Source organism: Mesitornis unicolor, unplaced genomic scaffold (assembly GCF_000695765.1).
Source record: "Mesitornis unicolor isolate BGI_N332 unplaced genomic scaffold, ASM69576v1 scaffold54050, whole genome shotgun sequence".
Classification (NCBI taxonomy): Eukaryota; Metazoa; Chordata; class Aves; order Mesitornithiformes; family Mesitornithidae; genus Mesitornis; species Mesitornis unicolor.
This window is the reverse complement of record NW_010157297.1, coordinates 1-53,293: the sequence shown is the minus strand read 5'-3', so window position 1 is coordinate 53,293 and position 53,293 is coordinate 1. Positions and strand designations below refer to the sequence as shown.

At 37.4% G+C, this 53,293-nt stretch overlaps 1 protein-coding gene across 1 annotated transcript; it reads left to right on the top strand.

Moving 5' to 3' along the window:
- Nucleotides 1–6,171: 6,171 nt before the first annotated feature.
- On the top strand, nucleotides 6,172–49,915 carry RALGAPA2 (Ral GTPase activating protein, alpha subunit 2 (catalytic); the record flags this gene model as incomplete). The annotated part of the gene is made up of 25 exons (XM_010179326.1): nucleotides 6,172–6,247; nucleotides 7,855–7,965; nucleotides 8,609–8,658; nucleotides 20,203–20,260; nucleotides 23,439–23,482; nucleotides 24,368–24,542; nucleotides 25,097–25,212; nucleotides 27,411–27,549; nucleotides 28,853–29,052; nucleotides 30,626–30,856; nucleotides 32,972–33,145; nucleotides 34,036–34,173; nucleotides 34,770–34,918; nucleotides 35,117–35,228; nucleotides 36,026–36,263; nucleotides 36,813–36,977; nucleotides 39,619–39,759; nucleotides 42,394–42,531; nucleotides 43,025–43,122; nucleotides 45,111–45,201; nucleotides 45,363–45,539; nucleotides 47,426–47,619; nucleotides 48,127–48,225; nucleotides 48,510–48,665; nucleotides 49,791–49,915. Coding segments are annotated over exons 1-25 (3,395 nt in total), but the record flags the coding sequence as incomplete, so codon positions are not given.
- Nucleotides 49,916–53,293: the final 3,378 nt, after the last annotated feature.

Sequence of the window (53,293 nt, the reverse complement as noted above, 5' to 3'; positions counted from 1 at the left end):
CAGCCTCTGCTCATGCTGCTTGGGGTGGCTGGGGAAGAACTGTCCTCCAGACAGGAGTAAAACAGCGCTAAAAGCTTTTCACGGACAGCCCTTGTTGAAGATACCCGGTGCTGCCTCGGGTTTCCTCAGCTTCTTTTGCAGTGCTGGGGAGCTCTGTAGGCTCTCCCGGTTGAAGGGTAGCAGTGCATGTCCTTTCAAAGTTACAGGAGCTCCTAGAGAAAGTGACTGGGGTGTTTTTGCTGCTCCTGGCTTCAGAAACTTGTGTTGCCTAGTGTCAAATTATTGGTGATGCAGCATTGTTGTTTGGGTACAAAATAGTATGTAAATGTATTTCCTGCAGGGTTCTTCAGAAGATCCATTTATAGAAACTCTGCTCTTGTCAACAAGACTAATGCGGGTTTTTAAGAAAAAAGTTTAAAGGGGGTCATGTAATGGTATTTTGGGATGCCCTTCCCATGCCTGTGGCAGGGTTGAACCACTGTCTCTAATGTCACTTTACAGTTGAAGCCTTAGCACTGGCCTTTTTATTCTGAATGTTGAAACCAGGTGATGTGTGTCAGCTGTGAGCTATGACCTGCAAGGATTTGAGTGGCCTCATGTTCTTTGTTACTGAGCAAACTGCAGTAGGAAAAGGCTTTTAAGAGCTTTTGTGCACTGTCCCAGTTCAGGAGAATGAGTGACAGTATTGTTTGTTTATCTCATTTTAGAGTGTCCTCCTGAGAAACAAGGAGGAGAAAATTATCTGATTTGTACTTCTTGTGTAGTCTAATCATTCTTTTAGTCTACCGTTTCAGTCAAGTTTGGCAGATACATAGGAGCTTCAAAGATGCTGTGTTACAAGCTGTGAGAATTAAGTGACTGGAGGAGAAGGCCCAAGGTTGGTGCCTTGCTGAGAAAGAGCAGAAGTTGAGCACTAGATCTCCTGTTGAGGAGTGGCTTTTTGGTTGTCAGCATTTGTGTCGCTTCTCTCAGACACCTTACATGCCTGCTTTTGGTGTGTGAAGGGTGTGCAGAGCTGGAGTGACTGCCCAGGAAGCAGCTCAGGCCTTGCAGAGCAAGGTGCTCCCTTCAGTCCTCGCCTCGTGTTTGTACTGGGCTGCCAGACTTGCACTGGAGAACCTCACTGTTGTTTGCAGCATGGACTCATCAGTGGTGCTTGAGGTTGAGTTTGAGATTAAAAGCTTTTTTCTGTGATGTTCCGCTGACAGGAGAAAATACACAAAAGTAGTTCTGAATTTAAAGTAGCAGAGCGAGGAGCTCTTTTGGTGAGGGCACTGACTATGGTCCTGAGCAAGAAGACTAGCAATATGTCTCCTGTAGGATGGTCCCTTTGAGAAAGCTGTACTCTGTGAGAGTGTGGAAACGAATGGGCAGAAGAGTCTGCAATAGTTTTTCTTGTTATGGGTACCTTTCTGATTTTCTGGGAACATGTGTTGTAGAGGTGTGAGTAACCATCACTCTGATCTAAAGATGTTATTCCTCTGTGATCTACTGTATTTAACTAGCTAATCTGTAAAAGAGATTGTGTGTGATTGATTGGATAAATCCATAGGTGATCTTGTGCCATGTTCTGAAAGTGGCCAGGTCTTGCTCATCTTTTGAGCAACAATACACGTAAGTGTTCGACATGCCCAACCTGTAGATATTTAAGCTTTGTGATTTGGACTCGGAAGTAGAGCAGTTCTGACCACTGTGCCTGGAGGTGTGAGATGAGAGGACCCTTGTGTTAAGGTCCCTCAGCACCTGCAGTCTTCACGTTTTTTGTGAACAGTATTGAATCTTTGCTTTGGAGTTATCTGTGAGTGAAGGGTGTGTGGCTGCTTTGGGTATAAATTCCTCTTATTCCTGAAGTGTATGCAAAAAATTTCCATAGTTAGCAATCTGCTGGTCAGTTTTGTGTTAATCTCCTTCTGGGGTCCAAATGTGTACATTTCTTGTACTGGAGATATATAAAATACTTAGTTTGCTTGGGTTTTTTTTTCATTTTGTTGTTGTTTTTGTTTTTTATCATACCATGTATCTAAATGCCTAAGGGCAGGAATTTGAAAAGACAGAAGACACCTTATTTGCATTATGATATGCCTTTTAACTCTATATGTCTTATTGTTCATATGCTGTACAAACAGTATTAAAATAATGTCAGGTTTCATTGTAAAAAAAAAAAAAAGAAGGGAAATTCTTTGTTTACGAGATGAGGTTTAAAATATTTTGTGGAACCATCCTGAGGAAGATTGCTCTGAGAGACTGTAGTGCAAGCTCATAGACCTTACAGTTCTTCCTTTTCCATCAGCCTCACTAAAATGAATGGACTTGAAATAAGAAACATAGCAACTTTCTATTAATGTTCCTCTTTCAGCCTCTCAGAAAGATACTCCTGAAACCAAGACACGACTAGTTTAAGGTGAAATACTGCTATGGTTCTTGGTTATACCCATCTCACCGGAGTGTTAGGTTCTTGTGTGGCAGTGCGGTACAGAGGAGGTTGTCAGGCTCCTGTGATGGACCTGACGGGTGGAACAAATGGAAAAATATGCCTATTAGTGTGACGAAATTAATTTATGTCCCAAAGCAGATGGTACAGAAAGCAGTGTTGTCTGGTGTTTTTCTGTATAGACACTTATATCCAGTTGGCAAGGGGATAAAAAGACACCTGTCACTTCTCAGGAAATGTCTTTTCTTCCAAGTGTCTGTTACATTTGGCGACAGTGACCTCATTTTTTGATGAAACTTATTATTGAACATTGGTTTTAAGTGAAAATTGTTATCAGTGCCAGAGGGCTGGGTAGCACGTTAGCGGCTTCTTGGCTGAAGTGCTGTGATATGACAGCTGGCTGGCTGCTAGTGGATTTTTTTATTGAGAGGACTGTGTCAAAGCAGGCTCAGGTTATGTTCCTGAGATGTCTGCTTTTGAGATGTCAGTGTAAACATCTGAGATAATACGGGAGTGGCTTTTTGAAGATAATATCTTCATAGATATCATTGCAAGTGTGTGTTTTATGGTATTATGCAGCACAGAAAATGAAACAACACATGGTAAGAACCTCTCCTGTGTTTCAGGAAATCAAAGCTTTTGGTATAAAGGCTCAAAACTAGTTGAATATTTCCAGTTATTTTTTTTTCTCTTCCCTCCCCCAAATGGGACACTCCTTGTGCTGCCCAAGGGTAGGAATGTGCATGTCTCAGTGTTCCTCCCTCCTTGGTCATTCTCCTCCCTGTCCCCAGCCACTTCACTTGCGCCATAGTGGCACATGTTCTCAAAATAACTGCTCCTGTTTTTGTGTTTCCTTAGGAGATGCCATCTTTCCTTCCTTTGTTAGTTTTAAGTGACAGGAATTAAATTGTAAACAAAAAGACGATTACTCTTCTGAGATCCTACTGATGGAGGAGGATAAAAATCAGCGAAAATATGATAATAGGGGAGGGATGAGGGAAAGGAATGTGTAATTCTGTAAATAAGGGGTTGTATGAGCACCAAGATCAGTAACACTCAGTTTTTGATTGCTTCAGGTCTCTTAGCTACCGTCTGTGTAAGTTTGTCCAATACCCCAACTGAAAGAAAAGATTCATTTTACATCTGTGTTGCCTGTAACATCTCTCAAGTCACTAATGTCTTTTAGGAGCAGAGTTTCTGCTTCTGTGGGGTAGTCTACCTGCATGGCAATACAAGATACTAACCAGAATAATAACAGTACTTTAAAATGGATGTTTACTTGTGTTACGTAAGAGACTAAAAAATTTCCTTTCATTTTATGGCTATAAAGAAGTACTAATCTTCAGAACTTTTATAAGGTCAGTAGGTGCTTTTTTCCAAGTAGTTTGCAGAAGTGTTAATAGTGTGATCTTTTTTTAGGATGGACTTGAAAAATAATGGTCTTATAAATGGTGGTGATGATGTACAAGTTTGGCTATTTTACACAGATTGGCTATAAATTAAGCCCTCTACACTTTCCCAGTGCAGTGTCTATGGGACTTTTTTTAGCATTAAAATGTATCTCTGTTCTTTAAGACTGTTTCTGTGGCTGTTACTGGGTAAAAAATACTCCTTTTAAAATGAAAACATCTCTTGCAATGTTTTCTTCTCAGGTACAATGAAAATGTTTGTATTAACATCTTTGCATGGCTTACTGTATTTTCCTTGAATTTTTCTTCTAGTTTCAAAAATTGCTCTGTCAGGACAGTATCTTTTGTGAGTAATGAGACAATAGGAACAGCAGCTACTGCTCTGTTCTGCAGTGATGATGTCACTCTTTGCTCATGCCTAAAATGGGATGAGGTATCACGTGATACTTTTCATTTCATGACAGTGATGAACCTTTTCTTCATGGCGTTGTTCTTTCTAATATCATAGAATCATAGGGTGTATTGGGTTGGCAGAGACCTTTAAAGGTCATCTAGTCCACCCCCCCTGCAGTCAACAGGGACATTGTCATTCCAGAGTATGATTTGCCTGAGAACTTCATTGAAGGCTGGAAATTATTATGTCAGTCTTTGAGTAGTCTCTGTGAACATTCTCTGGTGATTTAAGTTGGCCAGCACCAACTTACCTTATTACACTTGGAAATAAGACAAAATGTGAGCTTACCCATAGCTGCTACGCTGTGAGCTACCTGGAGAATGGTGACAACAATTAACTTGAATTAAGGGGCTGGATTTCCAATTTTTTAATGCTGAAGAATCTTAAGGTTGATAACCTTGTTTGGAAAGTAGCACTGATTTGGTGCAGCTGCCAAACCCAAATTGTTTTACAGATCTGTGGGTTGTGTTGCTCCTGAACTTTGATATTTGCTGGGGTGGAGTTTTTTAGTTATGGCACTGTCTTGGTTTGCATGTTTCCATACAGATATATTAATACAAGTTTGATAGAAATTTTAGTTTAGAGACATGCAAAAGTGATTGCTTCTGAACTTCTTGTGGCATGTAGAACAGCTGTTGTTCCTTACATTTCATGTGAAAATTGAGGTGTTAAAATCTGAAATTGTTCTGATTGGAGGGTTTTTTTTAGTCATGCTGACATAGCTTTGAAAAAATGAAGGAAAATTATATCCTAGGCTTTTATTTAGCATTTAAAGTGAAAAAGTGGGGTGTTTTTTGTTGGTGGTGTTTGCTGTTTTTTTTTCTTTTTCAAGGTAAGTAAAAATTGTATGTAGTTTCTGGGGTGAGGCTAGTAATAAAAGCTTATCATTAACCAGAGTATGACTTCACAGTTGTCTCTTCATCTTTATTTTTTTAAGTACTTGAGAAAAAGAAAACCCCTCAGAATTAAGAGAACTTTGTATAAGTAACATAAAGCAAAGTGACTCTGGAAGTTCATGAAATTAAGGGAGAATTTCAAACTATGTAAATTAATGCAATAATATTTGGTAGTTAACAGAAAAATAAAGGGAAGGCTAGTGTGCTAAGGACGTGGTTATTGTCCCTCCAGATTTATTTTTTTACATGAGGAAGAATAATGAGAGCTTGGCAGTAAACTCAGGTTCTTGTTAAATGGTGCCTGAGTAGGTTTCCTAAAGTAGGAAATTAGGTTCCCTAAATTTTAAGCTTAAGTAGTAAGGCAAGGAAGGGTATCTTGCAGTCATCTAAAGAGCCAACTGTTTCTTATTTTATGTAGAAGAAATGTCATGTGTATCATCATGACTGTCTTGCTTCTGATCGACACTTCACAGCTTTTACAGCATCAGAGGGAATACCATTAGCTGATTGATCACCTGCCCTAGTTTGGGGAATGGAGTTGGATTGTATATTTTTGGAAAGCTGATGTGTATCTGATGACTAATCATGTTTGCCAGCTTGCCTTAGATTTTAGTGTTCAGAGTTTTGAATTTACTAGGTGGCTGTTTTCAACAGTAGTAATCTGAGAGCTATTTAAAATATAAAAATATAACCTAATACCTGCAATTCAATCCCAACCTTGCTTTAATTTCCTTGAATGCTTATAAATACTTTTTCAGTCAGTGTGATTTGCCAAAAGTCAGTATTATATCTTAGTATCTTAAATGATAAATAGTACCTGAAACTTTCACTGGTGTTTTCCATTTGAAAAGCAGAAGAATGAGCCTTGCCCTGCTACGAGTTAAACATATGTAATAGTAGTGATCCAAGTAAATCCTTTCTGGCTGTGCTTGCCACGATTTTGCCTGTCTGGAGATGCTTTCCCTGCAGCTGGCATGGCCTATGGAGGAAGGGGAAGGAAGGGTGAAGGCATCACCTGGCTCTCCTGTGTCTGGAGGAGCAGAGCGCAGTGGTCCTGGTCAGTGCTGCTTTCCACTGCTCATCACCGTGAACACATGCATGGTGAAGGAGTGGAGAAATGATGGGGTTTTTAATGTGCGCAAAAAAAAAAAGGAAATACCCAAGAAAGCTGTTTCTCTGGCAGAGGCACACAGTTGTTGCATGTGTGGCTTGTTCATTACGTTTTGGATTATATATATATTTTTATAAGTGAAGTGGGAAGTGGTATCAAGATGGCCACTTGCATGCATAATTGGAAGAATATCTTACTTTCCAAGAGAGTATCTACTCTTAGAGCAATACATGGGACTATTGTTTTTGGCCCCTTTTAAGGTTAGAAATCGTTTTCTTATATATCTTGTCGGGGAATATAAGGAACAAAACAGTTCAATAGGAAAAGGATGTAGCTGTAGGAATGCACGCTTACATCAGAATAACAGCTGAGTCACCACTGAAATGCCACATTTATAGAAAAGGAGAATTTACTTTTTTGATTGGGCAGTTCCTTTCTCCTCCTTTCACAATTTTTAAAGGGAAAGTTTCCTTTTTGTTTAGTTTTTAATGACCTCATTCCTTCATATGAAATCCTTGCAAATGGAAGCCTTGTTTTCTGCTAGAGTTGTATTTAACAGAATGCATTCATAGTGAGGAGGAATTGCGCTTTGCTTGTAAATTCAAGACCAGTAGTTTGTAGGAAACAAATACCATGTAAAAGAGTTTCCGTGCACTAATTGTTTCCGTAGTACAAGTAACCGAACAAAGCCTTACTACTGAAAGGGTTTTAACTTATTCATTTATTTTAATTTTTTTAAAACCATTGTCCAAGGTTAAAGTAGTTCATTCTTCTGTAGGTGTGTGATATTATTGGGTTTTCTTGCTGCAATCAGATTTGTTGTCTTGATGAGTGAATGGGTTTCTTGAGAGGTGAACCTTCAGTGAGAAGACCTGTTGTTATTAATTCTTGCCCTTTATCCTCTTATATCTGGGTGGCATCATCTATCTTTTTCTGACCAAGTCAGTTACAATTAAGAGAAAATGGATGAAGTTAAAGTGTGTTTTGCAAGTGTCAGATTTAGAAAACATTAGATTTTTTTTCTTCGTAAAAAATAGACTTATTTCAAGTTTTAGACCTAACTTAAGGCTTAGGGAAATGATGCATGCTTGGATTTCCATTATTTTAAAAAATTAATTGGAAATATGCTGTTTTCTGAATTGATCTGTTTCTTGTCATATAAATTTAAGAACTGGATTTGCAATTTGCATACAGATATTATTGCTGGTGTTTGTCTTCTCCAACAGTACCTGGTTGTTTTGATAATACAGAAGCCATTTGGTTAGACAACTAAGACTCATTCCATATTTTTTCTTTTTATTTTTTACGCTTTTCTTTTAGTGGAAAACAAATGAACATAAGCCACACTGCAAACTTTCATAAATTAAGTGAAAATGGAAATTTCCCTATTTTACTTCCATGGATGAAATCACAATTTAGTATAGAACTTTTAATGAAGTCACTTAAATTGTTTCGTATTGCATTTATTTCACTCTCTGATAGTAAATTTGCACAAAGACAACATTTTTCAGCTTTCTGGTGTGTATAATAACTTAATTTGTTCTTCTTTTCAGATGTTGTGGATGGAAGTGACCTGAAGCAATTTTTTGAGAACAATTATTCTCAGATTTATTTTATATTCTATGAAAACTTCACAACACTGGAAAATAGCTTGAAACAAAAAGGCAAGTTTTAGAGTTTTGCCAGCAATTGAGTCAGTTTTCCCTAACTGTTGTCGAAAGCATTCTATTAGAGCTTATCTAATTATTATATAGTCCACAGTTATCTATATTTGAATTAATGGTTTCATGCAGTATGGCATCAGTGTCAATAATTTTTTTGTGGTATCAGAAAAGACAACCTTGGAAAATGTCTCTCTGAAATGTTGTAAGCAACTGAAAACAATTCTAAATAATTTTTATGGCTTTCAGTGTCACTTTGGTGCAAAAATCAGGTCTTGTGCATTTATATACATATCCACTCATCCTGTTTTGAATTATTGAAGGCCTTCATCCTGTAACTAAGCAGATGTTTGCTCAACTGAAACATTGCCACAGAGCAAATCTCAGCATTGAAGATATGTCAGAAATAGCCGTTTGCTTGGAGATGAGTGCAGTGACAGTGTTTTGCAGATCGGGGGCCCTACTTGTCCCTCATTCATGACCAAGAGAGGCAGGCACTGAAGTTTTGGAATGTCTTGCTCTTTTGTTATTAGGTAAAGAAAGATAGAGCGCAACATCTTTGACTTCAGTTGAATAACAACAGTGTAATTTTACTGCTGTCTCATACATTTATTTATGGTAAGCAATGTTGTTTTCTGTTTTGCAGGGAATAAATCACAAAGGGAGGAGCTGGACTCTATTCTCTTTATTTTTGAAGTAAGTTTTCTCTACCATGAAACTAATTTTTGTTTTAAACCTCTTTGTCATTATATGCTTACTTACACCTTTACAATGAGGGGTGAAATCAGGTATCAATCAAAATGACAGCAGGTGGTGATGACTACACAGGGTGAAAAGCAGAAAAGAACTAGGATGTGCATTCAATTTTCAGCTATAACAACAATAAAAAAATATTATGCAGTGGGAATGTTGATTGCATGAATATCCAGACTTAGGAGATTTTATCAAAATGACTTGAAAACCACATAGTAATGTATCTGTCCTAAGGAACTGAGTCTCAGTTCTTTCAAAATGTCCTGCTGTTTTTCAGTAGAATTTGGGAGCACATGATCGATAGTTGCGTAGTCTCTGTTAGGCTAAGGCTGTCAAAATAGTATTTTTTCTTTTTTTCTTTTTTAATTAAATAAGTTCTTGCTTCTGTATTTTGCGGAGGGCTAGTTCAAAACAACAGTAGTTTTCCCCTGTGTTTTGTCAGTATGAAGTTCAGTGTTATGTTTATTTTGAATGTGTCACAGCAAGAGTTTGGGCTCTGCTCCTTTCAGATGAAGCATCTGTTACGATTGCAGTATTTGGTCTCACAGCATGAGGAAAACAAAAGGATAAGAGTTGTCAACTGCTGCATATCAGTTTCATCTGAGGGTGTGAGATGTTAATTTGTTTAACTTTTACTTCCAGAAGCATGTCCTTCCAGGCACTGTCGGTCAAAGCATTGACAGTGTCTAGGAGGAAATATTAGCAAGCTAACTTTGGCATAGTCAAATTAGTATGTCTTTAATATAAAGAATAGACCATGATAGAAAAATTTCCAAGGGACCTCTTTAGTTACAGTTATTACTTAAATATATTTGGGTGTGAGGAAATATCACTAGACCAGATGAAAGCCTATATATTAAAGAGTTTTTATAATGTGCACCAGAAGTCTTAGCATAAGCTCTACCTGTATCTAAAGCCAGAGATCAGTGGTGCCTTAAATTGTTTTTGGTTTTGTTGTTGTTTTGGGTTTTTTTTGTTTGTTAACAATTCATTAGGTAAATAACTTTCTTTCTTAGGGGTAAATACATGCATCTTTTGTTGTTTTATCTTTGTTTATCTGATTACTAACTTTTCCCCTGAGTATTGCATCATAGAACTGTTATCTTTGTATTTATTGTGGGTTATTTTTTGATAGGAGTGATACAAAAAAACTTCAGTGAGACTCTAGAAATTGAAGTTAAAATGAAGATTAAACGTTCTCAGCTCTCTCCAAAAATGGAAGAAAACCCACTCAACCCAAACCAAAAAACTCAGATGTGTATGGCTTCATTTTTTTTGCATTAATGTATAGTCTGTAGTTAAAATTGAGAATTTGAGTTAATATTGAGAATAAGAATGATGCTGTTTAGTCTAGCGTGCCTATAATACAAAAAATGGCCATCAAAACGATGACATGAAATCCTGCATTATTGTGATCACATTTTCTGACTCTTAAGATGTAGCAAGTTCATCTCCCTTTTCTTCTCCCTCCCTTTGCTCCTTTAACTACAGGACTGCATTTTCAGACTAAAATCTGAAAATGAAATTGTGTTTTTTGCTACTTAGGGTATCAGTTGAAGAGTGTTTAGGACTTGACACGAAGCAGTGTCAAAGGATGTGTGCTCATGTATCAGCTAAGACTGTATTTGGGGCAGAAGAAACTCTTCCTCCTCCTTCCTCCCTGCCCCCAGTGGAGAAGGTATCACCACATTTACTGGGCAAGACTGTGCAGTTTAATTGGAACTCATTAATGCACTTTCTCTGTGGTCTTGAATTAGTAATTACATTTCTGTGGCTATGTTGTTGAATGGAAAATGGCTAATGCTTACTCACCCGGTTAAAGTGAATAAATATGTATTCCTGCATCTTGGAAATGGGTGACTAATAACTGCTTGTTTAGTACTGCTTAAAAACATCAGGAGAACACACGGTACAACGAAAAAAAAACAAACAGCTGTATACGACAAAGTGTTGCTTTGGGTCCAGATCGAGGAGAATTGTTTTGTAGCTTAGGCATTGACAGCTCTGAGGAAGAAGAAATTGTTTAAGATATTTGTGAAATTTGGAGTCAACTTCTTCATGGTGTTTACCTCCTGGAAGTAAGTTTGCAATCCGTTTATAACTCTTAACACTTGATAACTTATTGCAGTTTAGGAAAACAGCTTTTTAGAGGGCCTTTTAATGCACAGAACAGGAATATATCAGTCTGAACACAGGACAAGAGAAAATGTAAATGCCAAGTAATTAAACATTCATATTGTAAGCCATGGAAAACAAAACTGATTGTTAAGCTTGCCATATTTAATCTGATGTCAGCATGAGCCAGAGGTTTCCTAGAATTTTCTTCTAATTAGCTAAATAGGTAATTATTTAGGATTAGCAAATCCTGAATCCAGGTGTTGAGGGCTAACAGCTTAAAAATCAATACAACTATTTATGAAAGTAATTGGGAAAACTACCTTTTCTGGTAGTTTGGTGGGAATTTTGCTGCTGTTCTTGGGTGACACCTAGTGCGTATTTTAAGCAAAGCTAAGATGCCTTTTCCACAAATGCTGTGAAAACTCAGTTGACACAGCTGTAATTTATTGAAGTCTTAATTTTACAGATCAGCTACATAGCTTGGCCACTCAACAATAACATCAAGCAGAATATTAATCAAATAAAAAATATTAGGGAAGTAAAGGGAGTAATAGAAAAGGTTAACAGTTCACTTTGTAAAGTCCTTTTTTCCAGTAAATATTACAAAGTTCCTAGATCTAGTTTTATATTCTGTAAGGTGCTTTGGCCTTGTCTTTTTCCAAACAGATATTCATTACATGATACAGCAACTCTCATTATCCCTGTTTCAGCTAAAAGGCCGAAATGATATGAAAAACAGATTTGCTTTTTCTATGGTAAGGCTTGGTTATCTCCAGATTTGTAGTGAATTTTCAGAACATGTTAATATTGTTTCTTATACCACTATTTTCTGTGGTTTGAGGGCATAATTTGTTATAGCTGTCAGCTGAGCACTTGCAAAAGGTGCACTACATATATGTAAATTTTCTAGATCCTGTAAAAGTATTATGCCATCATTTGATTGTGAAAACTTGGATTTATTTTTTTGAATAAAGTATTTTTTTCTTGCAGCATCACATACTGATCCGTCTTGGCACTGCAGGTTTTTTTTGCATCTGTAATGAAATAAGAGCAGACTGCTGGTTGTGATATAATACAAAGATCAATTTCTTTCCATTTTCTACAATTATGCTTTATTAGTTAAGAACAGCCACATCTCTTCTGCTGATGCAGCCATAAAGTTCATTACACTGATTTACCGCTTTCACTGTGTGAAATGTTTTATTTTTAGATTTTTTCAGATATTCTTTCTACTGTAGTAAAGCTTTCCAGAGTGACTCATAGTAGCCGCTGTTGCTGCTAGAAGTTTTTCTGATATTGTTTTTTACAGTTTTGCAGATAGCTGGGGAGGTGGGTGAGGCGTTCCCACCTGCCACGGATGATACATATGCTGAAAGCTTCTCAGTATGGATGTTTTTACTTGTTTATTTTTTTTACCAGTGCACATGAATATAAAGTACCCTTGTGTTTTACAGGTCCTTATTTATAAAAGCATACTGTGTTTTTCATATGGTTTGTACAAAGAGATTTGTTTATGCTGTAACCTCTTAATTTCTGTAAGTCCATGCTTTGCGTGGAACATCCTTCTTGAAATTCACGTGGGTCCATGGGTCCAGACACAAAGTAAGCACAATTTTTTTTGTTAAGAATCTACCAAATTATAACTCCAGAAAGGTATCTACTGTAACTCATACTGGCCTTGCTGTGATTGTGCTTCTAGACCATTTATCTGTCAAGCCAAGCCTTCCTTATGTGCCTCTTGCCCTGCTGAAACACGGAGAGCCCAGCTGTGGTTACAGTCAGGAATAAGCAGAGCTGACTGTTTTGACCTTCCTTAAAAGTTCAGCAGCAAGATTGTAATGCATCATTCCTTGGTCTGATTTGGAGTATCCTAAGTATGTACACAGCAGGTAGATTTAAATGCTAAGTCAATGTGAAATAGAATAAAAATGTGCTAATACCTTCTCCAGTATTTGTATTATACACACTCAAATTACCGGTCTCCTTTGGCTTTTGTGTAACACCAAGCATTTTTCCAGAGATGATAATCAAGAAACTGTTAGAACTTGTCCAACTGTACTCTGAGCTCTTTATTTTGTAGCAGCAGCTACTGGTTTTAGTACAGTATTGTCCTTAGAAGCACATCTAAATATAAACTACAAATGGCTGCATACTCAGAAGATTAAGATGTGGTATGAACCCATTGAATTATGGATTGGTCTGCTATCAGAATGCAAATGTAACAATTACAGAAGCAGCCATATAGCCTAAATTTATTACTGCAGATGTGCACAAGTTACTTGTTCTGCAAATGATAATTCAGTATAGGTTTATAATTGGCTATAGTCTGTTAGCAAGCCTTTTGAAAAGTAGATTATAGACCACACACAGTAAATACACTGCATCTGTCAGAGGAACACCTGCTGTGGCGATGGGTGACCAGACAGCTCTCTGCGCTCGCGCAGCTCAGGAATATCACCACCTTCTTTAGCACTGCCTAGCAATGCACGTAAATATAATTTTAGAAACATGTAGCTTTGGTTCATTCTGGACTAAAATTCCTGTAGATACTTTAAATACTGAAATCTTCCACCACATTGTAGGTCTACTTTATACAGACTACCGTGTGAATGAGCAGTATTGATTAAGCAGCTTAAATCACAAAGCCAGTGGTGATTTTTTAGCAGGCCATTTTCAATTTCATAAAAACCTGCATCAGTGAAACTTTCAGCAGGTTTTGATTCGTAACTCTTCTAAAGGACTTTAGTGCTGTGTTGCTATTTTTATGAATGTGCAAAAAGATGTTCTTTTACATCTGTAGTGTTTTCTTAGGGTGGCTTACTTATCTTGGGACGTTGCTCCTAATTACTTGCTACATTTTTAATAAAGCAATAAAATGGAATTCTGCAGAAACAAATTTTGTATTGAAACTGGCCAATGTGAAAAGTACTTGTAAAATTCTTTACAAGAAATGATCAACCCAAGTTCCTGTTGAGTTATTATTACCACAAGTCCTGGTTTCTCATTTCTTGGGGTTATCCCCTTTACATAACTTTTTCCCTTTATTTAAAATTATTTTTAATATTTGCATTTTCCTCATGTCCGCACAGGTCAGTGGCTTAATTTCCTCATCTGCAGGTTGTCTTCCACTTGAAATCAAATTACCATGAAGAGTCACATGATTAAATTCAGGTTGTAGGTTCTGTTCCAGCTTTTGAGTTGGTTCCCTGTGCCTAGTGCAATTACCAGTTCCACTCTTGAACCTCCAGTCTGTCACACAGACCTGGTTGGCAGATTCTCAAACACAATAGAGTAAAAAGGGTTTATTTGTTAATAACAATAAAATTGCTCATAGCCCTTCTTTCCTACTCATAGAAAATTACTTTCTGAACCATCTACAGTTTGTTCTGCTGTAATTCTGATCTGTTAATCTATTATTGGTCTTAAAATAACATTGATGTTATTCTTACAGCATTCTCATGTAAATTCTAACCGTATGTTGCAGATATCTGGCTTCGGAACACTTACTGTTTACTGTTATGCCCAGGGCAAGAATAAGTATCTTGTGTGCTTTTGGGCAGACATTTTCCCTCAACAAATAACTGTAAATAATTGATGCAATAAACGGAGTATTGCTTTATTTAGATTGAACTACTGGAGGCCTACTAAATTCATTGGGCTATTGGCTTCACCAAAATTGATGAATAATAGCTGGAAATTTTCTAAGTTATGGCAGATTTGAATAGTTGAGCACTCTGAAATTCTTGTGGAGATACCACTAAATAGTACTTGAATGTAGGTGAATAGCTCGTCTACATTTAACTTGGCTTGAAGTAGATCCACCTGCCACTGACTAATAGAAACTCCTTATGTGTAAATTTTATTTAAAAAAAGATTTCTTTTTCTCAAGAGTTCATTCTCCTGGAATGAGCATTATTCTGAACTCACCATTGACGTCTCTGAGAGCATGTTCAATCAGCAAGAACACATCTGTTTTTGTTGTTTAATAAGAGACTGCATAGCGTGTTATTGTCTCACTTGTGCATCAGTTAAGCTGGTAAAGGTTCAGGCCATAGGGATCTGCAGTGTAAGATTTGACAGCAGCCTTCACTTTCTCTACCTTCTACAAGAGGGTAGTGCAGCACACAGGAATAGGCACAAAGCTACCAATCATGATGTGTTTCAGCAAAGCTGACGAAAATAAAAGACTTCTTTTAAAAGAAATTGCACTATTGGTTAAGTCAGGGTGAATCTGTTGAGATACAAACCTTGGCATTTCTTATTTTGCTTTGATAAAATAGAGAGATCTGTCCTTCAAAAAGCAGCATCCTGTGTAAACTAAGATTTAAACTTAACATTATTCCTAGTCATGCAGGAAGTCTGGAAGAAAAAGAACTATGGATAATCAGTTAAAAGAACTGACAGATACCTTGATGTGTTGATCAGTAGTAATACCTAATTTCTATTTCAAGTATGCTATAATGGATTACCATATAGATGCAGCAAAGCACTAAGCATTAAATAGATCTATGTATTTTCTGAAAAAGCAATATTATTTTGCACTGTGGGGTTTCTTAAAATATTTCTTATTAGTGTACTGTGAAACTAGAAGCAAGATGTCAATAGCCAGTTTGGATTCACAGCGGTATTGCTCCAAGCCTAGGCTGGAGTGGAAGAAACTATCATTTGTTTTATAGGAATAGCAATATGTGTTTTTTAGAACCCCAGGGATAGGGAGAGTTAAGAAAATATTCTTGGAAATGCGAAGTTGAAAGGACAGCAGCTGGAGCTTGTTCATGACTTGCACAATCTTATGTCACTCTGTAACACCTTCTTAGTCAGGACTCTAATGTGTGTGTGCGGAAATTAAAAGGTGTTCTAGCCATAACTTTGGATTAGCTTGTAACATTCAGAAGTTTTTATTTAATAATGTAGACTTTAAACCATGGTAACTTATTTTTGCATTGCAGAAGCGAATGTGGACTCTGAATTTACTTTACTTATATTGATTCTAATCTGCTACAAAGCTTTTGTATCTTCAGTACGTAACTGGGATGCTAACAGTCTCTTTTTTTTTAATTACTTCTGTTTACTGTTTGGTAGTTATATGCAGGTAATTGATCACATCATTGCATTTTTCAAAGTTGTCATGGTTTAGGGCTGGTCTGTCCACTAAATCCTGGACAGATGCTCTCTATTAACCCCTCTCACCTCCCCAGAAGCAAAGAGAAAGAATAAGGGAGAGAGACTTAACAGGTTGGAAAATAAAACTAGCAGGTTTAATTAAACAATAATACTAATATTACAGGATAATAATGTAAATAGGAAAATAAAGAAATATATACAAATATATATACAAACCAAATTCCCCCATTTTCCACCCCCCAGTGACAATTACATCACCAGAGGCTCTGCGGATCTAGGCTCTGGAAAAGTCCCAGACTGAACTCAGCAGCAGGTGGGAGCAGGATGCAGGGACAACATGAATCAGGATCAGAGGCAGACGAACTAGCAGGGCTTTGCTCGGACTTTGGCCATTGTAGGATCGAGATGGACAGAAGGGTCCAAGATGGAAGACGGGGTCAAGACCCTCATGATCCCTTGGCTTTATACCAAGTATGATATACGTGGGATGGAATACCTAGTTGGCCAGTTTTGGGTCCGCTCCCCACCCCCCGTAGGCGCAGACATGGCACCCATGGTGAGACAGTGGCCTTGAATGTTTATCACAACTAGCAACAGTGTCTGGAAAAACATGCTGCTAGTTTCAACAAGTGCAAGAGACTGAGCTGAAAAGTAAAATCACCAAATAGAAGATTAGATCTATTTAGCTCAAACCGGGACAAAAGTGTATCCATGTACTATTTTTTTCCCCTGATTTTGAGATGCTGGAAAGGAGAATGGCATGAGTAATTATTAAGTGTTTCAATTTTTACTATATGAGAAGATTTTGGGATATAGAAGCTTTCCTCAGATGGGAACTTCTTCTTCTTACTGTTTATTTCGACCCTTGAATTGGTTTCATTCAGTTACCTGTCAAGGTTGTTTGATTCTGTGGTTTTTTTAAAGAAAAAAAAAAAGCCTGTGTTCTTTTCTTCCTCAACCCTGCCATCTTCATGCAGTTTAAAGTTTAAGCTTGCTTCTCCTGGTGATGGTTGTACTCTGCAACAGCATTTGTTTTCCAGGTTTTTTCTAGGCATAACCTAGAACTCTACACTAACACTTGGATACGAGAGTTGTTCTTTTTTAAAATGGGCCTTTATTCTGCAGCTCTGCTACCTTATCAGGTTACACAGCTTACACTTTATCATAGTTTACTTTGTGGAGGGGAACTTTGTGTTCAAGTTTAGGTGAAACTGAGTAACATGTGAGTTCCTGCCTTCACTGCATGCTGCTGTGCCTCTGGCTTTTCCCAAATACTGGTTCATGTGCTTTGCACCTTGCCGAGAGAGTGCAGTAAAAGGTCAGCTTCCTTCAGTGAGCTGTTGTGTTTTGAAACAGCCAACAAGAGGTGGTTATTTGTGATCCTGAATCAGTTGGGACGTGTAAACTGTAAAATTACTCCAAGAACTTTGCTAAGGCTCTTGGGAAATAGGTATTGTTTATTTTGGCAACTAAGGAAAATTTGTTTGTACGTCATCAAATTACTTTCGCAGACTTTCATTCATAACACAAGAGTATGCCATGCCTGGTGTTTAAGTATATGTTAGGCTTTTAGTGAAGTAGACATATTTTCTTAATATAATCTTTATTTTACAATAAAGAATTTTACTGTAACATCTGAAATATACCAACACATGCATTTTCACTAGTAGCATTACTGGATTTTGACAAATTTCTACTAAAACATACTGGTGCAGAAGTGGTGCTTAATTTTTTTTGAAAGTTTTATACAATTGGTTCTCAAAAGTTAGTGTTTTGAGACAAATGAGAGAATTTACACCCAAAGACAAGCTGAAGGTATCTTGTTAGTGTGGCCTGTAAAGGAAATTGGTTTTGCTTTAGCGATCTACTGTACTACTTACAATGACTTAAACAGTGGAAACAAAATATATGTGGTTTTGTCTGGTTTTCCATAATAAACATGAAGGTGTTTGAAGCTTCCTCCCTGCAGTGCATTCTGATACTTGAATCCAGACCATTTTTGGTTTGTCCCAGGGTTTTGTTTCGTGGAGCCTTTCCTCGTATGCTTTGGGTATGCAGCGTGTGGTGGGGCTGGAGTGTGCTGAGTACAGACCAAACCCTGCACGCAGATGGATACTGCTCGTGCAGTGAGTTGAAGTATTCGTGATTTAGGTTGGAAGCTCCTTTCTGCCCTGTGCCGAGTTAGGTTAGATTAATGTCGGAGATAGTCGTGAAAAGTGGTGGGCTGCTAGTGTTTTAATATTTCGCTGGATAATGATAATTCTTTGTCTGTGGATCCTGCAATCTGATTGGCAGAAATGTGGTCCTTAACTAACAGGTAAAGCCCAAATGTGAATCATGGCCTCATTTTTAGCTGGTCAGATCGTTCATCCCAAGTGCATTCCTCCTGTCCATGGACGGGGAGCTTGACCTCTGGCCACCAGCCTCCTGCTCCTCGGTCCCTGCTGCTGTGGGGTCCTGGAGAGGCAGCTCTGGGAGTAATGCTGAAATTAAATACAATGGGAACGTAGGAGGGATGCATCTGATTTATATTTTCACTCTAGCTAAAGCTTTAGAAATGCCAAATGCCATTTGAGAAGCATGTGCAGTGGTAAAGATGTGAAGGAAGAGCAGTCTGTCTGTGTGACCTGAGGTCCAGTTCCCTAAGTCTGTGAACTTGTCATGACTTTCATCTTCTGACATGAGGAGAGGAATGTTCCATTTTCGAAAAGACTGTTTTGAGTGCCGGATATAATTTCTGAAGCACTTTATTGTCAAAAATAAAAAAAAGTGTGTCTTACTTCATCTCTTGAGCATACTGTTTTTAACAGCAATAATGATTCATGTGTTGGCCGTCTGTGAAGGATTGCCTAAAATGTCAATCTTTGCTTTCTTGGCTGTGATGCTTTATTTCCTCTTGTGAGCTTTTATGTGCAAAAGACCAACAAATGGGTCACTGTTGCTTTAATGACTTGTCATTCGTTTTGCATCCTGCATGTAGTATTTCTGAAAACTTAATGGCGCTTCATTGTGCAGAAGTTTGTTCCAGTGATTTTGTTTGATAATTAAAAGGAACTCTGACTGTTAATCATTTATAGCATTGCTTAATTTCATTTTAGTTCCAAAAGTAGATGTTGAAAATAGTTTCCCACTTAAATATATCTTCTTTATTTCATATTTCAGTGACTTAAAAGTTTCATTTTTCTGTGAAATGTATGTGAAACCATGTTTATTCTTTCACTTTTTTGAGAGGCTGAGCAGCAGTAAGTTAGCTGTCCTGCCCAAGCCCTAGTCTATATTGCTAGTAGTATAAACAAGAGAAAAAAGGTTAAAAAAAAAAAAAAAGGTGTCTTGGAGCCCGTTAAAGTAATTTTAAAATGTCACATTTACCCACATAAGAACCCAAATAGTTTTGATTTATCCAGATTATTTATTAGCATTACCACCACTAAACTGACAAAGACCAACATTTGGGAGCCCCAACTGTTCTGCGCAACTGAGATTATAAGACTGCATTCAGAAAAGCACTTAAGCATATGCTTAAATTTCTTTGCTTTGTCAGTGCCCTGCAGCGTAACAGAACTAAGGGGGAAATGGGTTTGACCACAGCCTCTTTCTTTCTTTGATCTGCCTCTGCTAGGATCAGTCCAAAACTACAGAGGCAGACCACTACATATTATCCCACATAAGTGCTTTATTAACTGCATATGTTGTGAATTAAATTAGTCTAGCTTTGTGTAATTTGGCTCGGTTTCACTCACCAACTGAAAACACAGGTAAATAATCTCACAGTAAAAATAACCGCACCGCTGTTCATCTCTGCCTGAGCCGGGAGCTCAGACCCCATTAGGTGATGAAAAGACAGACCTAAGCCACAGAAGCTCAAAATCTGGACTCTATCAATCTAACAGCAGTCATTACCAGATACTTCAGAAAAATGTAACCCGAAGGGAGCTGCTTAGAAATCTGTAACTTCTTCATTGGAAAGCAGTTTGTATTCTGGAATGCTGGGGTTTTGGAAGACAGCAGGAAAGGGAAAGCGGTTCATGAGAGTGTCATAGTTTAATCAGGACCATTCCAAGTATCTTTCTCCATAGTAAGAGAGTAGAGCTATGGAGTCCCTGCTACGATAGGTATTTACTTTCTATTGTGTTCTTTATGTATATATCACCATTTCATTTGTGTCTTTTGTATTGGTTTCTCTGTATCCTTTGAATGAGCCAGTTTATTATGGAAAATTTGACTATTTAGTTTTGTTTCCTGCAGAAAATATTGCAGCTACTACCTGAGAGGATTTTTTATCGATGGCATTTTCGCAGTATAGGTAAGAAGGAATGGTTTAAAAACATTCTAGTACAAATAAAATCAATGTTTTCTCTAGTCACTTCCCTGGCTCTGCAGGTCCTGTTAACCACAGAATCCCTTAGTATTGCCCATATACAAACAGCACTTGCAGAGAAGACTTGCAGCTGAAAGTTGTCAAAGCATATGGAAAATCTTTTTACTTGCTATAACAGCTCTATGTGTTCCTTGTTTTGTGTGGTTTTGGTTGCCTGCTTAATTTTTATTTTGCATGAATGCTCTTTAAGTTTTTATATGCTTGGATTTACCTGAGTCCTCTCCCCTTTCTTCTATTTCATGTGCTAGAAGCTATCAAGTTGCTGGGGGTTATAAACCAATGCACTTTTTTGTAATTAGGTCTCCCTTTAGATTCACAGACCAATACCAAAAATTAAGGTTGAGGAGGGTTGTGGAATATGCATACGACTCTTGCAGATTTCCATTACGATAGTCTTTTGCAAGCGATCATATACAAGATGCCTATACAAATTTGTATATATTGCTCGCTGCCTAATGATACTGTCTTGAGCTTGACTCTTGCCACCTCCTGAAAATTTATTCTGTAAAACTTATGAGTAGGTGGCTGTTTGGTAATTGGACACAGGCTGTGCTAAACTGAACCCAAACCTTTGGACTGCTGCAGTGAACAGAGGCCTAATTTCTTCTTTGATATTCCTGTATTCTTTCTGCAGTTTAGTTCATTAATATTTGTGAAACAGTCATCACGCTATTTGTGGGAATTAAATGAGGATTTTCTGGTTTAGAGCTAAGATAGTGAAGGAAAGAGATTAAGGACAAAAATACAAACTTTTTAGTAGTTCTTTTTGATCAATTTTTCTTTTAATGAGTGATCCACAATTTTACTGGCCTTTATAAGGGGAATTATGAATAAATGGTATTTCTGCAAGTTTGGCCCCAGCTCTTCCACTGATCCTCATCCAGTGGAGGATTTGCCAAGCATCACATGAGAATACGACATTGGCTATGAGGAGCACAAGATACCCATGGATGGCATTCACCTGGTCAAACTGGGAGAGTAGCCGTTCTTTTTTTATACTCCTGTGGTATTTACTGTACATACTCTGCCTTCTGGAGCAAGGAAGGAATAGGAAAAGTCTGGCAGAGAGAAGTCTTGGAGTTAATAAAGCTCTGCTTTTTTTTTTTTTTTCCTGTCCATTCTGCATGCTCTGTGGGGCAGGTGTTGCAAAGAAAAAAGCTTCCTAAGCACAGAACTGCAGATTGTATTGCAGCATGTGCACAAAAATGAACAAAATAAAGTTGCCAGTTTAGTTAAGGCACACACTTGGAATGTTGTATGAAGATAATTGATATCTAGCAAGCTTGGTTTAGTCACTCATGAACTTTGGAAATCTGAACAAGAAAAGTAGGACTTATTTTTCTGAACAACTATGATGTTTTAAGAAGTTTTCATATAGTTCATATAGGACTTTCAAATTTCAATTTTAAAATTAGATTTGAAAATTTCTGCTATGATGAAAAAAGTTTCATTCTTTTTAGTTTGAAGATAGTTAACTTTTTAATGATGTAAATGTTCCCAGCAGCCTACAGTGCTTATATAGTGAATGTTTAGACCTTGTGATCATGTACAGAAGCCAGAAAGCAAAGTTAAATCCTCTCCTCATTTGACCAGATTGAATAAAGCTAGAGTCAAATGGGCACAGAAATGTTGAAAGATGAAGTACATTTATTTTGATAGTCAAAGCACCTGGAAATTCAGTCAAGTAGATTAACTTGGTAAATTCTTCTGTATTAAACATCTTTGATTCATCACTACTTTGAAAATTCTGCTTCTGAATGCTACCAAAATGGTCGTGATGGGTTTTTTTTGCTGTTTGTTAAAGTAACTGTTATGCTGCTTTGGAAGGTGGTGGTGAGGGGTGGGTTATATTTCTTCTAATTAGTATGTTTTTGTCATTGTTTGGTTTGGTTTCCAACACTATTTCATCAGCTGCCATGTTTTTCATCAGAACAACGGATTTGCTGTTGCAGGAGAAATAATGAGTGGAAGTTAAAGGTCAAGAAAAGGGCTGTTTTCACATTTCCAGTTAGCACTGACAAAAAAATAAAAGGAGGCATCTGCTTGACCACTTTGCTACCGTTTCATCTGAGTTAGTCCAGAACAAATTGGTTTTAGTCAACTGTTTTATAGCCAATATAGTCTTTATATTTATGCTTGAATAGTCATATTTGGATAATTTTTAGCTGTCCAATAAATAAGCTTCAAAATTTGGCAGTGCAGTTATTTACAGTGGCACTTTGTGGTTTGCTTTTTGCTTAATGTTCACATGCATTTATATGTATTTGATATATATGTTAATAATTACCATTTAATACTGTGAAATGGTGAGATCTTGGGGGAAGGATCACACTTAAGGAATGTCCATAATTCAGAAATCTGTGAGAAATAACAGCAGAGTGCTACATCATCTTATTTTTCTCAGAATTGAATTAAAAACATTTTTAACTGGAGCATTCGATGTAATTATGGTGAAGGTACCAGAGCACTGGACCAGGCTGCCCAGAGCGGTTGTGGAGTCTCCTTTTCTGGTGACATTCAAAACCCACCTGGACACATTCCTGTGTGACCTAGTCTAGGTGATCCTGCTCTGGCATGGAGGGGTTGGACTGGATGATCTTCAGAGGTCCTTCCAATCTCTACCATTCTGTGATAATCCCGCTATGATTTTTAAGTCAGACTTTGATGTTTAGTACCAGTTAGCCTGGTATTTCTAAAACCAGAATGAAAATATTTTGCAATTTCAATAGTTGTGTTTTGTAGACATGAATGTAGTATAGATTTCTAGCATCTTTCTTGATTTGTCCAAATCTAGTTAAGTCAAAATTTCTCCTAGATTATCTTATTTCTAATGAAAGTAATTTGAGAAATTGCCATCTGACTAAAACCAGAGTACCTCACTGTAAAGATACAGTATATTTAATCTTATAACAGTGATTTTGATTGTAATTACATTCACTCTGGTTTTTTTTCACTCCATAGTTTTCTTAAATACCACTGCAGTAGCCACATAGTAAGTGGCATTAAACTAGACTTTTCTGTACTATTTTTTTAAAAAAAGCATTCTGGTGGAAGGTGACCATCTTAGTATCTGATACGTGCCTGTTTAATTTTTGTAATCCAGGGTCGATTCTGAAGAAACTTTTGCACACTGGAAATTCTCTCAAGGTATTTCTCTCTGACGTATTCATATTTCTTTTCACATTAATTCGTATGAAGCATATTACTTTACAGTTTTTCAGTATCAGCGTTTTTCAGGTTATTAAGCTTTGTAATTTTACTTATTCACCTTTTAACCATAAATTTTATTATTGTAATCCTAGGTGATTTTAACATTTAACTTATTCAGTTATTCTGCTGTTCTGATGACCTTTGTAAAGTTACTTGAAGGGAAGGTATCAATATATGTTGCTTAATACTTTATTTTTTGCATATCTCTCTGACATTAAGTATACTTTATTAAACTTATTGGTTTCTAGTTTACCAGAGTTTTAAATACTTTTAATTTTTTTTCTAAGTATTTTGCTAAAGTTAAAATTGTATCTTGTTAATGAAGAAGAAAGTAAGTAAACTTTAGTAAACTTACAGAATGCTCTACCTTGAGTGGTTTTGTTGCATCTTGGTTCTCACAAGGACCTTCTGATCCTAGTGCTGTTGAGGACAAGAGCTTGCTTTATCTCTATGGGGTCAAGATTTATGACTTTGTAGAGCATGGAGCGTTGGCAGCTCCCCAGTTGAGCACTACTTGAGAGTAGCCAAGGTGCATGTGGCCCGAGGAGCTGTGGGGGTGGGACCAGAGCTTTTTGGCTGCTGAGTGAAGTTGGAGGGGTAATGCTGTCTTCTTGGATTACCGCTGCCCTGGGTACAGCTTGCTCTCGCCCTTCTCTGCTCGTGATTAAATTAATAATGTGGTTACTCTTGGTGTGATGAAAAGACTCACAGCACATAGCTGGGATGGAAGTACTTGTCCTGCATTTTTTAAATTATTTAACTGTGTTACCGTACTTACAAATTTGGTTTAATATCTTTTTCTACAAAACCATCCCCTTGTAGATAAGATGTGAAGGAATCCGACTGTTTCTTCTCTGGCTTCAAGCACTTCAGACTAACTGTGTGGAAGAGCAGATATTAATATTCGCATGCCTTGTGCCTGGTTTTCCACCCATTATGTCCTCACGAGGTCCTTGTACGCTAGATATCCTCATTAGTCCTCCAAATTCACCAGATGGTGAGTAAATGAGCAGAATTTCCATCACGGTTGTAGTGCCTCCCCCTTCCACAGAAGTCCTTGTAGAGCTGTAAAATTTCTTGTGGGAAGAAATGTGTCACATGGATGATAGTATTTGTCTTTGTAATTCAGAGATGTACTGACTTTGTCAAGCTATGGTGTTCATTGCAGCTGTGTAGCCTTCCGATCTTGGCGTTTGGAGTTCAGAACAGTTGGGGTTTTTTGTTATTTGGTTGGGATGTTGTTTTGTTTTGTTTTAAATTGAGATGCAGCTATATGAACATGTTACTGCAAAATAAGTAGGTGTGTAGATATACGTCTTACTGGTTAATCTGCCATGATTGCTTGTGTTAACCCTTCCAAACTGCAGTGCATCAGAGGTTGGCACCACCCTCGATTATATGCGGTAGGACTTGGGGTTACTGGGCTTTGACTTTGTATAGCTTAGTAGCTCATTAGTGATTACTTTCAAATTAATGTTTTTATAGAAAATATATTTTGCTTAACTATTTTCAGATTTTTTTTATGTTTAAAACATTTTCTTTTTATTTTAGCTAAGATTTTTCCAGAAGAAATAACCCCACTTTTACCAGCTGTCTCTGGAGAGAAAATTGCTGAAGACCAAACCTGCTATTTTCTTCAGCTACTTTTGAAATATATGGTAATTCAGGTGCGGAGGATCTATGTTTTTAACTACTCATCTTTGGATGAATGTACTTGCGGAAGTTAAGTTTACACTGTGTTTATACAGAGCTGATTTTGTCCCTCCCCAGGGAGAAGCTTCACTCTCTTATTCTTGTTTTTTAAAAGGAAAATCATCCCTTTGCATGTGCCATTTTTGTTGAAAATGAGTAGTTTTTCACAGTTACGATAAGAATTAATGAATGTTATCCAAACTTGCAGGATGACTTGCAACTGACTTATTTGTGTGCTTGTGGTCACATTTAGAAAATTGATATATGGGGTAAAGATGCAGTTTGTTCTCTTTGGACGCATACAGAGCTCAGAAGACATGTAAAGGAGTACTGATAAAAGAGATAAAAAAGGAGAGATGGCTTCTGAGATTTTTTTTTTTGAAAGGAAGCAAGTAACACGTAAATAAAAATAAATAGATCAAATTAATTTGTACAGGAAAGAAATCAATGCATATATTTAAAAAGTACAATTTAAGCAACATTTTAAATTAAGTAGAAACTGTATAGACAATGAACATTAAAGGACTTTTTAAAAAAGATAAAAGATAATGAAATACTTTGAGATGCATTTTTTTAATATCAAAAGACAAGACCAAGATGATATTTTGTCATCTCAAATAAGTGCTTTATTTTGAAAAGTGGCTGTATTAAATTATCAGCTTCCTACACGGCACTCTTTGTTTTACTTATCAGAGTCTCGCAACACTTCAGTTAAAAAGAACAGTGAAAATTTTTTTTTTTATACTCTTATTACATGTTTGGTATCTAAAAAACTGCATTATAAATCCAACTCCATTGTGGTTCGTCAGCATTCATTTATTTGTGTAGCTCAGTAGAGGGGTGCACGGTTGGGCAGTAACCTCCTTGCTACAGGCAAGAGATGAAATTTAAAACAACCTGATGCAAGTGCAGAATGATCACAGAGAGACAGATCGTAGAGCAAATCCATATCTTCAAGAAAATCTATGTCTAACTGGATAGAATTTAAAAGGAGTCAGTTTATTTATTTAACAAAATTATACAAAAACAAAGTAGTTTTGTTTCTAAGTTCTACACGTGTATTTTGCAAACGTAGGACATAGCAAGTTCCACAATTTTTAGAGATTTGGAAGAAGTTCTAGTACAGATTAAAGTAAGAAAACATGTTTAAAAGAAAATAAATCTCAGGTGACTGATGTAACCAAGTCAGTTTTTCTTTAACTTAATAAATTACTGTCTTGGATATAGATTCAGTGATCCTGTCATCTGCTATATCCAGTTGGACAAGCGTTTGTAAGAGCTTTTACTGGGAAAAAAAAAAAGAAAAAGAGGTGAGCCTGAATATAAAGTATTTGTCAAAAGATAAACACTTTCAGTGCTCACTTGAGTTTCTCAAACAGAGAAGTGATTTAAGAGACTAAAACCCAGGTAGGTCTAAGTCATCAGTGGAAAAAGTGCTTAATTACAGAGATGCCTACTTTTGCCTTTCTTATTTTAAATTGTACTGGATTTTCTTGTACAAGTAAAGAAAACACACCTATATATAGGTTATGTTCAACTTGTTCGAAATTGAAGATGTTTTTGTATGGCAAAACCAACTCTTAGTCAATACTTGGCACAGTCTTCCAAGGCACTGTAGCTCAAAACTGTTGGTAAAGAGCAACTTGAAAGTAGGTGTGTGAGTCTAGTGTTGACCTGTGCAAGAACGAAAGGGTGTCTTTTAAAACAAACTTAGATGGCAGACTCTTCCTTGGCAGCGGAAATTACCGGTGCCCTGAGTCAAATTTTGCAGAGGACTATTGCATAAGTGTATGCAGCCATATTAAACATGGGCATTGAGTATGTTTCTGATTACAAAGGTATTTGTGATAAAAGTGTAGCCCAGAGTAACTTCATCTAAATTTACAGTTAAAGAAGCACATGTTAAAAGCATTAATGTGAAGTTTTCTGTGCTTCACTGCATTAGAACAGCACAAATGGACTGGCTTCTAATGACTTGCTGTCTTTGATGTGCTACAGCCCTCATGGTAATCGCTTATATTCTTACTGCAGTTTGTAAAGTTTTTTGGGACAGTGCTAATTTTTTGTATCTCTCATTAAAGTGTAATTTTTTACACTTCAATTTGGAATGATTGTCAGTATAACACATTAACTTAAAGTGTTTGGTTTGTTTCTCTTTTAACTCCATGAAAAGGCTGCAAGCTTGGAGTGGAAGAATAAAGGAAACCAAGACACGGGTTTTAAATTTCTCTTTACCTTGTTTAGAAAATACTATCTTCCTCATTTGTTTCCATCTTTTACAAAGCTAACCAACCTCTACAAACCTGTTCTTGGTAAGTAGTGAATTTTGTCTTTTAAGCAGAAAAAGAAATAATGGTGACTGTTCTCAGCAGTGTCTCTGTTACCTGCTGGCATATTGCCACATTTCTCTTGAATGGGGATTTGTCCTCCCTTGTCTCATGTTTTGTTTTTTTCCTAGCACAACTTTTGATTTTCTGAGATAGTCCAGGAAGCTGATGCTGCTCATCACTGCAGAAGGGCTGGCCTGATTCTCCTTTCCTAAGGACATTTCCACTGGCATAGCATTTAAATTGAGTGAGCAAGGACTCTGTAACTGTGATATATAATGAAGGCAGAACATGCTCTCCGATGGGTATTTTAAAGAACCAGCAAGCTGCCCAAGTGTGAGGGAGTAGCTGACTTACTCTTATTTTACTGCTTGTTTCTTTGAAGAGGAAATGAGCATTAAGGGCCAAATGAAAGGAAATGGAGATGTCCATCTACAGTTGTAGGATCAAAAGCATGTAATTTCAGAGACGCTCACAGTTTTCCTAGTTTTTTACTAAATCATGTATTATAGTCCATAGGAGTGGTGTTTAATACTTACCTGATGTACTATGACCACCTCTTCTTCATCCTTCCCCTCTCTCCTCTGACTTTTAACTCCTGTTCTTTGCAGTTTAATATTTAGTGTCTAAAATCACCTCAGTGACACTTCAGCTGTGTTGTTCACAGCTAGAGCCCAGGACTTCCATGTTTTTCAGTTGTGTACAGGTGATTTTTCCCTAAATCTAAGCGTCCTGAATTGTGACCCAAGCTGTCCCCGTTTGGAGGTTTTCCACTTCTTTCCATGTGTTTTCTTTCTTTTATTTCAGCTTGTGCAGTGCTCTTTGCACCTGAGCTAACTTCTCTTTTCAATGTGTTAAGTATCCTTTTTCTTCTTCATCTTTGCACTATTGAGTGTTGCAGAGCTATCTTCTCTGTCCAACTACTTAATTTTATGGGTTTCATAGATTTTTATTAATTAACTTACATTATATTAGGAGTAGTTCTTTGTTTCAGGTTTTGTCCTTCTTTTTGCAGTTCTTCTTTCTTGCTTTCCATTGTTTTGTGTGATACAAATTGTAACCTTCAGGAAAGATCTGTGCTTTTTTGTTCTTGCTTTTCTTTGGGAGTAATAAAATTATGATAGAATATAAGCAATAATATAATAAAAGCAGGCAATCATTGCATCTGTTATTTCATGTGGAGAAAATGTTGTTTATGGCGTGTTCAATACATTTAACCAGAGTCTGGAAGCGATTATGGTTTTTTAAGATTAGATTTTCTTTATATCTTCTCTTTTTATCTCACCAGATATTCCTGATGTAAGACCAAGGCCAGTATACATTGCTGCAACACGAAACAATGAAAATGTCTATAGCACAAAAATACCATATATGGCGGCTCGAGTTGTTTTTATTAAGTGGCTTGTTACCTTCTTTCTTGAAAAGAAATACTTAACAGCTGTTCAGAATACAAAAAATGGAGGAGAAATGCTCCCTAAAATTATTCAGGTGTGCTTTAAAGTTCACCTCTCTTTTCTTATGTACTTACTAACCTTGCAAATAACTACAATGCACTGACAACTGAAGCAAGAAAAATGGTTACCCCTAAGTGAAGAAATTATGTACTTGATTATTTGATTATTCCTTTTTCTTCGATGAAGGAGGAAATCTCCAAGGAAAACTCTTTAGTAATTTACTAGAACTTTTTTTCTCATAACTCTTTGCCTTACCAGCTTCATCAATATTACATTGAGACTTCTGGAATTTAATCTGTGAACTGTCAAACTTATTTGTGCCATGAACCATTTCCCAGCAAAACCAGAGGCTGACAAACCAGCACTTTCCAATTGCTGGTTAAGACTCCTCTAGGGTTAGGGACTTCACAGTGAATTTTATAGAAATAGATGCTTTTTCTTTTCAGTGACTCCCCGACTTCCTGGTGAAAACTTAGGGTCAATGTCAACTTATATTCTTCTCTTGAATCATAGGTCAGTGTCACATCTGAATTCAGCAGAAAAGCATAGAGTAACTATTATGGTAGAACTGTATATTTTCATGTTGATCATTTCTGGAGTTCTTCGCTGTAGAAGTTTGAAGCCCGAAGCCAGCGAAGTGTAGCTTACCTACTGAAAGTTATTTTCTTATTCGTCTTTTATTTCTCATTGGAAATTCCACCTTTTGTATAATTGCTGTGTCATTCCAACAAACATAGCCTGGAAAAAGAATTTTTTTCTTTTCACTGAATTTTATAGGCAGCTGACACCAAGTAAATATTTAGGTTGCATAAAGGTATTGCTGGTCAAAAATTACCACTTAGCTGAAGCTGTGTGCCAGCTCTGGGCACGTGTTGACTCCTTAGTGGCTTTAAAGTTCACTCACTGTAGCCCGAGCTTCACTAGCATGGCTGAGTCTTACAAAAAAAGCTCGCTGTGAAAAGCAGTAGAGATGTTATTGCTGCTCTGTTACTGCTCACTTGGTCAAACAGAGGGCAGCCTTATTAGTGTAAACATAAAGCAGAACTGCATTTGGGCAATGGTTTGAGTGAGTGCAAGTTTGGGTTCTTTTTCTGGTAACTCAAAAGCAGTTTTTAGTCCTTTGCCTTCTGCTGGCTGGATCATTTTAGCCAGACATGGTTTGATATGTTGCAAAATATAGACAGGAACGAAAACTTACAAAGAGTTGTTAGGCATAATAATGTGAGAGAGTATGAGCCATGTATAGTGGTATGATCCATCTATTCCCGAAAAAGAAAGAACTTGGAGATTACCCTCCACTGTGCCTGTGCCTTTCTCCACTACTGCACTCTTTGCACCACTGCATCCCTCCCTCTGTTTTATCTTATGGAGTGGACAAGTCAGCCATTCTGGGCTGGGGGAGCCCATATGAAGTGCACATGGTGTAGAGTGTAAGACCAAATTCCTTCTTGGATCAAGCACTAGACTGAAATTGCACTTCCTGACTGCTGGGATCCCGGTGTGTTGTATGAAAGAGCATGAGTATCTTGAGTTCTGCATAAGTAGTACAGAATTTTGGTGTACACCATTTCAGTTATTTAATTAGGCACGTATTTTCTTCTGTGTAGACTGTTGGTGGTGTAAACCAAGATAAAAACACCGAGCTGGAAAGCGGTATGTCTTACGCAAGCGAGCAGGAGCGAAGCCATTCGAACAGCAGCACCTTGTCCGACAGAAGGCTCAGCAATTCCAGCCTCTGCAGCATTGAAGAGCAGCACCGCACCGTCTACGAGATGGTGCAGAGAATCCTCTTATCCACTCGAGGATACGTTAACTTTGTTAATGAGGTGTTTCGACAAGTAAGTGTATATGTTTAGTTGCTATTATGTATTTTTTTAAAGGAAACGTCACGGTTATGAGAGAGAACACTGCAAAGACTGTTGGTCAGGTAACTGGTCAAACTTGATGCTCATCACATCAGCACCCTTTTAGTTTGGAGTCCTTCCTAGGCCTAGTTTTAATGATAAAATTATGGCATTTTTATAGGAACTGAAGCTTGTTGCTGCTGCTAGGTGGCAACGTGTCTTATTTGAATGGGCCACTTTATTCTTGGTATTATGATGTAATTTAAGGTAAAGAGCTATTAGCTTGTAAGTTTATTATTTGAAATGGTAAGAATTTTTTGCTATGATCAGTGTCAGTATTTAATGGATTGCTTCTAGTATTTTTAATTAATTTGAGATCTTTTTAATTGTTTGGGATAAAGATACATCTGGACCTGCTGGAGAATCCCAGTTTTGTTTTGATTTGTGGGGTTTTTTTTTTTTGGTTGGTTGGTTTTTTTTTTTTCTCCTATTACCAAGGTAGAAATTGGTTGAAGCAGCAGTTCAGGTCACATAAATGTGCAGAAGATACGCCACAGCAGCTGAGTGAGCACACATGCTTTACTATGAAGTATCTTGAGGGGCACGGTGTAGGAAGAAAGTCCTTGTACCTGTGCTTTTCAGTGGGATGGATTGCATTTTGACAGGAGGGAGTACTTCGCTGTGTTGCGAGCTTCTGCGGCATGCTGCCCTCTCCTGGTGCTTGTTCCGAGTGTGTCAGGGTAGAGCAGCTTCCAGGAAACGAAGGCTGATGTGGTGCAGTACTTCATTCTATGTGATCAGTATTCAGTAATTGCAACAGATAATGGTATTTGGATGCTTTTTGTGTTTGTCTCTCCCTTACAGGAATCTCACTAGTCACTGTAAATTCCTCTATTGTTGTGGTTTTTTTTCCTTTCTACCCTACTTCTTAGCCTTTCTGAAAGCGTTCTCTGTAGTGCCCATTCATCCCATTGATGAGCTGCTGTTTGTCTAAGATTCTAGCAGTTGGCTTCTGGCTTTTACAGCTTCTGCATCCTTAATAAGTTGGTAGTGGCTGTGAAGGTATTTTCAGAAGTTTCATATAGGCTTTATGACCTGTTTAAACTTGCTTTTGGTAACCCTTTGATTTCTGTTGAAATCAGCTGGTGGATGTTGCACTTCCTGGTAACTAGAGACAAGGAACTGTGCTGTGTGATGCAAAGATTTCCCTTGGCCTGAACAAAACACCTTTGTAATGTTTTTGCAGCTAAACTGGGTATAGAAATGTGATAGTTTTAGACCCTGTTAATCATGGAGAGTATCTTCATAATTGAAAGGACCTAGTTTTATATATTTTCATTTCTTTCAGCAGTTTTATAGTATAATTAATGTATTTTTTTTGTTGGCAAAGTACAAAATTTTTAGTACCAGATGACATTTTCAGACATTGATTTCTGTGCCTGTTCGCTGCAGTGCAAAGGTCTTCTGTTACTCTGTTTTTTAGTCTCATAAGACTTCTGGAAATGTGGGGAAGCAGCCAGTCTAGCCTTTGAAAGCTTTTGGAGAGGACATCTTTATAGAATGAGTCTCAAATACAGATACCGAGTAGCATGTTGAAAATAAATTCACTGTGGTGATGTCCAAAACCGTAGTGAGAAAGGATCAAATTGCCAACCACTGTTTTCCTCGTCATGACCTACTGTCTTGTCTCTACCTACACTTGCTGAAATGGCATTTCGCATCATATACTGCTGATGTCATTTGAAGTCATCTCCTCCAGAAGGTGCAGCATAATACCCAAGTTCAGCCTGCCAGACCTCTCTGGCTGGTCGTGGCTTGTGAGATGAATTCATGCTGACTTGGGCAGCTTGCAAGGAGCAAAACCAACTTCTTTGGTTTTGTCTAAATACAGCATGGATGTCACTTGGAATTAATAATTATGGAAGTATGAATGATGTATGTATAAGCACAGGTTGTTGATTAATCATATCTTCTAGCGCAGACAAAAAAGTAAAAATTATGTATCCTATCTTTTTTTGAGCCATATTATTATGGGTGAGCGTGTATATAGATAAGCCTGCATATATCTATGTCCTGTATATAGTAAAATCAGTTAACTTTTCAACTTAGGCTTTTTTATTGCCACCTTCGGATATATCTGCAACACGAAAAGTGGTTAAGGTTTATCGAAAGTGGATATTACAAGAGAAACCTGTGTTCATGGAGGAGCCAGACAAAAAGGAAGATGGTCAGGATGCTGTTGTCAACTTAGAGGATACATCAGTGCAGACGGATGGTAAACATGTATGGTATCAATGTTACTTATTTTATTCTGTTTGCCTACAATATATGATTTTTGTTTAAAACTCACCTGTGAGTAACGATTTAAAAAAATATGTGGAAAATCAAGATTGAAAAATGCTTTTATTTAAGGTCCAGAAATTTAAATAAATATTTAGTGTTCAGTAGCCCTTTCTGAGTGCAGAGAAAGATTGCAGCTATTTTGAAAAATGTAATTTGTTGATTATTCCCTGCCTATACATATATGATAGCAAGAACTTAATGGAAGAAATATTCACATGTTCTGCAGTGTTAAAATTTACACTGTCTGTTGGCCTAGTGCATGTAGGAGTATTTCCTTTTGGTGGTAGTTACTTGAGAATTTGAAAGTATCTGCTAATTTATATATACTGGATTAAATATTTGGATTCAGACACCTTAATCTAGAAAATAACTGTCAATAAAAATTCTGTGCATCATCTTTGTAATATCCTATATTGAACCATCAGTAAAAGTTGACTTCCTCACCGTTGACACTGTGAAGCTATTTGAAGGGCAGTTTTGTTGTACTGAGAAAGAGGTTCAAGTTGTAAAAAAGTAGTGAGAATTACAAGGCTTTGGTAGATTATTTTTGTAAGGGATTTATAGCTTTGCTATACTTAAATTCAAGTATTACTACAATCAGTGACTACAAAATGTGATATGAAATATTTTAAATAATGTAGCTCTTAAAACTTTAATGAACCTTTAAATTCCATATACTGTCTGTCTGTTCAGAGATTAAGAAATAATATACATGAATGAGGGATATCACAGTTCCCCACTTTTTTTGCTTTAGACATTTTAAATTATTTTGTATAAATATGGACAGATTCCTTTCTGCTTTGTCACTAACTAAATAATGTTTTTGAAAGCTTTCCTCTGACCATTCAGGACATAAGCGCTCATCCAGCTGGGGAAGAACATACTCCTTTACCAGTGCTGTCAACAGAGGATGTGTATTAGAAGATGAGGACAAAAATGTTAAAGCTGGTGCTCAGGCTGCATTACAGGTGTGGTGTATAGAAAGGCTGCAAGGCTGTCATTTACGTAATTGTGTTATTTGCACTACAAATTATAATATAGACTTTGAGATTAAGGAAAACAACTACCAGCAGTTGATGCTTTTTGTAAGATATGATTTGGACTTTTTTACAGTATATATTAACCCATGTGACCATGTCTTACAGCCAAATAGCTATTTTAAGTTAGAAGGGTGGTTTGGTTTTTTTTCCCTACTGTGAGTGCTAGGAATTAATCAGAACTGTACATTTGCTTTTTTGAACCTTATTTATTGGAAATATTGATGGTTGCTCGAGCATATAGGAAACAGATAGCTGGAGGAATGAAACTCTTGCCTGACTGAGTAGAAGAGATGCCTACAAACCCCATGCTGTGCAATACAGGCCTTGGTTGGGGCTGTCGTGCCACCTGACTTTGCGCTAGAATGATGTAGTAATAATTAAAAATGAAGTGCCAGGTAAAACATAAAACTTGCTCTAAGGAAGGTGGAAGGTTTGACTGGTAGAGGACAAGTATTTTATTGTAAGTCTTGACTCTCTTTATTGCTGACACTGTGTAAACTGACTGTAAGTGCTTGTCTTGAAAGGTATTCTTAACAAACTCCGCAAATGTTTTCTTACTGGAACCGTGTATTGAAGTGCCTGTGCTTCTGAAGGAGCAAGTTGATGCCTGCAAAGCAGTTCTGAGTATCTTCAGGCGCATGATAATGGAATTATCAATGAATAAAAAGACATGGTAAGCTTAATATATTCTGCATAATTTAAGAGAAAATTATCAACTCTTAAACTTTATGGGAGAGTTATTGGGTAGGGAACAGACTGGCTTTCTCAGGGAGAGACCTTATCACGTAAGGAGATACTGGAGAATTAAGAGGGTTTCTTGGTACATGAAAATGAACATATGAACGAAGAGTACATTTTGTTTTGGAACCAGGGAACAGATGTTGCAGATACTCCTCAGAATAACAGAAGCAGTGATGCAGAAGCCGAAAGAAAACCAAATAAAGGATACATTTGCTCAAAGCATGTCGGGATTACTTTTCCGAGTGAGTGTTTGGGGTTCTTTTGTTTGGTTAGTTGAGTATTTTTTATGTTGGTTTTTCATGATGATTGCTTTTAGTTTTAGTCAAGTACTATTGCATGGTACTACGAAACCTACTTGTAAAACATGAAAAAATTCTCCTTTGCAGCAGTAGTACAAGTAGTTATTTTGTAAACTGTTTCTAATAGAGGGAGACAGATTCCAGGTGCAACAAGGAGTTGATTTGATCTGTTCTTCAGGGCTCTGTTACAGACCATGATCTAACAGGCAGGCACAGAGTCTCTCTGTGGGCTGTCTTCAATGAGCATCTCTAAAGTGTAAACTTTTTGGAACTGTTTTCCTAGAAGTTCAGCTGGCAAGTCAAAACTGAGTCACGTTGAATGAGACTAAAACATTTATGCATCATATTATACTTCGCATTCTCAGCTACATTATGTAGGTCTGAGTGTCACCAGTGGAAGTCAATCACTGCAGTCAGGCTGTAAGTTTAGGAGACAGGTCTTCATTCTGTTTTTATACACAGTGTGTTATTTCAGTTTACCAGGGAATGTAAATACCACCTGAAACATGTTTTGGAGTTTTCAGATTTCCTTAGTCAGTAACTTTCACAATTATTTACCTACCAATTTCTGAGAATGTTTTTTTCATTAAAAATAGCTATGCATAATATCTGTGCATCATGAATAATCAATGGTAATACATGGCTCTATGTTGACTTCATCAGCATGTGGGTTGGTTTTGGTGGGCTGAATTCATCTTGACAGAAATGCATGAAATGTCACTTGTGTTTTTTTCTCTCAGACCCTCATTGTGGCTTGGATCAGAGCAAATCTGAGCGTTTACATTTCTCGGGAGCTGTGGGATGAGCTGCTCAGCGTTCTGTCTGCCCTGACAGACTGGGAGGAGCTCATAAATGAGTGGGCCAATATCATGGACTCTCTAACAGCGGTGCTAGCAAGAACCGTGTATGGGGTGGAAATGACAAACCTACCCTTGGATAAGCTCAGCGAACAAAAAGAAAAAAAGCAGAGAGGAAAAGGTTAGTGTCTATGCTTCAGTGCTTTTTGTATCAAGCAAGTTAAATATTAAAGTTTAAACTTAAAATTTAATTTAATTTAATCTACTATTCAATACTGCTTAATCTAGTGTAAGAACCTGTTTAATCAAATGTGAAGTGCTTTGGATTTGTGTGTTCACATCCTTCATTGTGGGAGGAGAGGTCAATGGAAAGTAGCTATTTAGCAGTTTTTAGTATGCATTTAAAATCAGACTTTTCTGTGTAGCAAAGATGAAACTTGATTTCCTGTGCTGTACTCTGGCACAGTCATAAGTGTAAAAAAATATTTTCCATGTGTTTTTATTAAACTTTATTCATTACAGTGTTTTAGCTACATTTACGTGCCACCTTGCAACTGATGCATGTAGTTGAAGTAGTGATTGTTTTTTCAATAATAGTAAAAGTTGATCTGTGTTGTTTCAAAGATTAATATTTTTTCATGTCTGAATGCTTGTAAGTCCATTCATACTTAAAGAAAATTCTGTGCCAAAGCATGTGATGCTAGAGAATTGTGTTTTCTTTTTCTAAAAGGGGGCGTTTTAGAGCCTCAGAAGACAGCTGTAGTGGGAAGATCTTTTTCATTAAGCTGGAAAAGCCATCCTGAAGTTGTTGAGCCAATGAGATTCAGAAGTGCTACAACCTCTGGAGCCCCAGGAGTTGAGAAAGCAAGAAATATTGTTCGTCAAAGAGCAACAGGTTAGACCATAACTTAGGGCTTATATTCCCGAACACTCAGTAGATCTTGAGTTTTAAATCTGCCTTTGAGTTGTGGCTGCATCCAAAAGTCATGCAATTTAATAACTGAATGTCTGAACAGAGATGTTGTGTACCTGTGTCTGGTTGCCTTGACCACTACTAGTATGAATAAAGAATGAAAGTATTTTCGAAAATTCTAAAGATATGATTTTAAATACATAACATTTAATTGCAAGTTGGTCATGTGCAAGTTATGTTTTTATGTAAAGAAGTAGAGTACGTTCCAATTTTTATCGATTCATAAGAAAGCATTTATCATTATCAGTCAGATAATACATATTGCTTCTGGACTTTGATACAGCCAGCCATTTACTGTGAGCACAAGATAAACCAGATATTTCATAAACAATTTCATCCTTTCTTATTTGCTTTATTTACTTTTTTGTATTAGCATGAAGAGGTATGTATAGAATCTCCTTTTCCTTTTTTCCTCTTGTGTTTACTTCTGAAAGAGGAAGACAGGAGAAGGGAGAACAGGGGTGAGGAATGATGGAGGAATGTCTCAGACCCCAGACATTGAACAGATACCTGACTTTTCAAGCATTTCTGCAGCCTGAGTTTGATCTCTTTTTTTTATTTCATGGTAGGATGTTTGTGTTCCAATTCAATGGGCTATGGATTAAAACTCTCCCTAGAAAATCTCCTGCTTTTGAATACAGGATACTTTGCTGCACAGCTTCTTTGCTCATTCATAACAGATTTGTTGTGTTTCTTACCAGAAGAACTGAAGGTGATTTAGTATGTTTTTGTGGCTACAGGCTTTGTAACTAAGCTACAGTCTTCAGCTTAGATCACAAAACATTGTGGCAGTGGAGTCAATTCATTTTTTATGTCTGTTTTATTTTTAAATTCAGTGAATTCCTATTTGTGTTCCAGAGTAGGATCCTTCCTTTCTTCTGCTCCAGAATTTCTCCCCTAAATTTCTCAACAGAGCAGTAGAGAGAATCTGGAACTATTGATCAGCAAGTTTTGTGTGTTCAAATTAAAGGAGCTTCTTACCTTTAGTAAGAAAAGTTTATTTGGTTGGGAGCTAGTAGTGAAGGTTTGTATTTCCACATGCAGTTATAACAAGTAATCATTTAAAATGCATATAACTTTTCTAATGTAAGACTATTTAGAAACAGGAACTTAGCTTCTAAGCCTCCAGAGGTGTCACCTTTCAGAATGAAATGTAGCAGTAACTGAGGTGAATACAGCAGCCAGAGCTGCACATGGGAGGACTTTTGTTAGCAGTTTTGGAAAAAGGGTCTCCCACTGAGGGGGTTTAACATCCCTAATATTCTCCTTCTTCTATTTAAAAACAAAAACAACCAAAAACCCAAAGTCAACATAGAAATACCAGAGCACCTCCTGCTTCCAGGTAGAAGTTCCTTTTGCTCTGCTGCTTGTATCTGGAGCTTGTAACTGTTGTTACAACAGTAAGAGCAGAGTATTTCTGCAGCAGCAGAAAATCTTTTGCCCACTATCCTACTTGAGTATTTTTGCTTCCTCCTTCCTTCTCCTCTCTTTTAAGTGTCAGCATTGACACTGCTGTATACAAGAAGAGAAACTGTACAGTAATAACATTTTTTCTTAAAGGATTTCTGTTAGAGACTTCTCTAATTCAACTTAACTTTTAGTAATGCAATTGATGATAAATTCCTGCTTTTCTATGAAGACTTTAAGCTTATGGCAATTGGATATTAATGTGCAAAATACCAAGTTCTTAATGTTATACAATCTCTAGAGTGTTAGCCACATGTTTCCCATGACCTTTCTTTTTCTAAGAAACTATGAACACCTTTAAGTGTTGCTATTTTGAAGAGAAATTCAGTAAGATATGCATTCAGACTGCACTTATCTTCTACCTTCCCTTGTGATGACTTAAGAACTCCAAAAACGTCCATGTAACTTGCATCCCTTTCATCATCCTACTCATAAACATGGAAAGCAGGGCTTAGTACCCTGAAACCAGAGCCCACAAGATAATTCAGAGTGTAAGAACCTTCAGGAGGTCATCAGGTCTAACCTCCTGCTCAGAGCAGATCCGGTCAAACCAGGGAAATCGGGGCTTTATCCAGTCTGGAGCTGAGGTCCCTGGTTTTGAAGGCAGCTGTATCTGTAGATTGATTTTTGACAAGTGCACTGTCTCACTTCTCAGTTGAAAAGGAGTTGTTTTCAGCAGAGTTGAATGTATGTAAGAGGTAGCTGGTTTTGTGGGGGAACATTGCTGGTAGTGAGGAATTTGAATAAGTTTTCCATTCCTTATTGTTGAGCTGTATGTACTGCTACAGATCCTTCAATGAAAAAAAGGGTGAGTCGAATTAGCCCAGAGATAGGAATCACACAGTGACAAAATGAAATATTCCACATTACAGAACCGCTGTCATTCAGGAATTGCTGATTATTGCTCTTTCACTGTGTGAGATACAGTTGCACAAACTTACAGCTTATAGAAAATACTTCTGGGCGAAATGCTGTAAAACTTTTTTTTTCTTTCCCCTTTCAAAAGTGTTGTGTTTCATTGTATCATGACATTCAGAACCCCATGTATTTCATTATTTTTTCTGACATGATTATTGCTTTATTTTTTCCCTGGAAGCTAAGCGAAGCCAGTCTATCAGCAACTGTGTACATCTTTATGAGGCTTTGCCAACCACTAAAAGTGTCCCTCTTCTGCTTCACACTGTGAGCTCTCTCTTACCTGGTATCTCTTACACTTCTTGTTCTCACAGACTGTCAGGTATTGTACTTTAAAGTAATCTTCTATATAAATGTTCTTTATATTTTTAAACTGCTGTCTGTCTATTCACTTTCTGTCCAGTTGATTATTCTTTAGTAGTGTGGAATGAGATGTTTTGCACTGGTTCTGTTTCCTGTGCCTCAGATGGGACTAAACATGGTGCTAAATAATATTGGTGGCCATTGAGAGATGAGTGAGTTTAATGAGAGCGTATCTTGCCCTTTTTCAAAGTTACAAGGGGTCACAAAAAGTGGCTAATTCTAACGTTTTTTTGGTTATTCTGTCATTGGGTTCATTGTCAAAATAAGGAACCTTTTCAGGGAAAAGGGGAGCAATGTTTTTTCAAGGAACTACCATAGAAATTAGTTAAATGCTTGAATGTATGAGGCAGTCGAAGCAATGCAACTGGTCAAGTTACTTGATTTAAAAGAAGAATCTCATTCAGTCTGTGTTATGCTCAGTTACAAATTGGTGCTTAAAAATGGGGATTTTTTTTTTCTTCTAGTGAATTATTCCTGTAATTATTGATTCCAGAAGCAAATTAAAAATATTTTTCTGTGCCTCTTAGTTCTCAGGTAGCGTTTGATTTCTCTCAAAACGTTTGTAGTACTGCGAGCAATGCAGTTTTTGTTCATTTTAATGTTAAAGATTACCATGAATTACAACTAGATTTATATTCCCTAGTAACTGAAGTAAAATTTATTTTAATTTCTTAATAAAGAAATATTTTTATTCATGTTTACATTTTCAATTACTTGATTTGGTAAAGGTTTCCAAGCAGTTGTTAAAAGTTTTAGTATAGTGCAGACCAAATATACTAAGGATTAGTAATGCAAAAACTAAAAGCAGCAATCCAGATGTGGGCATTTTAGTGGCTATTTAGACTGAAGTGGGTGTATTTTTGCTTAAAATCATAGTAAACTTTTTTCCTGCTTTCAGTACAGTCCTGTCCTGTGGAACTTGCTCAAACAAGCCCCAAGCATACAACTTCTGAACTGAATTCTGGACTAGAATCCAGACATAGATGTGAAAACCAGATGTAATGGCCTGAGAATACAAAGCTACTTTGTTGTAGGGCGTGCATCCCATCATATAGCCAGGATGTGCTGGTGGAAGCAGTGAGATTTCAATACCATGTTAGCAGACTCTCTTTTAGTTCTGTTCCCAGCTAGTAAGTCCTGGAAAATGTGACTTTCTGTCACCTCCCACGTTAACAGTGATACTTTGAGGTTGGTAAATACCAGAAAGTTAGTTTTTATACATGTGTATTTGAGATAATTTTCTGAAATACACACAGTGTTTATTAAGTATTTAACTATTATTTAAACTTACTTGGCAGTGTAGTTTGAATGAGCTAAGCACACTCTCCTCCTTCTCCAAGCTGCTGCTGCAGTCTGTATATTGGTCTGTATCCTGAGGGGCTGCACTTCTTGCTCATTTCTGAATAAGTGTGGCCTCAATGTCCGTACCCGAGGAGCAGGCAGGAAACAGAGCAGAGGGAACGAGACAAGAGGAGGAGAACAGAAAGCTGGTGGAAAGGACACTTTTATTTAATGTGCATATTGTTACACAATATGTTACACAATATGCTGAAAGAAATCAAGAAGGTGTGCTAATTCAGCCCATGTTCTGTATTGAAAAAAAGAAATTCAAGGGCTCTCGTAAGAATTGCTACAGCAGCATTTTTCATGTTTTTTTGCAGATTGAGCACCTTGCACAGTCTGCTGGTGGCTCTGTTGGGTCAGCTTTGATGTGGGCCACCTCTGGCTGCTTTCCGGGGAAAGAGATAGCATAGAGGAAAGAGTTAGCAGTGAGCTGAGGTGTGATAGGGGGCATTAACCAGGGTCACGGCTGTAACTGAAAGCACTGATGCTGAATGGGAACATACTTGATCCTGAGTGTTACCGACTTTTTGTTTTGTTTTCCCTTACGCCAAGAGAAATGCATTTCTAAGAGCACTGTGTTGCTGGCTAATCTCAAGAGTTCCTGTTGCTCCTTCACCAGTATGCCAGTTTACTTTCTCACTGGAATTGCCATGTTTCTCTCTCCTTTCCTTTTATTTCTCATTTTCAGTTACAGCAAAAAAACTCCATGATTCAGTTTGTCCTCATGAACTAAGCTCAGATCATACGTAGCTCAGACCATTTTTTACTGTGTTTGAATTGTTACCTTTTTTATTCTCCCCTTCCCCTCTTTATGGAGGAAAAGCACAGTCATCTTTTCTGCACTCTGCATTTATAGTCATTTTGTTGCCTCTCCTCTATTCTTTCTGTTTCCAGACTGAATAGGGTCTAGTTTGGGTCTCTAGCACTGAAAAACACAGCTTTGTTCATGTGACATCCTCCCACCCTTTCTTGTGCACTCCAAATCCCCACAGTAATTTCTATCCTTTTTCTAGACTTCTTACCACTTGCACTCACACATCTCTCTCTAAACTTCACAGTTTTTCTAAGGATATTTCATAAAATTTAGATTGTCCCTTCTGTAACTAGAAGTTACATTCTAGCTTTGTAACCTGGGAGTTTTAAATACTTGAATGGGTTGCTTTTTTACATAGCTTTCTTAGTTGAGGATTCTCATGTGTATCTAATTCTGAAGTCATGCAAATATTTTGTGTTTTAATTAAATCAACAGAAGTTGAAGAATCACAACAGCTGGAAAATTCAATAGGAACAGAAGCTATGGGTCTATTTGCAGACCAGGAGCAGCAGCTGACTCGAAGTAGCAGCACTTCAGATATTGCAGATCAGTTTCCATCTGATTTTTTTCAAGGTAATTTTGATAAAATATAGCAATACTGTTCTTCCAAAGAAAAACTGTTGAGATTTACTCAGCCTCATAAATGCTAGTTTGGTTTCCAACTCTGTTATTAAATATTTTTATCTTGTTTTCTTAGTAAATATTTTGTTGGTATCTTTTTGAAAGAACTGTTTTTAAGAAGTTAGCAGACATTAAATGCAGGACGTGACCTTTTATAAAGCGTGGTGCTTGAAAAGGAAACCTTTGAATGTATGTATTTTGTATGTAACTCTTAAACTTTTCTTTTTATCTGGCTTGTATTTAAATTTTGTGTATAAAAGCTAACAGTTCTGCTTATGCAGGATTTTTCAAGGCATCATGTATTCCATTTTAATATTGTATTACTTCACTTAGCTATAAATATACTAAATGTACATGTAAATGTAACTGAAATTTTCATATGATTTGCTATGTACTTTGGTTCCACGAATGTCTATACTTTTGTTTTACTTTCTAAAATTTCTAGGTAAAAAGTCTGGGAGTTCTCATAATTTAACTTCTTCAGACTCCAAATCAGTTCAGGAAAATAAAGGATATGCAAAAAAGGAACATGAAGCTGAACAAGTAAGGCAAAAAAAGTGATTATTGATAAGATTCTAACAATGTTTTGTTTCTAATCAGATGCTTTTTAGTATTTAGAAACTCTAGCAACTGAAAGTGTGAAAAGTCATTAATCACATTTCTCGTATGGAATCTGGAATTGAGCTGTAGCTGCTCATTATGCTCCTTGGTGTGATCATTCTGTGTCTTCTGATCTTGTCAGTTGCTTATGCAGTTTTATGTAATTGCCTGTATTCTAGTCTTACACAAGACAGTTGAGCTTTTTATATTAAATATAAACAAGAAGTTCATAACTTTTTAAATAGAAATAATTCATGCTATTACAGAGCTACAGTGCACTGGAATAAATGTTTGATGTTTTAAAGTGCTGGGGAAATGCTTGCTTTCAGCACAATTTGTATCACTAGCTATGTCCTGCATGTATTTGTGTAAGTTAACATTAGGACATGCAAGCTTTGTACATTTTTAATGTAACTTTTGAGTAAACATCGAGACTGGTCATCTTCGTGGAAGTATAATGCAATGCAGCATGGAGGACTTCAAGCTGAATTGCATCTTTGGACCTTGGGTCTCCCGTATGTCTAGACTTACCACTTAGCTCTGGAAAGGAGAGACCAGACATTTTCTGCAGTGCTTTCATTAATCGCTTCAGGAATAACAAATTGTCTCAAAAAGGAAGGAAAACCTAGTCCGTTTTGCATGATGGGGAGAAGTAAGCTGAGTAGTTGGGGGAATTAAAAATTGACCTGGCTCCTCATTCTATTTTAGTTACATGTGTTATGAAATATTCACAACCATATGCCGCTGCACTGTTCCCAGTATTGCACTTTCACCCTTTTGCAGTAGAAGCTGGGGTTTGTATATTCACTGTGTAACTTGCTAACGTACTCTGTGAACAGGTTTGACTTTGTATCACAACCCCCTGAAATGTTTCACCATTGATCGCTAAGAGCCAGCTTTGCCTGGGAAGAAAGACCACTCTGCAGTCTATCAGACAGTGCAGGCACATGTGTATTTCATGGGAATGATTGCCAATTCTCTCTAGTTTAAAAAGAAAACAAACAAAAAACAACAAACAAAAACCAACAAACTACAATGTTAGACATCAGAATAATAATTTCTACAAACCAGTTGTCTTTTTGGTGGCAATAATTGACTTTCTCAAATGTATGCAGAAGGAATGAATGGATTAATGCCTGGCCAGTGGATCAGAAACTGCATCAAGAAATTTATTTAAAAATAGTAGTGATAGTCATTACAAATATCAAAGCGGAATTTAAGGATTGTTAACTGAATTGAGGAATTTTAGAGCAGAGATTCCTTCAGCAGTTGGATCTAGTATGCTCCCAGGGTTAAGGTGTTGCAGATTTTTGTTACGTGTTTGTGATAGAAACCACAATACTCTCTTTTTCTGGCAGAAATGTAAGTTTTGCTAGTATAGATGATACGGAGTTGCAAGAAATGTGAATTAGAAGATTATTTGCCAGATATAAAGAAAACCAGTTATGCTTAGGGACAGAGCAGTATCATCTAGAAGCAGCAGCAAGGGTTTTCAGGTAGTAGGCTATAAATCCATTTGTCAAAGAAAGAGGAGGTAAACAAAAGATCAGGTGTCTTTGCATGGGTTGTTTTGCAACAGAGTAATGCACCGACATAAGAGATGAAGAAATTAGTGGTCCTGAAACTTTTTTTGATACTTTTCAAAGTATTGAATTATTTCAGGTTTGTGGAAAAACATAAGGAAAAAGTCCTACTTGTTGGTATGAAAACTGAGTTTAAGAAAGGGCAAATAATGACTGAAATTGAAAGCATGATGGTTTCCTTAAGACGTGTAAAGATATTTGGGTAGTCTAAATATTCCTGAAAATATCTTGACTGAACTGTAATTAATTGCTAATAACTATGTCTGTATATCTCGAGTTTGCTAAAATATGTAGTTTTCAAAACTGCAACGAAATGAGATTAATATGTTGGGTTTTTTTTCTCTGAAGGTACTAGTACGAAGAAGCAGTAGTACAGCTGAATTAGATTTGAAAGTAGACTTGCAGCAATCGCATGGAAATTACAGAGAGAGAGAAAAAAGTGAGTTCCAAGAAATACAGTTTTCTTAAGTGTAGCAATTGAAATCAATGTCATAATTTTGCCTTGTTACAGATATATTAGATACTTTTCTCATCTTGCTTTGCTAATGTAGTCTTTAAAAACAAGGTTTGTGACCTTTATTAATTCCCTTCTTGCTTTAGGTGAAAGCGTAAGCAGTGACACATCCATTGGTTATAATAATGAAGTAGAGATTGCACTTATCCCCTGGCAAGTGTCTGAAGAAGATCATGAAGTTAATGCACCAGCAGATGTTTGCATGGATCCTGATGCACCTCGCTGGCTTCAACTTAGTCCTTCAGATACTGCAAATTTAACAGGTACTGTGGTCCAGAAAATGTATTTAATAATTCAGATTTTCATCTCCGAAAGGAGTTTATACAGTTGAGTTTGCTTATAAAAAGTGTTTCTTGTTTGGCATGTATCACCAAGTTTCATTTATAATGCTGATTCAGTAATGAGATTTGAATGCCCAGGGTTTAAGGAATTTGGATAATCAGATTGAAGCTGACACAGGTGCCAACAAATTGTGATCCAGAAGAGGATCACACAGTTGAAAAGAATTGGGTTGCTTACTGTGTCAAATTACTACTAATCAGCTGAGATGTGATAGCTGATCACCTGTAAATTTGTAAATACAAATTTAATTAATTTAAGTCAGTAAGTTTTATTTCACAGCAGAATGGTCTAAGTAAATTCTTTACTATATATTTTGACTGATAGGAAATAACTGGTTAATTCATGATAACTTCTCTCATTTTAATCCTGTTACACTCCTTATTTATACTTCAAAGTACACAATTTTCATATTCACTTTTTTCTTTTGAAATATCTCTAATTTAATGAAGCAGCACGCATAGTTCAACAGTTCAGACTGCCATGGTACAAAAGGTAGCATGTAATACAGTCCATGGTAAGGATTGTTTTATGGGATAAATTCATTGCTTGCTTTGTCTGTGATACAAGACATTGCTCCTTTGTGTGTACAAAGCGAATGAATTATAAAAAATAACCTGAAAGGTTAATGTAGGCTAAAATGAAAAATGGGTAACAAATGTATAATTATCCAACAGAGCCAGTGGGCCATTACTGCATTTCTGGTTCTCACCCAAGTCACAAAATCTTGTTTTTTCTGTAGAAACTTCTGTAGTGTTAAGGCAAAAAATTACTCTCACACCACCACTGAACAGCATAGATGCAATTTCCCTGACACTACATTTGTGGGAAATCATTCTAATGTGCTTAATAAATAACATCTGTTTTAACACCTTGGGAAGTCATAATGCTACAACAAACAAAACAGAAAAGGTGAAGAAAAAACCCAACCCAAAGCTTTTTTAAAAATAAATTCAATCAAACATGAAACCATCAAAAATGGCTTTTATTTTGCTAACCCCCTCAGGGTTCTGGGAGGACTCAAGTTATTTCTCTCTGCCTGTGTAGAGGTTTCCTGCAGCTTTCCGTGGGACACTGTGAGCACCGCAGGGTGCCGCACTGGACCACAGATCTGGTTTGCCTGCAGACAGGCTGCTGTGCAGAGTTCCCTGGTCTGACAGAAGATGCTGTAACAACTCTTGTCATTAAAATTTGTACTTCCAAATGTTATCTTTCTTTTGCTGTTTAAGCATATTCGTTCCATTACCCAGACAGTCTTCACAAAACCCTGCTTTCCTTCTCAGTTTGCATGCTGCTGTCTCAGGAACTGCTTCTGTGTTGAATGATAATGCCTGAGCATATTCTTCATCCCCAGTAGTGCACATTTGTTAGTTCCTTTGCTCAGCTCTATTTCTAGGTCATTTTATACCATGCAATCTTAACAAAGAAAGGACTCTTAGCAATAGAAATGTTACCTGCAAAAGCCAGTTACTGGTTGAATAAATCTCTGGGCACACATGAATGGTCCATTTAACTGCATTTGCCTCACTTCTGAAAAAAACCCCAGCTCTTGAGTGGGGGCAGTCTGATCTAAAACTGATCTATAGCTGTCTCATCTCTATGTGGAAGCCCTTTAGCCTACATTGTCTGCCATTTTTTTCTGTGAATCGTGTGCTAGCTTGAGCAATGAAAGAGAGAGATGATTTAGTGGGAGAGAGTACTTCTGAGGTGGAAGATGATTAGGATTAGTAATGTTCCTATTTTATTGACCAAATCCATACTGCACACTGCATTTCTAATTCATGGAAATGGAACTTTTTAAAATTTACAGACAGTAGTGAATTTCTGGCTGATGACTGCAGTATAATTGCTGGTGGAAGCCTTATCGGTTGGCATCCTGATTCTGCTGCTGTGTTATGGAGGAGGATCTTGGGAATTCTTGGAGATGTGAACAATATACAGTCACCTAAAATCCATGCAAAAGTTTTTGGGTATCTTTATGAGTTGTGGTATAAGCTTGCAAAGGTATTGTATGTGAGACTTACATCTAATGATTTTTCTTTTATTGTACAAATTATTATTAAATTTGATTTAGTATTAGCATCTGGAACATAAGCATGAGACTTAGAGGATTCTGTCATTGAAAAAGATCATCTTGATTGATTTCTAATAGATATCCCCCATACAGAATGTTTCTGTTCAATGACAAGATAATTTAGATTAGTTCATTTAAAAAGGTTGAGGAAACAGTAGGAAAAAACCCAGAGGTATAGAATACAATACTACAAACATTGGTATTTGGTGTAAAAGCCCGTGGTATGTCCTATAATGGTAGTATTAGCGTAGGCTGTGGGGAAGCTCTATAGAACAAACTTTCCTGGTAGTTTTGGGTTAAGTGGGAACTCTATATAGCACAGGGTCTAGTGCATTTAAGGTAAACCAAATAAAATGGAAAAAACAGTAATATGAAATAAAGATCATTAATGAAGTAAGCTATCAATTTTATTAACTCTCTTCTTTTAAAAATATTAGATTCGGGACAACCTCGCTATAAGTGTGGACAACCAGTCTACTCCCTCTCCTCCTGTCCTAATTCCTCCTCTCAGAATATTTGCATCATGGTTGTTCAAAGTAAGTTAACTTATTTCTAAAATTTTCACACACTAGTATTTTTTCTATATCGGTTCTTGAATTTCTGTATGTTTAGTTGCTTTATTTTTAATTTTTACAATCATTGCTGGCTAAGAAGATGAATGGGACCATATGACCCTCCAAAGGCTATTTGGACTGGAATCTGTTTTAATAAATACATGAAACAGATTTGCTGTATGGAAAATCTACTGAAGGTACATTTCTGTGTTAGCTGGCTACTAGGAAAAAAAAAAGTAATAATACAAAGTTTGTGCTCTTTTCAGGCAACCACCCTGCCAAATGAATATAAGGAAGGCAAACTTCAGGCATACAGGCTGATCTGTGCTATGATGACTAGGCGTCAAGACGTGCTGCCAAATTCTGATTTCCTGGTTCATTTTTATTTTGTGATGCACCTTGGCTTAACAAGTGAAGACCAGGTACAAGGTTTACTTGATAAAAAAGTAATTTATTACTGTGTGCTGATGGATAGTTGAAGATTTGAAGCAGAAAGGAAGCAAAGCTTTGCAACAATTGTTGCTTGAAATTATCCTGTGTAGCGTTATCTGTACCTCTCTTTACATTATGCAGTCCTAATTTTCTTACGACTCTCCCAGTTATACACTTTAAAACAACGACTGTTATTTCTGACTTATGTCACAGCTGCAGTCACAGACTCTTGCTGATGGCTTTTTTTTTTTTCCTGTTTCCTGACATGCAGAATAATCTGTGATGAGTTTCTGTCCATCTGCCTTGCACAGTTGGAGGGTCAAGCTGGTCATGTTAAAACATGTTCACTCACTTGATACTAAGTTTTGAGCTACATTATGTTTGACCACTATGTTTGAACTTTAGTTGTGCCAAAGCGGGAGCCTCATGTGTCCAGCAGCTCCACAACGTTCCTGCATGAACTGAGATGCTGTGAAGTCGGTGCTTCCAGAGCAGCCATTGAAATTGGTCGGTCTGTTCACATTATTTACGACTTCAGGGAAACAGCAGTTGCTTCCCAGCTCCTGTTACAGATGTTTTCGCCTTCTATCACAAAGTGAAATGCTAGACACGATCTTGGGCAGCGGAGGGGCTGTGGAGAGTTTTACGTTAATTTATGAGCGGTGTCTGCTCTCAGTATGCCCTCTTGAATGCCCTGTGCTGTTGCTTGCAAGGGTGTCCTCAAAAATAAGAATGAATGTTGTCCTTTCCAGACTTCTCCCCAAGACTGGCCCTTCAAAGGATGTTTAAAGCTGTCATACCAGCTCTTTTTAGTGGATGCAAAAGGAACTGAAGGGAGAACTGAGACAAGAGGTTATCTTATCACTGTAACCAAGAGGTGCTGCCAAAATATCCAGTTCCTGTGGTTAGACGTTGTTTTTAGGTACCTGTGTCCTGGGTTTGCCTAATTAATAAAGTATTCAGTAGGAGATGAGGAAAAGACTTAATCTCTTGAGATGTAAGATGATTATTGGGCCATAAAAACTCCTAAGAAATACTCTTTAGACTAAGTAGAGAATACCTAAAAACTTCTCCGTATTTTTATAGCTGTAAGAGTGAGTTTTCTTCCTTAAAAGACACAACCTGATGGAGGCCGTGGCTGGAACTGTGGTGCAGTTGCCAGCAGAGGGCACGCAGACTCCTCCATAAATCCTGCGGTGCTCAACAATGCTGCTGCTGAGAGCCATTTCGGGTGCCTGTGGTGAGCCCCCAGGAAGAGCCCTGCACAGGCTTGGTTCTTGCTGAGGTGAGAGAGAGAAATAATGAACTGTTACCAGATTTTTGCCCTCTGATTCTCAGCTCCCCTTCTGAAAAGTTAGTGTTTGGAAAAATCTTCCTTTTAATTAGAAAATGGGGAAAAAATTAGAATGGAAAGGTAAGGATTTTCTTCGGGAAAAAACCTAAGAGTCCTGGCTGCTGCTGAATCTTAGAAAAACCATAAGCACCTGCCATTTATAAAGCACAAATGAGGAAAACTAAAAGTGTAGTGTGAACTCCTGTTTTTGCCACTCTTGGTATGCTACCTGTGAGTAATGAAGAGCTCATTACTTTTTCATTTAAAAAATAAAATAATTTTTATATTTCAAAAAAACCAAACACCCTTATATCAGTACAGCAGTCACTGCCAACACAGGGCTATAGAGGTAGAAAATGTCAGTAATTTTAAGTCATAGTTTGTTTTCATCTACATGCTTCTATGAAATGGCCAGATTTTCAGAAGCGTTCAGCTGTCTGCAGATGCTTTTTCTAAGCTAAAAGGTGCTGTTTTTTGAAACCTGACTGCTTCCTGGAGAATTCCTACATAGAAACAGGGAGATTTTTACAATGTGGGGTTGGTAGTTGTTGAACTGTTTCTCACCCTGTTTATTGCATTTTGGTGTTAATAACAGTTCTACAGATTTTAAGCCTCTTACTTTGTTGCACAGAGGATTTCAGTCCTTGTGCAGAGTTGCAATACAGAAATTAAAGGTGGTGAAGTGAAGACTGCATAGTGAAGGCAGACCCCGTACTGCACATCATTCCAGGACTGCCTGGATATTTTGCGTGCTGGTGCCGCTCTTTTGTTCCTCCTTGCCTTGCTAGGTTTTGCTTTTTATGCCTCTTGATGGCACACTTGACCACAAGTTTTCTCCTGTCACTGTACTGCCAGTTGTGCTTTCCTTGGCTGTGAAACTGGTTGAGGTATTAACTCGCGGTGCTTTGGAGCTTGGATTCTTATGCATCGTGTTCCTATGAAGCGTGATCCTTGCATCTATTTCTGCATTTCCAGTCTGATTAGTGTTAAGGTGCTTGATGGGTGCTAAGACTCGTCAGGCAAGTTGCGTGCTGAGGGTTACTACAAGTGCAGGGATGCACTGTGCAAGGCAGAAGTGCCTTCTCTGATACTGCAAACAGTACAAGCATAAAGTGTGTGTTGCAAAGTGCTTTGCTGTGGCAGGGTCTCACAGCTCCCTGTAAGATGTGGTATGATGTGCAATGACAACACAGTACCAGTACTGATTTTGTGACTTGTGTGGTTCTCAGTGAGTTTTGGTATGTGCTGTTACCTGATCAACTTATAAAAGTGGATGCAATATTGTGGGGCACAAGGATCACTGGAACATGCATCCTAGCTCTCTGTAGCACTGCAGAATCTCCCCCTGCCAGAGCATGGTTTCTAGGATTCAAGTTACTGCATACCTAAACAAACTTTGGTGCAGATATTTTAGCACAGATTGGTTTTGTTTGCTAAGCACAAACTTAAATCTCTCACTTCTAAGGAACAGTAACAGGAGAAGGAGGAGGTGTATCATGGAGGGATTTTACTTCTCTATGTATGACTAGTACAACTTTAAAATTGATGGGGGATAGCAACAGGCAGGTAAACCAACTCCAGGAAATCACATTGGCTGCTTTAGAAGAGCTTTTGAGGTGGCTGTGTATTTTTAAGAAATTACAGTTAGAAGCCTCTTTGACCTGAATGTGATTATCAATATTTTAGTTAGTATCAGAAATGTTTCTTTTTGAAATATATTTCTCTTTCACTCCTCGCTTAAGGATATAGGTATACAAAATTTCTGCTATATTGTGTAGATTATGGTGTGGTAGAAAAACAAAATAATGCATTGTGGAATGTGGTTATAAATTAAGCAAACACAACCTAACTTTGCAGACTTGTCTCATGGGGTATATAAAAGAGCAATGTAAGGTTATATTTTATAGAAAGCTCCCATGGCGCTCTGAGTTCAAGATGTAGCAATTAACTTAGCAGATGAGAAAGGAGACAGCAAAGTAATGAGCTGCGTCTAATTTGTCCGTGTGGGAGTGTCTGACAACAAACACCTCTGTACGAAGAAGTGAACAATTCTCTGCAGCAATTGCATCACCTTTTCAGGTGGGAGAAGTCATTGCGTGGATGGCAGCACGGAGGGAGTCACAGTCTGGCTCTGCAGTTGCTTCCAGCGTGCAAAGGGGGCTGAGGTTAGGGGACAAGTGACCATCTGTGGGGTGGCGGTTCTCCCCTCGTGCTGCTCAAGGCATTGGGCATTTTTCTGACTCTGTAGCAAGCCCAGATTTTCTCCTACAGTTCTTTATGAATGAAGTTCAGGGAGGCTCACCGCCTCCCCTCCCTGATCTCCAGTGTAAAGGAAAGTGATTTTGGACATTCACCACCGTGTGGTGGGTTAGTGGAGGCAGTTCACCTGCAGTTGCTCCAATGCCTCATCTAGATTAGGGAAAATGAAATGTTCTTGAGGGGTGGTTTTTTGGATTTGCCACTGGATAGCCTGTTGCAGTTTGGATAGGCATGGATAGGCTGAAAAGCCCCCATTCCAGTGATTGCAACTGTACATATCTCTTGATTTGGACAATAAATGTAGCTTTTGAAATTAAACCGAAGTCTGATACTGCACGGCACAGATTTTACAAATACATGAACCAGGAAAGGAAATGTATTTTGTTATTGCTACTGGTTACTTACTGTAGCAGTAATTTTTGCTGCTTGAACTTGAAAAGGTACACAAGTATCTCCTTGCTTCATAGCTTCTGTGTTTTTGCTGAAGAACAAAAGTACCAATTCCAAAATACTATTTAGCCCCGCTCTCAGAAAAGCAACTATTGAGATAATCCAGATTTCTCAATTCTGATAATTTTGGTACTTAACCCTTCTAGATTACTGGTGTTTTTCTCTTAAAACCTCTGGTTTTTTTGTGACACTGTCTTAATTCTGTCTAAATTTGCATTCTTAATTTGAGAAGGGGATGGAGTGCAAGTGAAGTGCTTCCTTTGTAGTATGCTGTAAAAGAAGAGGCAGATTTTCAGTATTTTTTCAAATTTCAAACCACCAGCTGTTCAGTGTCATGTTTTTTAGTAAGGTCTCACCCTCTGCCAGAGCTTTAGCATCAGTTAACGTGCTTGGTGTAACCTATTGACAAGACGTGCCACTGAATTTTTGCCCAGTAGTCAGAGGTTATCTGAAAAGTGAGCTAACAGGTTGGTAACATATATTCCTGACTTCTGAATTGAGTTTTAAAAAATGAGTTTATTAAATGTACAATTGTACTGGCTTGCCAGAGTGCGTTTGGAATAGAGTGCTAATATA